General features: G+C 45.5%; 4 protein-coding genes across 4 annotated transcripts; 3 read left to right on the forward strand and 1 right to left on the reverse strand.

Annotated features, from left to right (window-relative positions):
* The first annotated feature begins 2,346 nt into the window (after window positions 1–2,346).
* Window positions 2,347–6,154, forward strand: LOC103189491 (cocaine- and amphetamine-regulated transcript protein-like). Its single transcript, XM_042343021.1, has 3 exons — window positions 2,347–2,552; window positions 3,075–3,158; window positions 5,831–6,154. The coding sequence occupies exons 1-3, from the start codon at window positions 2,409–2,411 to the stop codon at window positions 5,936–5,938; spliced, it is 336 nt and encodes a 111-aa protein (XP_042198955.1). The 5' UTR covers window positions 2,347–2,408; the 3' UTR covers window positions 5,939–6,154.
* Window positions 6,155–9,666: 3,512 nt separating this feature from the next.
* On the forward strand, window positions 9,667–11,454 carry LOC103189498 (calicin). The gene has a single exon (XM_007909926.1). The coding sequence runs from the start codon at window positions 9,667–9,669 to the stop codon at window positions 11,452–11,454; it is 1,788 nt and encodes a 595-aa protein (XP_007908117.1).
* Window positions 11,455–13,283: 1,829 nt separating this feature from the next.
* Window positions 13,284–32,661, forward strand: tubgcp4 (tubulin, gamma complex associated protein 4). The gene is made up of 18 exons (XM_007908403.2): window positions 13,284–13,478; window positions 15,160–15,288; window positions 16,423–16,545; window positions 17,040–17,093; window positions 19,198–19,254; window positions 20,459–20,538; window positions 21,995–22,199; window positions 23,843–24,008; window positions 24,642–24,766; window positions 25,997–26,047; window positions 26,393–26,498; window positions 27,210–27,317; window positions 27,877–28,015; window positions 28,229–28,406; window positions 30,244–30,378; window positions 30,495–30,611; window positions 31,296–31,435; window positions 31,626–32,661. The coding sequence occupies exons 1-18, from the start codon at window positions 13,401–13,403 to the stop codon at window positions 31,636–31,638; spliced, it is 2,004 nt and encodes a 667-aa protein (XP_007906594.1). The 5' UTR covers window positions 13,284–13,400; the 3' UTR covers window positions 31,639–32,661.
* Window positions 32,662–33,167: 506 nt separating this feature from the next.
* On the reverse strand, window positions 33,168–60,434 carry tp53bp1 (tumor protein p53 binding protein, 1). Its single transcript, XM_042343136.1, is given in 28 exon segments — window positions 33,168–33,380; window positions 34,696–34,841; window positions 35,402–35,601; window positions 36,061–36,158; window positions 36,451–36,654; window positions 38,390–38,563; window positions 38,880–39,071; window positions 39,810–40,243; window positions 40,728–41,039; window positions 41,561–41,734; window positions 42,782–43,077; window positions 43,722–43,874; window positions 44,398–44,582; window positions 44,585–44,967; window positions 45,680–45,722; window positions 46,936–47,133; window positions 47,423–47,539; window positions 48,328–49,840; window positions 50,562–50,767; window positions 52,867–52,949; window positions 53,835–53,952; window positions 54,179–54,360; window positions 55,103–55,184; window positions 55,822–55,953; window positions 56,482–56,570; window positions 57,934–58,030; window positions 58,626–58,701; window positions 60,247–60,434. Coding segments are annotated over 28 exon segments (6,255 nt in total). The 5' UTR covers window positions 60,427–60,434; the 3' UTR covers window positions 33,168–33,192.
* Window positions 60,435–70,999: the final 10,565 nt, after the last annotated feature.

Here is a 70,999-nt window from a genome sequence, read left to right on the forward strand (position 1 = left end):
TGGCTTCTAAACTAAAATTAAATTTAAGAATTTTCCTGAATTTTAAACAATATTAGATCTTAGGACAATAGGCGTAAGGCTAAGACCAGAGAAATTTGGAGTATCAAACTTTCTCTGTCTCTCCATTAAAACTTACTTTTCTTTCTTCTGCACTGATTCATGCTGTTCATGGACTGTAAACCGCTTGGCTGGTTTGAAAGAAATAACACTCTTGGCAAAAGGAGTCTATTTTTGCTGTCAGTCCACAACATCCTTTGGTTTAGTTCAATTTACACTTCTCAAGTGTATGCTTTACTTTTTTTGCTGATGAATTTGGGGCTTATTTTGATACTCAAATTTTGCTGATCGAGGTCTGAAGTCAGAGCCCAAATATAAGTTTGTTTGTGGCAAGACTGAATTTGATGTAAATATTAAAGATGATATTTTACAGGTCCTCAAAGCCTTCATAGCTTACAGACTGAATGGCATTGAGTTTCCTTTTCTGAGAAACTCAAGAAATTGATTTGAAAAGAATTGTGGCTCAATCTTATCTTAACACTGACAAGGCTGCTATGACTAGAAATATTTGTTTCATGCTGCGAATACTTAAATCAGGATGCTCAGAAACTTGATGCTTAACCAAGAAATCAAAAGGACTGTAATTACCTACAAGGGATCTAAGCCGTTCCCTGTCTGTATCCCAGCAACAAGCCTCTTAGACTGTTTCACACAAAGTTAGAAGATTATTTGACAAAACATGCAGAATGTTACATTCTCTGTTCCTCAGGTCCTCTAAAATCCCTTTCTTCTCTCTTTCCTCAATTGGCACCAATTTCATTCCTTAGTGTATCTACCATGATTCTCTTCACTATAGGAGTGGGGAATCTACTGAATAAATGACAGCTTCAGCTTGTGATTTCCTTAACATAATTACTTTCCCTATTTTATTAACAGGCTAAAACCCGCCTGGGGATAACACAATGTGTCCAGGATTATGCATTCCTTACAAAAAAGATATTACTGATTTAAAAACACAGACATTTTAAGCGCAAAAGGATAATAGAGTCTGTGCCATTGCTGCCGGGATTGTCAAATCACCCTTTTCTTTACTAATCCCACTCTCCAACTCTTCAGTTTTTCTGTTTAGATATTTATCCAGTTGTCTTTGAAATACTTCCATTGATCCAGTCTCAAATAGCTACCCACGGCAATCAATTCCAAACCCTAATCAAGGCACAAACTATAAAAACAGGATGAGCAACTGTATTTAAACCGCTAATGTGCTGATAAAACATATCTAGGAAACATGCTCAACCCTAAATTCATTAATAAGCTTTGTCGTGTAACAATAGACATAGCTCAAGTTTATATAACACCTTTCATGTAAAAACATGCATCAACGTGATTTACAAAATATTTGATTAGAAATAAAGTAAATGTTATATAAACAAACGTAGCAGCTAATCTGCATCATTGGTTCTCAATAATGTGTAAATCTGGATTAGGATCAAATTAAACCAGGTTAACAGGGAATTGAGGGAATGTAGAAACAAATCACTCCTAAACTGAGAACTGTTTGCAAAATATTAATGGAGTGCCCTTGTGATAAAGTTTCAGTGCTCATACAGTCGACCACTTCTCTGTAAATTCTGCTCTTTCTCCCAGTAAATACTCGCCCCAAGAACAACGCATTGCATTTGTACAGTGCCTTTTGCGTCAGGAGGACATCCCGAGGCTCTGGGGGCTGGGTCAGGAGGGAGGAAGGTGCAGGGAGACTAGGGGGTAGGAGGGTGACCAAAAGCGTGGTCTAAGAGGAGGAACCTCAGGTCAGAAGCCTGGAGGAGAGCCCTGTATATGATCGGTAACCAGAAGAAAGGAAATATTCAGTCCTTTTTTTTATTCCTCTGCTTTGAAAACTTACTTTGGGTTCTCGTTTAAAAAAAAAGTATGCATAAAAAAACCCGAAATGAACATATTAGGTATTATCCTGATATTGAAATAAGCAACACTACAAGCTGAACTCGCCAGGACGGTATTTGATGCAAATCAAGTCTTTATATCACAGTATTTTTTAAAAAATATGTAATAGCAGACGTAGCAGCATTTTCTACACGCCATCCATCAAGTCCCATTATTATTAATGCTGATGACGAACTTCGCCTCCAGCTACTGGGCTGAGAGGTTTCATTATTTGTTCAATGGGAAAAGCAGACATTCTTGATGTACATTTCATTTCAAAGGAAACTAACGCCCACGCTCTGCAACCAGTCCATACACATGCCACGTGGGAGGAGCAAATCAAAACTGATATACCAGGAGCATGGTGATGGATATAAAAGCCGGAGCACTGTCGCTATCCCTGAGTTCTTGCTGAGGAGTCGACTCTGCCTTCCTTACACGTTGACATTGGTGTGTGTATCCTCAGCACCATGGATAGCTCCCGGCTCCTCCTGCTCACCTGTGTGTGCAGCCTCCTCTCCCTGACCTGTGGGGCTGAAGTCTCTGAACTCGAGTCCAGATCTCTGAGAAACTTTTACCCCAAAGATTCGTCTCTTTCCAGCGAAAAGGAACTGGTCAGTCTTTTGCTTAACTCCTCTGCCGTCTGCTAACTTTTCTAAAATATTCTTTGCTGTCGCTGCCGGTCTATTAACTCGCGTCACTGTAACAGCGCTCTGTCTTTTGGTTGATTTTCCCTGACAGAAGGACTGGTTGGGAGCTTAGAGTCGCAGTTTTAATGAGTCTTACTTAACCCCATTTGGTTCTCTCCGATGCTTTCAGTTAATTTACGAACGGGGCAGAATTGGTGGCTTGAAAGATAGAATTAGAGAGTTTCAGGGGTAATTTAAAGCACACGTCCCGCCTGGACCAAATCTCAGTATTGTTGGAAATAGTCTCAGATGCAAACGTTTATTTTAGATTGAGTGTTAGTTTACTGAATTGCACAAATAAACAAAATCGAAATTAAAAAAAGGTGTTTTTTTTTAGAGAAAGACCAAAATGCCAGATCATTTCAGAGACTCGTTCACAAAACAATAAATATTGTTTAGATTGGGGGGGGTGAGTGGATTCTAACAATGTTCCTCTCTTGTTGGCAGTTGGGAGCTCTCCAAGAAGTGCTCGAGAAACTGCAGAGTAAAAGGCTTCCTACCTGGGAGAAGAAGTTTGGACAACTCCCGCTGGTAAAACCAACTTTCCTTCGTATTTTCATTCATTTAATTCACTTTTTCCTCCCCCCCCCCCCCTCTCTTTCTGGTAATCCCATGAGTTGCAGCACCCTGACAGATGCAAAGGCGGACACACTGCTTTTGTCAGGCGTTCCCAAATTTTCGAACAAGACCAACATAACTTCATTTAGAAATGTGACACCGTGAATCTCAGTGGGTATATAACACCGTAAATACGTTATGTTCCAAGCAGCAGAAACACCGTGAGTGCCACTTTGCCACCAGGCTTGATCGGAAAGGAATCCAGGAAGAAAACATAGTCATAGAAACTGAACTCTGATTTGTGATTTTCACACAGCTGCTCACTCCATGTTGCATTGGAGGGAACCCGAAAACTCCAAAGGGGGTAATAAGATGGAATACATTTCAAAACCAAAGTACGACATGCATCTTTCTGGGGGACACTGAGTGTTGTGAAAGTGTAGGTTCCATCCTCGCCAATCTCACCCACATTGTAACAAGTCCATGTTTAGATCTTACCAGTAGGCGAGACAGGTGCACGTATTTCCAAGTTATCCTTCGTCCAATTTCTGTCTGCTGCAAATGTAAGTTTGGTGTTAAACTGGAATGCACACTTCATATTAGAGTTGCACAGTATTTTAATATAATACTCACTGGGCGCTATTCCTGGACGCACACATACCATGGGCTGGATGCCCCCTCCCTCCTTTTTGTGCCGACATGTCTGCGTTTCTAAGGTTTAATGGAATCAAAGGAGCAATAATGTTTCTCGGGCACCAGGATCAGAGCGTAAATGAACAATCAAACAGTCGTAGAGTATTAACATTCAGAGATGAGTCAAGGTTTTGAATAACACTTATGTATATTCACTATGCAAAACGAAGCAACATCTGAACTGAATAAAACCGTGTATTATATAACTGAATCGTGCCTTTTCACGATTTGCACATTTCACTTTTCGGGGAAAGAGCTGGCATTTGCTCGCTGCCACATTACTAATCCTTACAATACTTAGATTGATTAGGAAAGGATTCAATCTAAGATCCTCGCGGTACCCAGCAAATGTTATGGTCGAGTTGTGGGTATGGGAACGGTGGTTTAAATGGTAAGTGTCTCTGAAATCTATGCAATATTCCTCGTGTGTATTATAACGCGTTACTAATCCAACTACTGGATAAGGATGCGTTTGCTCTCTCTGTAGTTTTTTTTTGGTTTATGCGCCATGTGGCTCAAGCTTACCAGAAACTGTCCTTTAGCTGTGTTTATAGCTCCAATATGTTTTATTTGCAGGGGGAGGGGGAGGGGGAGATTGTTTGTGGGACCTTGTTGTGCGTAAAACAGGTTGTGACACTTGCCTGGGAAAAAAAAAGTCACTCCACTTGACAGTATTAAAGTAAAACTCTTAGAGATCGTTCAACATTAAGGTGCTGTAAAAGTAAATTGTTTCAATAAGGAAGACAAATCTTCCATTTACTCCGCAGAAATGGAGCTTAAAAGGTCCCAAACGTATTCTATGTGAATGAACTTCTTCTAATGTTTCTCCAGTTATCTACAGTAATTCTGATAGATATGAAGCTACATTTACAATAGTAGTAACCTATTTGTATGCTTAACAAGAGACAAAGTGGTGCAATTATACTCTCTGTGGAGTATTTTTCACTCCTTTTATATTGATATTTTTATGTGGAATCCTGTAGCTCAGTGGTTAGAGCACCTGCATCACAAACGGGAGACCTGGGTTTAATGTGAAATGTTGGGCAAGTTTCCTTACTCCATACGCCTCTGTATACCCAGCAGTAAGTAGTAGGAATCTGGTTGTTAGTTCATTGGCGATCCGTTTTCTGGGGATAATAATTCCTTAATTTTTTAAAAAAAAATTGGTCACTCAATCCACAATTGTTTGTGGGACACTACTGTGCGCAACTGGGTGCTGCGTTTCGCCCACAAAATATACAGTCAATTCACTTAACAGTATATTCTGTGAAGCGCTTTGAGATGTCTTCAAGACATGATAGGGCGTTATATCAAATGCAATGAATATTATTATATTCTGATACGTGTTAGAGTGCAATGATGATCTACAGATCAGTGCTAATCAACTGAAATCTACCACATCCTAAAAGAGAATTATATATGAAAATGATATAATGTGTGAAGTTCACAAGAGAGATTTGGGTGAAGAAGGCCATTCAGTTCTTTTGATCTTATCCTTCAGAATATCCACCTTATCCTCTTGCCATTACACCACCAAGGATCCAGTGCCCTGATCTGCACATCGCTTTCTTCTAACCCATTCAAGTTGTTAATTACACTCTATTTAAAGAAATACTTCCTGGTGTCTGTGCTAAATTTTCTCTTCAAATGTTCTCTATAATCTCCCGTCTCGTTACCCTGGTGTATCTAAAAGTATTGTTCTGGGTTTATTCTCTTTAGCATCTTATATAACTTTAGAAGTTTGCCCTCTGAGAATTTATTTCTCATGGTTAAAGAGTCTTAGCAAGTGACTTGCATCAAAGTTTGTCTGTCTTTCAATTTCACTCTCTGCAGTGTATTTACAAATTAATTACCAAATGCTGTAAGTCTATATCCCATATATTGGAGATCAAAGCATCACCTTACTACTGAAACCTCTCCCCAGCAATGCTCTCTTTTTTGTGTATTCCCAGTGTGACATCGGAGAACAATGTGCCGTGAGGAAGGGAGCAAGGATTGGAAAACTCTGCGACTGTCCCAGAAGCACTGGCTGCAATTTCTTCCTGCTCAAATGCTTGTAGAGAACCCAAACATTTGGCCCCCCAGCTCTATTTTCAAGGAGATGGCCACAGAGTTGGAAGGAAGCATTATGTGGACATATTATGAATACAAAAGATTGTTAGCGCTTCATATACTGTCATAGAACTTTAGGATCGCTCCTGTACAGTTGGTTTGTTCTGTCTGTGTTTCAGTGTTCCTCGAAACAATGAATCTATATTAAATATGTTATCCTGTTTTGTAAAGCAGTCTGTCTGGTCTCTAGATTTCACTGTTGTTTTAGTGGTGGTCCAGCTGTGCAGGAGATACAATGCCCACTCAAAATAAAATAATCTTTAGCTTGAACCCCAAATACACTCTTTGAATATAACACTTCCCAGCTAGACACCTGGTAGCAGTTAGAAGCCACATATTATGTTTGCCTTCCCACAACTATTGCTTGTTTAGGCAGGCAGTGACAACAGACATAAAGATGGCTTCAGTCCCAGCAATCTCAGCCTTCTAATTAAAGGAGGTTGCATATTAGTGAACCACTGCTGTAAAAAATGGCAAAATCAAAGCCAGAAAAGCTGAAACAGCTATAAAAACCAGGGTAAGATTAGGTCCTTGTTAAAACTATTGTTGAAAAGACACCAGGAGGTACACAAGGACACCTTCCCTGGATGGAGCCTTGATTCTCTGTCCACTCACCTCCCCTACTTACTTTGTAACCCAAGAGAAGGTGCAAGACCAAGGTATCCATCTGTGTGGGAGAACTGGGGAGGATAATTAAATGGAAAATCTCACCATAGTACACCTGTGTAGCTCCTTATACCTAACCATCTGTTGGATTGAAAATGATCTAAGAATAGGCTCAAAGTGTAACAGCTTCAAGACGGAGGTGAATAATTTTCATCTAGAACATTTACTTATATTTTCGAGTCCCAATTTGGACTGTCTATGAAAATTGGCTACCTTAGCTGTGCAAGTACATCAGCACTAATACAATGGGTCAAATAACCTCATATTGCATCGTAGACTTGTATGATTGTTTGGAATATTACCATTCCTCATCTGTATATAGTTCCCACACAGAAATGACAAAACCCCAAGAGAAGGTGCCAGACCAAGGTGTCCACCTGTGTGGGAGAGCTGGGGAGGATAATTAAATGGAAAATCTCACCAGGGTACACCTGTGTAGCCACCTAATCCCTTGTGAATTGCACTTTCTCAGACAAGATAGAACATAAAGTCATTATCTGCTTTCTTGTCCAGCATTACCGAGAGACCAAAAGCAATCCATCCAGCAAGATTGGCTCTCACCCTCCAGAGATTATTGTGTGTTCTTACAACAAGTTGAGCCTTGAATTCTTTTGTTATTCTTATCCATTAATCTTGCCATAACATGTGGCTCACTTAGATATGTATTTCTGTGAAATTTATTTGTGCCTCTGGAAAAATCAGTAGCTGTCTATTTGTGACATAAATTCAATAGATCCTACCTTTGTACCAATTTCACTTCAACACCATGTTGATTAGATTCTTAAGTTGTCAAAGGTTAATATCTCCATTTCTGATTTATTGGGTAGCTCTAACATTCCTGTTGATGAGATGGAAAAATAAGAATGCCATTGGTGTAATTTATAGCTTCTGAACAATTTCTGGTCAGATTAATTGACCCCTTGCTCTTTAGATCAATGCCACACTGATACCACAAAACATCTGCTCCCCAGCACGCAGTATAAATGGGAGATGAGGCTATGTGAATTGCATTGAGGTCCTGCTCCTTACACCACCTGGAAGAGATGATTTCAAGAGCAGTATGATGCCCCATCCACTGCCAGATGAACACTAACACCCTCTCCTTGATCAGCGCCAAATAATAGTCCTTTTTTTCAATTAAAATAATAATAATAATCCTTGCATTTGATAGAGCACTTTTCACGTCGGGAGGACGTCCCAAAGCGCTTCACAGAACACACTATAAAAAAATTCTTTAGGCAATAACACCACCGTATTCTTTATTTGTCTGTTAGTCAGTAGAGAGTCCTGGTACATAAATCTTACTCAAAGTAATTCCTTCACCTTGAATAAACAATAAACACATCTGCCAGTCAGGCTTCGCCACTGTTAAGCGCTCTGGGACCCTACCCTGCATGGAGGGCACTATATAAGTGCAAGTTGTTGTTGTTGTCATACAAATGAGTCTTGGGTACCTCATGGACACCAAAGTAACAATGTATAAAAGTTAAAAGTTGCAATGTTAGAAACATTTTTTTGGTCCACATGCTATCTTTATATAGATTGATTGAAAGTCTGTTTGGTTGCCAGAGCTCTAGGCGTATTTTTTTCTCTGATAACACCGTAAATGTCACAATTGTGAGATAAGGCATTTGATGTCTCTCTTTATTAAGGTTAAAAGACACAAGTCGGAGAATCCATCTGCACAGGTCATCAGAGTTTTTAAGTGATGTGACTCACAAATTCCTGACAGAGCTCTCCTTGCATCTTAGATTTCTTCTTGGAATTTGACAAATGCACAAACTGCCATCAAGAACAGTTACATGTTTGACAGATAAAAAGTCGTCCGCTGTCGCTTCAAAGACAATTCTATAAAAGTTCACACCAATTCCTTGAGAAGCACTTGAAGATGGTTTGATGCAATAGGTGCAATATTAAATAAAAGAATTATAATTTCTATGATGATTATCATTATTGGCTAACAAAAGGGTACAACTGTCAATAAAACAAATCTGAACATTCAACAAGGAAATCGAATTGTAAAAATTGTGTATGATATGGTTTAAAATTGACTTCAACAAGTGATTGAAATTGGAAAGCAAATATGGCCATTTAAAGTAAGGCCATGTATGAGATAATCGTTATAAAACAGGAAAAAAGCCAAGAAAACAATTTTGCATCTGTGCTGAACATTGCTGTCCCTGATATCAGATCAAAGGGCTTTTGATGTTTTACTAAGATGCTGTGTCCAAATGATTTTGAATACTGATTTTGGTTGGAGGCACAAGGAATGTGGTAGATTAGATTGAATGAATGGCATTTACGCACATTACATAAGATGATAGCTTTTTAAGGGCTTGCTTATTATGCAAAACACACGTGGATTTTCAACAATGCCATGCTTAACCTGCAGCAATTTAGCTTGTTCTAAAAAATAAATATTAATGTCTTTTTTCACCCTCCTTCTCCTGTTAGGTGCTTGACTCCTTTTTCCATTTTCTGAGGCACAGCTTTAGTCCAAAATGGATACTCTGCTGTACAGGCACGGTGAGCTGAATAGTGTGATGTAAAGTTCTATGATCCATGTGGAAAGGTTTTTTGATTACAGGAGGTGTAATACAGGGGCTGATCTATTCCACCCAAGATGTATTCACAAATACATCTCCATCAGAGCATCATTGGATAGTTAGAAGGAGCAGAGTACCTGGTTGATTTAAACCTTCCTGACCCAGGATATTGAAGTCAGTTCCTTCAGCACAGGCGCCATGTAAGGCTCAGCTTACTCACAGGATAAACTCACTGGACTATGGGTGGGTGGGGGGAACACTCTTAGTCACTGTACTTGAACGGAAAGTTGGTGCATTCATCACAAAGCTGCAACTCAGATATATGTTTTAAGGGCAGCGCGTGCATTGTGAGGTCACACTTCTTTCTGTTTACATCACTACCTGGATACAACAAACACACAACATCTAAAAGCTGAGACTCACATCTTCTCAAGAGCCTTCGGTACTGTCGTCCACTTTAAAAAATGAAATTAGAATTTGATGATCATAAACACAGTACTTATATCTTACAAGCTCTTAATATTCAGAGGCAGAAGAAGGAATGTTGCGATGTGGTGATCAATGTTGGGTCCCATTCATTTGCAGCTCACCAGAACATCCTGACCGCAGTCAGCCCCTACGTGAAAGATTTAATCTACAGCTGCAACATCCAGCCTTCAGATGAGCTATCGGTCACCATCGACATAGATTACATGAGCCCACTGTCAGTGGAACAGCTACTGGATTATTTTTACACAGGCAAGATCATCATCGCTGATAAAAACGTGGAGGACCTGTTGAAGGGGGCAAAGTACTTCATGATAAAACGACTTAAGTCACACTGTGTGGAGTACCTGGAGCTCATTCTGGACAGACAGAACTACATGTACACTCTGATGCTAGCCGAGAACTATGATTTATTGGATTTATCACCCACAGTGTATACGTATGTCAGAGATCAATTTTTTGACCTCTGTTGCACCAATGAATTTTTGGAATGCCCATATCATATCTTACTAAAACTTATCAAGGATGAAGACCTACATGCTGCCAATGAGGACCAGGTATTGCTGACTCTCATACGGTGGACAAAACATAATTTAGAAGATAGGAAAGTGCACTTTTCAAAACTTTTTTCCAACATCTATTTGAACGGAGTCACGGATGAAATGCTTTCAGAAGTCAGTAGTGAAGAGCAGCTGATTAAGAATAATGCCAATGCTGTGTGCGCCATAGTTGATGTGTTGAGCCGTCGTAAGCAGGAAAACCCAACTAGCCTCTTGCATTTTCAGCGGAAGGGAACTCTGATGGATGTGGTACTTGTTCTAGGAGGTCAAAGTAGCGATGGCAATTTTCGCAATGGAGTCTATGCATACATTATTGATGAAAATAAGTGGATCAAGGTTACTCACATGCCTTACAGAGCGGCAGCTTTGGGTGCAGTCTCCACCCAGAAATACTTGTATGTGACAGGAGGGACAAATGAGCAAAATGCCAGCTTAAAATCAGCCTGGAGATATGATCTTGACAAGGCTACTTGGAGTAAGCTGCCAGACCTTCCAATGGGATTGGTTTTCCACTCCATGATAGCATGCAATGGATTAGTGTATACAGTGGGTGGAAGTGTGGCACCCAGAAAATATATCTCGACCATTTATAGATATGATGAGAAGAAGGAAAAGTGGACAACTATTGGAAGAATGAGTGTTCCTATGGACTGTGCAGAGATTGTGACCAAAGGTGACAGGTACATCTATATAGCAACGGGGAGGTGTATGATAAATGAACGGATCTCCAGAGTAGGAGTGGTGGATTGTTTTGACACTATTACTGGGGAGGTGAAACAAAGCTTGACTTTCCCCATTGAGTTTAAGCACAGGCCAGTTGTAGCATTCCATGGAGAGCACAACCTCAGCGTGCAAAGCCACAAGCATAATATTGATGTAAATTTGCAGAAATTCAAAGCAAATAAAACTGCCAAGAGAGTGCCATTACTACCAAATTCCACCAAACTGGAGGTGTGCCATGCGATGTGTCTCATCAGAGATATGGTGTTTGTCTGCGGTGGAACATCTGCTATGGATGATGGTGACGTAAAAGAATACTCTGTGAACAAAAATGCTTTTGTTTTAGAGGCAAATGCTGGGATGTGGAAGGAGGTGGCCAAGCCCATTGAAGCCCTGGAGAGTTCAGCATGCTGTAGGACCAAACTGCAGTGTAAACTCATCCAAAAACCAGAAAAAATTCCAACTAAACAAAAGTCAGACAATTAAGATACTATATTAAAAAAACTACCTATTCAATATTAATTGCAAATGTTTTGTATCCTATTATAACAATAAAGGCATCAAACACAAAATTCTTGTTGGAAAATACATTATAGTCATAACTTTTATAAAGAATATTATTCAATTCATTCAATGCTCACTGATGTTTATTAGTATGCATTCTAGTTTTTTTGAATGAATCCTCAAAGATACAATACAAATTTACATTTACATAGAACTTTTTACTTTGGGAGGATGACCCAAGCCGCTTCACAGTCCTGGCTTTGATGGAAAAGCTTTCCCATTTTGGACTTGATCTTGTTGTCAGCATCAAACAGTTCCAATTCACAGCTAGATTCAAAGGAAACCTCCCTTTACAACGTGTCACTACCCCATTCTGAGAAAAGCTCCCACCACTACTCCACCAAGTGATATTGTCAATTTCACACAATGGCCATCCTGGGCTTTTATGAATGAGATAGCTAATTTAGAAGCTTAAAAAGTAGGAGCAGTTAAATCCTACAAACCCATGACCACAGAAACTGAAGTGAGACCGTACAAGATCAGTTCAAATGGGAGGGGGTGGGCAGAGCAGAGTGGAAGAATGCTCTGGCACCTCATGGCATTCAATTCTCACTGATGCTTATTGATATACATTCTAGTTTTTTGAATCGCTTTGAGATGTCTCAACGACTTGATCAGGTGCTATATCAAATGTGAGGATTATTATTATTGTTATTATTACAACGTGGTTGAAGGATGGATGTATCATTCAGTTGATCTCCAACAATTTATTTCCATTTCAACTCTCCCTCCCACTCGCACTCTGACCTCTCCATCTGCAGTCTCCTACACTGTTCCAATGAGCCACAGTGCAAGCTCGAGGAACAGCACCTCATTTATCTGCTAGGGTCCTTATAACCCTCTGGCCTCAATATTGATTTCAACAATTTCAGACCATAACAGCTCACATTCCCCATCCCCCTCTTCTGTGACCATTATTACATTCAAGTCCCTGCACTCCACCTTTTCTCATCTAAACGCACAGCTTTTCTCTCTCTGATCTGCCTATTTTGTTGCAATTTCCCCTCCACCCCGTTTGTTCTGCAGTATTAACACCTCTATTCCCCTGCCTTGTTGCAATCCCGCCCCTTTGCTTTGCATCATTAACATCTCTTTAACCCATTATCCCCCGTCCTCTACCCCATTTTCTCCTTTGACTTCCTTGCCCTGCCTCCTCCCTCTCTGTTAGCCCTTAAAAGCTTTTTCCTCCCAACATTAGAACATACAGCACAGAGACAGGCCATTTGGCCCAACTGGTCTATGCCGGTGTTTATGCTCCACATGAGCCTCCTCCTGCCCTTCCTCAACTAAGCCTTCAAGCATAACCTTCTAGCTCAACGTGCCCCAGTTCTGACGAGAGGTCGTGGACCCGAAATGTTGACTCACTTTGCTTTCTCCATAGATTATTATTATTATTATTATTATTATTATAGATGCTGCCTGACTTGCTGAGTGTTCCCAGCGACTTATGTTTTTCGTTTTCGGATTTCCAGCATCTGCGGTATTTTGCGTTTCGTCCGACAATTTATTCTTCTTCGCCATCGCAAATAAGACGAGCAACTCCCAGGATTGCTGCAGTATGGTGGTACGGTACAGTGAGGGAGGTGAAGAGTTTCCAAATGCTAGAAGTTTGACTAACAGAAACCCATTCAAGTTATTGGTCTGTCCCACATCACACACACACACACGGCTTCCCATTGGGGGCGGGGCTGGGTGTACCTGCCAGCATCAAAGATGGCGCCGGGCTACATTTCCCATGATGCCACGCGGCGGCGGGCGCCGGCGGCTCTCGGACCCGCGTAATTTTTCTTCGGGTGGCTTTGAGTGGCTCCCGGGGAGGGAGGCGGCAACACCGGCCTCGCCACCGGGCTCTGAGCCGCGGCCGAGAAATGATACACGAACTGCTCCTGGCGTTGAGCGGCTACCCGGGCAGCGTCTTCACCTGGAACAAACGCAGCGGCCTTCAGGTGAGAGCGGAGCCCGCCGGCGTCATGGCAACCGGGCCCGGTATTCAGGAGAGGCTCCTGCAGCCTCGGCCAGTCCCCCCCCCCCCCACACACACACACATACACACATACAGGCTCTGTAGCCTGGCCTGCCCCCCCCCCCCCCGCACCCACCCACCCACCCACAGTGTAGGCTCTGGCTCACTTGGGAGCACTCTCAGCTCTGACTCAGAAGATTGTGGGTTCAACAACAACAACACCTGCCATTTGTATAGCGCCTTTCACATCAGGAGATGCTGGACAGTCAGGGATTTCCATCTCCCCCCCCACCCCAACCCCCCCCCCCCCCCCCCCGAGCCAAGGGCTGGGATCTGGAGGGGTGTGGGAGGGTAGGAGGGTGGCCGAAGGCACGGTCAAAGAAGAGGATCTTGAAGGAGGCAAGGGAGGGGGCGAGGCCGAGGGACGCAACCTCAGGGGAGTCAGATTCGACCCCCAATTATCCTTCCTCCCCCACATCCGGTCCCTTTTTTCAACCTCCGTCGCATCGCCCGTCTCCGCCAATACCTCAACCCAAAAGCTGCTGAAACTCTGGCCCATGCCTTTTGTCACCTCTCGGCTGGACTACTGCAACGCCCTCCTCGCCGGTCTCCCCTCCACCACCAGCCACAAAATCCAACTCATTCAGAACTCTGCCGCCCGCATTCTCACCCGCACCAAACTCCGCTCCCCGATCCCCCCCAGTCCTCACCAGACTGCACCGGCTGCCTATCCCAGAGAGGATCCACTTCAAGATCCTCACCCTCGTATTCAAGTCCCTGCACTCCTCTGCACCCCCCGACCTCTCTGACCTCTCTCCTCAAAACAGTACTTGTTGCTTTCGTTCCTCCGGGTCTGGCCTCCTCCTCGTCCCCCCGAGTCCTCCGCTCCACCCTCGGCGGCCATGCCTTCAGTCACTGCACCCCGAGGCTCTGCAACTGCCTTCCTCACTCCCTCCGTCTCGCTCCCTCCCTTCCCGTTTTCAGATCTCTGCTGAAGACCTTTCTTTTCGACCGCGCCTTTGGTCACCTCCCCCTCCCCCTGACTCGGTCCCGGTATCCGAAACTGTAAAGTGCTCTGAGACACTGTCTGGCGTGGAGGGCGCTATATAAATCCAAGTTGTTGTTGTTGTTGACTATAGGGTGGATTTCCAGACGGTGGGGGCAGAGAGGCTGAAGGCTCACCCTCCCATAGTGGGTTGGGGTGGGGGACGTGAAGCAGGCTGGAACCTGCTGATCGGAGGTAGCCTCATGTTGGCACTTGAGCGGGGGTCTAGGCTGATGCACCAGACATCCGAAAAGTGAAATCTGAAAAACTATAGTAACCGCTCTGCGGGTGAGCGTGGCAGCTATTGTGTGACCTCAATATAACAACAACAACTTGCATTTATATAGCTCACTCACACAGGGTAGTGTCCCAGAGTGTAACATTTCACCTACTGAAATGAATGACCAATACATTTATTTAGGATGAGTGCGAATATCAGCCGGAATACTGGGTGAACTCCCAATTCTTCTTCGAAATAGCACACAGAATCTTTTCGCTCCTTTGAACAATGGGATGGGATCTTGGTTTAATCTAACATTGTGTACGATGAAGTGTCCCCTCAGCATTGATGCTGATGAATTGATGCGATTGTAATGCTTTAGTTTTCTTTTGTACCCAGGTATCACAGGACCTGCCATTCCTTCATCCCAGCGAGACCAGTGTTTTAAACCGCCTGTGCAAACTAGGGACTGACTACATTCGTTTCACAGAATTTATTGAGCAGTATACTGTGAATGTACACCAACAGGTACTGGGTTGTTTGTGAAATGCAATGTGTAGATTGTGTACACAGTCAGCCATGTCCTTCCCTGTTATATTGCAAAAGTTGATAAATCTAGTTCCAATAATAATATCTGAATATACAATCTAAAAATGAGCCATAAAATATATTTTGTGTTCCCAGAGATTACATTGTTGACCGCATGCCAAGAACATTTTTAAAAAAAATGTTTCCAGATTGAAATTGTTTATATTTGGAACGAGGTAAAGACTGATTCACACACAAATATGATTCCTACTGTCAGACTGCAATACCATCAAGAAATTGTAACATCAGGAGCAGGAACTGTGAGAAGTGGCCATTTGGTCCATCAAGTTTCTGTTGACGCTTGTTCGTCCAATGTAATTCTCTGTTATTTCTCCCATGATATCTTTCAGCTCCAATCCCACAATTGAAATGACAAGATTATAATTCACCGCACAGCCTGCTTCCTCTTTAATTTGCAATTTAAAGAAGATCAATGTACCTAGCCGTAAAGCAACCATTTGTGTAACACATTGACAGGTCCATCTCCAGATAGTTCCTTTACACTGAACATAAGCATCCTTTTACATTGTGTGTGCTTTTAATAGGACATTGTAAGTACATCTTAACTTTTACAAACCCAATTTCGTAGTCGTTGGTACTAAACACTTAAGAATGACATTAATATTTTTCCAACAGTAAATCTCAAGGTAAGAGCGTATTCAAATAAATTCTATACAGGACAAAATACTCAGAATGTCAAGAATAACTTAATAAGATATTTGAACAATTGGTTTCATTGTTATGCTTTCAAGTGTGACATGAATGCACAATCGAATTGCTGTGTTTTGAAGCTCAAACTTGATACATTAAGTCCAAGCCTTTGCACACAAGGTTGTTTTATTTTCCTCTGTTTCTACATAGGTTTTTTTAATGTGTGCAAATAATCAAATTTCATCATGATTGTCATTCTTTTCAATAAATACATAATACATAAAAGCAATTTAATTCAATAACGAATTTAACAAAATTGTTATAAAATAGGATACGGTTAGAAGTTAGTGACTTGTTGTTAACAGAGGGCAGCAGTATTCGAGTTGAGGGTAACTACTGAGATTCTGCTCTTTATCTCAACAGGAGCACCACCCCTCCCAGGCGGGCCAGTCTGGATTACATGGCATTTACCTTCGTGCTTTCTGCACCGGGTTAGACTCCATGTTGCAGCCCTACAGACAGGCACTTCTTGACCTTGAGCAGGAGGTATTCTAGAATGAGTTTTATCATAGAAATGCATACTCAAAAAAAGTCAGCGCTTAAAAGAAATTTGTTCTTTAGTTTGAAGAAACAATGATTTGAATTAAATGTTTAATATCCATCATTTTATTCAACCACAAAATATGGAACGTGACACAACCTGAGATTAACTTAAGTGCTTCCCAGATCTCACTGTAGGAGATGTGTATAAATATTGCAAACTATCTTTCCTTTTGTTATATTTTTTCCACCCTTCCCTCCCTCAGTGAAAAGAATAGGATTATTAAAACCTTTCAGTTAGTTTTTGCAGTGCTTTAAGTAGATCCGTACTGACAGCTCTAATAGAAGCTCAGTGCCAAATGCTCTGGGTGTACCAGGCATATCATTGGTGTGTCACTCAACATCAATAGCATTTGTATATACCCTACTGCTATTCACTGGGTGCTTTGAGGTTGCTAGTGTTGCAAAATTAGAAAAAAAATTCTTCTCTCTGGTTTCAGTTCTTGGCAGATCCACACCTCTCGGTCTCCCATGTCAATTATTCCTTGGATCAGGTAAGGTTGTGCTGCACTGCATTAAATATTTCAGTATCATTTATGTCTATGGTTTGGAGAAGTAACTGTTGCTGGGAGGGAGGAGAATACATATGATCTGTAGCACTGCTTGGAGAAGATGAAGAAAGGGCGCATCTAAAAAATTTATTTAAATTGGGTTTTCAAAAGTACATACAGATGTGTGTTTGTGAGGACGTTGCATGCATCATTGCTGTTTCTGTTGGAACAATAAATATTTAAGATTTGAAGTGGATTGCTTCTTTTATTGTAGTCAATTGGGGCTTGATACCCCCTCCCATCTATCATGATTGTTGGACAAGTGTATAAACGCTTTCTCGTTATCTTCTTGAAGTAAAATGTCTGTAATTGTTGCCAGTTCCTGATGTCTGATGATATACGAGGCCCTTTTCAAACAGTGCAGCAGCATTAAGTTGGTTCATTACATTGAGGCTGACTCAGGTGGGGAGTTTTCTCTTCAAAGGTAGGCTTTATGGGACACCAATTCAACAACAACAAAGTTACATTTGTTTAGTGCCTTTCACATTGGGAGGACATCCCAAGGCGCTGGAGAGTCAGAGTTTTGGACCCGAGGTGGGGGTTGGGGAGTGGAGGGAAATGGGGGAAGCAGGATGATCAAAAGCATAGTTGAAGAGGAGAGTCTTCAGATGGGTCTTGAAGGAGGCAAGGGAGAGGGCGAGGCAGAGGGACTGCGGGATGGAGTTCTAGAGGGTGGGGGCAGAGTGGCAGAAGGCCCACGTGCCAATGGTGGGGAGAGCAAGGTGGGGGACGTGAAACAGGCCGGAACCCGCTGAGTGGAGGGGTCGGGCAGGATGATAGGGGATTAGGAAATCGCAGAGGTAGGGGGGAGCAAGACCATGGTGGGCTTTGAAGATGAGGATCTTGAACTGGATTCTTTGTGTGATGGGAAGCCAGTGGAGTCGGGCGAGTATGGGGTTGATAGGGTCACGGAGCCTGGTGCGGGAGAGGACACGGGCTGCAGAGTTCTGGATGATCTGCAGCTTATGGAAGGAGGAGTTGGGAGGCCGACAAGCAAGAAGTTTGCAAAGTCAAGCCTCAATGTAATGAAAGTATGTATGAGGGTTTTGGCGACCTGCGGTGTGAGACAGTGGTGGAGCTGGGTGATGTTGCGGAGGTGGGGGAAGGCAGAGTGGATAATGATACAGATGTGGGGTAGAAAGGATAGTTGAGGGTCAATTCACAGCTAAAATCATGCTTTGTGATTACAAGGGTTCTTGTACTGTGCTTTTTAAGACCCAGGAGAAGGGCAAGTCCGAGATTTGTTGCAATTTTGTTTGATTGAAATGTAATTGTGGCTGTAAATTGGCAGTCTTACTCCAAGGGTGCACAGGATGGCTATTCTGAAAATGTCACACAGGTGCAGTATCATAGTTGCATTTGGAACAGAGCAGTGGGATCTAGTCCTAGAAGCACATGATGCTGTAACAATATTGTAGAAATTGAGAAAGAAAAACTGAAATTTCTATAAAGAGATTATACCGAAGGCTTCTCCATCCCAACGAACCAGCTGCTTCTTTCACTCAGCAGGCATTGGGCTGCTTCATGTCCCCAGCCCTACCTGCCACACCATTGGGGGCTTCAGCCTTTCTACCACGATTCTCTGGGATTCCATCCCAGAGTCCGTCCAACTTACTGCCTCTCAACTTGTTTGATCGCACTTTTAGTTACCTTTCCTCTCCTACCTAACTCGGTTCCCATCCCCAGCTCGGGTGCCAAGCCAGCACTATTAAGCACCTTGGGACATCCTTGTAAAAGGTGCAATATAAATGTAAATTTGTACTTGTAATTACAGCCTTTGGCAAGCTTTGGAAAATTGCTGCTTCATAGTTCTGTGCTGAGTTGGCTAATCTCAGCGAGGGCAGCAGTTCGGGGCAAAACAAATAAACTCAGTGCTCGTGGTCGAACGGGCAGAAAATGCATTCCCTTTATACCATGCTGATGTATCAAATAATCTGTTGTCATACTGAAAGGTAGAAATGTGGGGATGTTCAGTCAATTAGTTTTGAGATTTTGTGTTGTGGTACAATACTGACCTCCTGTTATGCCTGTTACATTTTATTCCTAGTTTCAGCTGCTGTTCCCGTCTGTTATGGTGGTGGTTGAACAAATTAAGTCACAAAAGGTAAGAGTTCTGTGTGAGCCCGATTGGAAGCCATTCTAACTTGTGCTTAGTGCTGGATCTGTTTGTCTCTTTTGTCAGCCATTATATTTGAGGTTCAAGGGTTTAAGAATGCTTGTGGTTTACAATAAGATCGTGTATTATGGAAGGAATGGGCTCAATAAAGATAGGAGCTGGCCTTTGGGACCATCATACCTGCTCCACTATTTTCTGAGCTCCTGCACGGTTGTGTTTTTTTTAATCCCAGTATTTCCTGGCCATTTCACTATTCAACTCAAATCGGTTTTGCATAATGTTAATGTTCATGAATAGCAAGGCTGATATTACTATGCAGTTTCTCTGTAATGTGTCTCATTTTATCAATCTCTAGATTTAATATAATGGAACACATTGTTACAATGACATTTTATTAAAAAATCAATCCCTATTTCATCTACTGTGCATTGCTGTTGGTCTATAGCTCTTCAAGGCTGCAACAAAGCTAGACACTCACTGCAGTGGAAACCATGACAAATAAAACTGCAGTGAATCATTTAATATGGAGCTGCTTTTCAGATATGTTGAAATCAATAGTAATTTAAAATGATAAGTTGCATTCTACTGAAACACAAACCTTAAAATTGTAACCTGCTTATCAAATCAAATGTCTCATTCCAGTTTTACAGTAACGACAGCTTTTAGCTCATAGTTTCTGCAAGCATTTTGCAGTTCAGCAAAGTCACACAAATAGTCATGAGATGAATGACCCAACTTATCTGGAGGATTGTGGGCCTGGACAATGGGAGAATCTCCCTTCTCTTTTCTAATCATGTTGCGGGATGTTTAACATTCACCTAAGGAACTGGCAAAAGGGCCTTGGTTTAATGTCTCATCTGAAGGACAGCACCTCCGAAAATGCAGTCCTCAGTTTTGTGTTAGGAGGGCAGTCTGAACTATGAGCTGTAAGCTGTTTCATGTGACTTGAATGTGAGTGTTATTGACGACCCAAACTGCTCAAAGTATGCTTGTTCCCTCAACACCCTCCCCAGCTACCCACAGTCTGATTACAAAAATCCATAAAATTTCTGGGACCGATGGGTTAAAAATTATAACTTAGAAAGTGAATGCAATAATTCAGTAGAGAATAAAGTTTGAGTTCTGAGCCAAAAGATATGATACCAATTTCTGTCACACTAATTTTTATTACACACATTTTGTTTGTCTCTAGATACATGGCTGCCAACTCCTGGAAACTGTTCACAAATACAGTTGTGGTGGCCTGCCCCCAGTCCGCAGTGCACTAGAGAAGTAGGTAAATGTTCTGTGTTCCACCATTGGTGGTCGCTATGCTCCAGCTTCCTAAACTCCCTCCCCAAATCTCTTTGTCTTGTAGACCAGGCAAGATCGTGAAGGGAAGATTGCTAGTGTTTGGTACGTGGATGTCCCTGCAGAGTTTACGAACCTCACAGTCATCTACAAATCCCTACATGCCCTGGCAGCTCCCTACCTCTGCGACCTGCCTACTCCCCATTCCACAGCCTCCGTCCAGTTGGCTCTGTCCTCCCTTGTCCTCTCCACCATCAGAAATCATGCTTTCAACCACTAAGCCCCGAAACTTTGGAATCTCTCGCTCAATCTCTCCACCTTGCCACCTCCTTCCCCTTTTTCAGATCCAGCCTGAAGACTTTCCTCTTACAGTTACCTCCCCTCTCTCCGGGGTCAGGCTCTGTCACTATTTAGCGCTCCAAAACACTACCCCACCTGAAGGGCACTATGCAATAACAACATATTACATGTGTATTTTGCCATTCACGTCGGGAGGACGTCCCAAAGTGCTGGACAAGCACTTGTGTTTAAATGGAAGTTGTTGTTGAGATAATTTGCATTAAAACAGTAATTTGAAATGCAATGTTGAGAATTTACTAATCCTTTGTATAATATGTTTGTTCTGTATTACGTTTTACTAAATTTAGCTGATTAAAATTTGGGTAATTTGTAAAAACATTTTAATATGTGTCATATTGGGAAAGTGTGTCATATTGGCCATCTGTCATATTGGTCATGCGAAATGTTGGGCAAGTTTCTTCACTTCACATGTCTCTGTTTACCTAGCAGTAAGTAGGAACCCGGTTGATAGTCGATTGGTGCATTACTTTTCCATAGGTAATAATTCCTTCAAAAAAATTAATAAATTGGTCACTTCAATCCACGAGTTGTGGCTTGTAAAATATATTTTACAGTATATTCTGTGAAGCACTTTGAGATATCTCTCGTCGCTGGTCTCCCCACTCCACTATTCAAAAGATCCAGCTCAGTCAGAATTCTGCCGCCTGCATACTGACCTGAACCAAACTCCGTACCCACAACTAGCCAGGCTCCACTGGCTCCCCATCACCGAACGGATCGACTTCAAGATCCTCACACTCGTCTCCAAATCCATTCATTCTCTGGCACCTCTCTGTCTCTCCGACCTCTTCACTCCCCAATTCACCACCCGGCGCCTCCGCTCAACAATCCCTCTGCCTTGCCCCCTCTCTCCCCTTTTTCAAGTCCCACCAGAAAACTTTCCTCTTTGGCCGTGCTTACGGCCACCTCTCCCCTGCCCTCTCAGCGTCAAGCTCCGCCACTGTTAAGCGCTCTGGGACACTACCCTGGTGGAGGATGCTGTATAAGTGTAAGTTGTTGTTGTCTCGAAGATGTGATGAGGTGCTGTATCAAATGCAAGGATTATTATTATTATTATTCCTCTGGTGATTGGCTGCAGAATCTTGGCAGTGTGTCATAGCGTTTTCTACAAGCAACTGTCGGCCTGGATGTTACATGGACTGTTACTGGATCGGTACGAGGAGTTCTTTATCAAACAAGGACCTTCGTCCGGGAACGTGTGCGTGCAGCCAGAGGATGAAGAGGAAGAAGATCTTGGAATTCGAGGCTTAACTGGGAAGCAGTTACGAGAGCTTCAAGACCTGGTAAGGACCACGACTGCCGAGAGTGCAACACAATGTCACAAAGGCAAACAAACTTGTAAAACTGCTTAGATGTGCAAGTAAAAAGGAAATTAATGTTACTGGGCACATATTCCAACTGAAAACGCGTGTTTGCACAATTTCATCAGGATTTGGTCTAATTTAACCCAGTTCCTACTTTCAACCATGCTGCTGTACCGTGTGACACCGAGCAGAGTTGAGTCCAAGTCCATGGAGAATAAAATGGGGACGTGAAGTGTTGCCAATCTATTGTTGATTATCTCCCAGCTGCTGACTCACAGTAGTAGTGACATTAGCCCGATAGCACCTGGCTCAAAAACACAGGGAAAGATGCAGAGATTCATATCTTTGTGTTACATTGTAAATTCTGATAAGCCTTATATTTGATATTAGCATCTTTTCACTTCAAGAGGACCTCTCAAAGCACTTCAGGATATATGGTAAAGCGGAGTGATTATATAATCATGTACCTTTATTTACAAAGTATACTGCACCACTATAATCTGTGTCATTTTTGGTAGATACCAATGAATTTGCAACATCAGTGCTGCTTTCATTTAAACATGAAATCCCTCCAAGTAATTATTCACTTCCATTTCCTTCAGTTTATTTTTGTCTCACCAGCATAATGCTTAAAATACTTGAGTCAGTGCATCAGCATTGTGGTTCAAGAGACGTTATTGAACCAGACGGGGTGGAAGAAGTGAATTAATCTCCACTGCTGTAGCTGTAGTACCCCTGGCTTAAAAAAAGTGTCGCTTTTGATGTTTGTTCCACTCACTCAGAGAGCAGGTCCTCCGAGCTAATTTGTTGTACGTCATCACTGTTCATAATTACATAATTCATAAATATTTCAACAACTGGGTGATGTGGTGGATTAAGAATAATATGATAAGAATAAGTATGTCTGTTCCATTGTGGGACCTGGGATACAAACCAATTAATAATTGAATTAATTGGATCCAAATCTGTGGACTGACAGAATCCAACAAGCATGATCAAAGAGCACGGAAACACCTGGTATTTGGCACTAAAAATTGTTTGGCTCACTCGGGTCAAAGGTGGTTTGGGTGAGAAGAGAAAAGGTTTCTGTTGGTTGCAGTAGAGGGAGCATTGCTTTGTACCTGGTTCTGTCAAATCTCATCTAGGGGAGATCGATCCCGAGTTTGCCAACTGAGAAAAGTATTCCATTTCCCAGCACTAACTTACTTGTTGTGAGTACATACTCAACATAAAATAAAAGTATTATATAACAGTTGTCAATACTTCCTTGTAACTTTTTTTCTCACCAATTTTCTCCTCCTGTTTTGATTCCTATTTATCTTCTACTGGTGTGCAGTTGCTCAGTCAATGAATATCTCTGCATTACCCTCTCAACCAGAGAGCCAGCAGTCATGTGTGAGCCTTGACACGTGTGCCAATTGGGTATTTGACTGCTTTTTGAGTTTGTAGAATTTTTTTCACATAGAGAGCATTAAACAAGCAATTTAAGTTATCAAGTTGGTAGTACTGTATATCAGCACTTTTATACATATTTGAATTGTAACATTAAGATTTAAAAAAAAACAAGCATTTCATGCAATTACTTGCACTAATTGCTGACGAGTGTTTTATTATTATCCTAGCGTTTAATTGAAGAGGAGAACATGCTGGCCACATCCCTGAAGCAGTTCTCACTGCGTGCGGAGATGCTACCTTCATACCTGCCTGTGAGAGTCGCAGAGAAAATCTTGTTTGTTGGAGAGTCTGTGCAGATGTTTGAGAATCAGAATGTAAATCATCCTCGTACAGGTAAGACTCCTGTTTCACGGTAATCTGAGGGCATGCTGAATTGTTGGGGATGACGTCCTTCTAATGATGCTTTAATCCGAGATTCCAATCATATCAAAACCATGAACTAACAGTCGTAGGACTATCTGTTCACGGACCAATATTAGGTGGCTAAAATTCCCAAATATAACCCTAATACCGTGGCTTCCAAGTCTCACTAACATTTGTAACTCGTGAGCAGTTTTCCGGTGGCTATATTAACCCTGTTTTGCTCAATCCTGTCAGAGTTGGCAGAGATTAAAGCTGAGACCTGGTTTTGATATATGTTGCTCTCAAACACAACTTCATTTTGATATTAAAAAAAGTGCAGATTTTTGCATTTTTTTGTAATTTGTTCGTTGGGACTCGAGATACTTTCTTGAATTTGTCACACTGATTGTCTCTTGGTTTCGCATTTGCAGGAGGCAGAGTGAGTGCTTTGTTCTGTGTGACTATGACCCTCTAGATAATTATTTGTGGAGGACAAGTTTGCAGGACTATGGGGGATTGATTTGGGTAGCTCTTTTCAAAAAGCCGGCATAGACATGATAGACCGAATGGCCTCCTTCTGTGCTGTATAATTCTGTGATTCTATGATTCTTGTGTGATCTCCAGGATCAATTCTGAAAAACCAAGAGGATATATATGCCGCAGAACTTCACTTGCTCAAACAGCAGCCCCTGTTCAGTCTGGTGGATTTTGAAAATCTGATAGATCGCATCCGAAGCACAGTTGCTGAGGTAAGGAATACCAGACCTAGTCATTGAACCATGATACTTTTTTCAACCTCTTTCGAGCTACATTAGTGAAAGTGAATAGGTCCTAGAATTGCTACTACAAGAGGGAAATATTCTGTACCAAGTTATATGGTATCACAACTCAAGATAGAAGCAATTAAAATCTGAAGCTTATCATAATATTCCAGTTGATAATAGCTACAGCTTTCTATTTTAAATTCTTTAGGAGCCTGAATCATGGTTAAGGATTGGTTGGAGCAGCAGGCATTTTATGTCAAGTTGGTGGCTGTTTTGTGTGCAGTTCTAGTTAAACGCATTTCAATTATTGAGTAAATATCTAAATATTAATCTTGGCACGTTACTGTTCCATGTGCTCAACTTCTTTATACCAAAATATAAAGACTCTACACCAACTAAGATTTGTTGCACGAATAATACTCTTCCATATTATTGGTGTTTGTAGCCTATTTGTTAAATTTAAACATATTAATATAAAATATTTTACATATTAATATAAAACATCTAAATTTCCTTACTCCACACGCCTAATAATAATCCCTCAAGAAAAAAAAAAAATAAATTGGTCACTTCACTCCACGACTGTTTGTGGGACACTGCTGTGCGCAATTGGCTGCCGCGTTTTGCCCACAAATATACAGTCAATTCACTTTACAGCATATTCTGTGAAGCGCTTTGAGACGTCTAGAAGACGTGAAAAGCGCTATATCAAATGCAAGGATTATTATTATGTGTGAGCCAACTGGGAGAGCTGGATGATTTTCTTTGACTATTCTCTTTTACCAAAAGTCTTTGCTGTTACCTTTTAAGCATCTGCCAGTCCTTTCTAATCACCCTTTTTGCTTCTGTCCAACCTTATTATTATTTTCTTATTATTTTCTTGTTTGATCTACTCCATATTCATCAAATCCTACTTTGTTTAAAGCTTCATCTTTGCTCTAATCCACCTGTTTTTATCATAGAAATGTTGATGCATTTAACTTGTGCCCACTCGATAACTCCTATTTGTCTAGAAAAACAGTCAGTATACTTGACAATAATTTGACATACAAGGCACAATAATAATACAGGTTCCTTAATATTTACATTTCTCCTACTGTGGGACCAGTTGGTAGAATAAGATCAAAATGGGCCGAAGGGGTTTTTTCATCCATACCTCTCCTGTGATGTCTTTTGTCCTTTGAATAACCTTGTGTTTAAATGTGTTTAAACCAGCATCTGTGGAAGCTGATGGTGAATGAGGCAGACCTGCTGGGACAGCTCAAGGTGAGAATAACTAGTGAGACAATAAACACTGAATAATTTCCCAATTTCAGGCTCGCATTTTCTTGACCAAAGCTATACTTCACTGCTGAGGTCAGCATGTACAGTGATTTCTGATGTTTTTTGGGGTAAAAAGTCTGTCACTTGTTACACTGAGCACGTTCATTTGAATACTGAGGGATACTAAGGACTGGAATGGGTTATCTTCTTTACCAAACTTATCTGTGATGATTTTTTTTAACTCTGATGTTGCCAATTTATTCTTTTGCATACAAACTAAGGCAAAGATAACCTATTGAAGAGATTAACATTGAACAATGTTGGATGAGCCCTTGTACTCTTTTGCAGATAATCAAAGATTTTTATTTGCTTGGTCGAGGGGAGCTCTTTCAGGCTTTCTTAGACAGTGCCCAGCATTTACTGAAGACACCACCAACAGCAGTCACCGAACATGGTAAAGTGTGATGTTTAATCTTTGGGTAGAGGGGATTTGAGTATAGGTGAGTAGTATTCTGAGGGTCTGATGCCTTGTTAAGCTCTGCATTGGGATCTTAGTGTTGATTATGCTATTTTAGAATGAGGTGCAGAAATCGTCAAGGAATAAAAAAAATCTCTTCTCACTTTCCTCGAGTGTTCTTTTACAGTGTTACAATTCATTGATTGCAGGCAGGGTAGCAGTTCTCACATTGCTGTGTTAGGGAAGGTACCAGAAGCCCTCTTCTTGTTCCCTGTCCATTGACCTCACAGGCCTGAAAGTCTACTCATATAGGAAGTCAGGTGAAGAGAAGATCAGGCGCTGGTGTGAGTTTAGCCCAATACACACACATTGGTATCTGTAAAATAATCAACTCCTTGAATCTATTTACAGTATTACACAAGCCAGTCCACACTGTCTTGGCAAACACTTGAAAAATGGCCAAGGTACCAGCAGGGCCCTGTTGAATTGTACCCCAATGTAAGATCAGGATTTAGGGGGGAAAGTTAGTGTATTAATAGCTTGTGTATCTGTAAAATCGAATCCTTTAATATTTTGTGTGATATGCTGCATGCAAGATGTCCCAATTTTTACTGTACTCTAACTCCCCAACTGCAGAATTGAAGGAAGTGCTATTTTTGATGCTAAAAGGAAATGATTGGTTTAATTTGTTTCTCTCCACCACGTTAGATGTCAACGTAGCATTTCAAAAGTCTGCTCACAAAGTCCTTCTGGATGATGACAATCTTCTTCCACTCCTGCACCTTACCATCGATTATCATGGCAAGGACCACAAAGGTATGGAAAGAGATGTAATTGCATCACTCTATTTGGGTTAATCTTTATTATTTATCTCCTCCAATGACTTAGTGGTGAAAAAGTAGTCCCAGGCAGAAGTGAGATGTTTTCGCCTCATCTGCAGAGCCCAGCAGTGCTGAAGCTCATTGGCAACCAGGGTTAGAGAGGGAACTTAAAAGATCAGCCTCTTGAGTGTTGTTTGTGAAAGGTTTGTGAACTGTCGCGTTGGGGTGGGGTTTGTAACCTGGTTTTGGGGGAGGATGTGGAAGGAGAGTCAGTACTAGGGTACTTTAGCTGCTATGCACATGGTAACCAGGTCTGGTCTGAGTCACGGCTAGAACTGATGTTGATAATCTTCCCAGATTGGGCTGGATTGCTCAAGTATCTGGCTCCAGAGAGAGTCTCTTGGGTTTGCTTAATTTTAAGTTTCTGAGAATACTTACAAGTTTTAGCAGGAAACTTTCAATGTGTTTGTAATGTTAATATGTTTTATTTTTTCTGATTTTATCATTTCTGATTTTCCCACCTCCCTTTTCTCCCCCCCCACCCACCCATACAGATTCCTCACAAAGCCGAGATACAGGCCCGCGTGACCCTTCACCTCGCGAGGTCCCCAGTTCAGGCTGGTCAGCTCTGGGACTATCTTACAAAGTACAGTGGCCTTTGCACATCCTATTTACTCCTGCAGTACTGGAGAAGTAAGTTTATTTATGTACATTTTCAAACCTTATTTTTTTTCTCTCTCTCTGTGGCGTTTGGATCAGAAAGTGGGCTGTATGTTTGAGCTGCCCCACCATGACTTGGCTCAGACTGAGCGTTAGTGAGTGGGTATTAATGTTGTAGATATTAATCTTGTGTTGCATATTGACCTTTAGGTTCTGGGTCTATCACCTCTCTCTTGTCTTTGTCAGATATAACATTGTGTTTAAGTACCTATTGAGTGTTCGGCGTGTTCAGGCTGAGCTTCAGCACTGCTGGGCTCTGCAGATGCAGCGGAAACACCTCAAATCCAACAAGACCGTTGCTATCAAATGGAGATTGAGGAACCACATGGCATTTCTTGTGGATAACCTACAGTATTATTTACAAGTAAGTGAGATTTGGGAATAAATAACAGCATTGGTTGGTATTCATGCTCATGATGTTTTTAGTTTCACCGTTTCTGAATATAAATTGTTGAAGCACTCAGGCAAACTCATTTCAGTGTAAAATTTACAATTTATATTTGTAATCCAGCAACCTTGTATAAGGCCTGTTAAATGTGCAACCAATATCCACGCTTGTTGCTGAGAATGAGAATGTCTAAATTCTGTCATGTATGAATGGCAGATGGAAGTGTCATGCAGCGTTGAGGACATGTCAAGACATGCAACCACAGTGCTTTAGACTAGGTGTATTAAGATTAGTTCAGGAAACCAACATGATTTTTTTAATCTAGTTATTCTCTCCTGGACTTTCAGTGTGTGTGTAGGGGGGGTTGGGAGGAGGAGGGGAGTCAAAATGAGTGGATATTTCATCCCTTTCTGAGAGGTGTGTCCATCATTTCAGGGAAATTACTATTACATAAATAACATTATCTGAGGAGACTGGGTTAATGTTGGTTTTCACCTTTGCAAATTAGGTTCAAATGCAGTCTTGATTGACTGGATGAATGTCTCCTTGAATGTAAGGGTCGTAAAAATTGAGTTTTGGGGCAGTCTCAACTCTGTTTCTAGTGGGTGTTGGGTTCACAGCACAAATTGTCAATCTCACTCAGAGAGGTCACAAGTGTGGGAGATGGCAAACACCACACTGATACAGTGGGGCGGAGGGGGGCAGGCTGTCATCTGAGTTCATGGCTCACCTACACAGCTATGACTGTAATCATTTTTCTTTGATACTGTAAGATGTTTCACCCTGAATATAGGGTTATATTGTGATACAGTGAAATGTCGATGGGATCAAAAATGTTTTGCTTCACTTTATCTACACCCACTTTGGCAAAGTAATGGGATAAAATAGATACATCTTTCATGGGTTCTTTGCTATCTCTTCAAGAATGAAAGGGTTCTTTGATGGATGGATGGTACAAAGTCCTTTAAACGATGTGTGGGTTGAAGGGAAACTTCAAAGCTTCTTAAAAGGAACCGCTTCCCCCACACATTCAAATGCCTGATTGTGGCAAATGTTCAGCATGCCTAGTTTTGAAGAATGAAGATCCTACATCAGAGATGATGGCTTTCGGTCCTTTTTAAATTCCCCGGGGACAGCTGATACAGTTCTGTTCCCCTGTACTAGTGTATAACATACCAGTTGTTCATTTTAGCAGTTGAGCCTTTCTCTGTTTTCAGGCTTACAAGCTGTATTCTATGGTGTATGCCTAATGTGTTTTTGTTTACTCTAATTCATTTAGTTTGGTATTGTATAACCGTTCTAACAGGGCAGACTTATAAAGCAGGGCAAATTATTGTAACAAAGCATTTTTTAACGAATTGGAGAAGAAAAGAGTTGAATATAAAACTTCAGCTTCAAACACTGCATGTGATTGCTTGTTGTGTTCACGTGTGTGGAATGGTCTTGTGCGTGTTTGTGTGTATGTGCTTTTATTTGTGAGCTTGTCCTTGCATACACACATTCGTGAGTTTATTTATGTTCACAAGTGAATGTGTGTCAGTGTATGAATGTGTGTGAAAGTATTTTATTTGAGAATCCACATGCGAATGTATGTTGCAGAAACAGAAATTAATTACAACTTGCTTGGTTGCCTCTTGAGACTGACTTAACCTTTTAGTTCCTACAACAATTGTATGAATTAGAAATCATTGCTTTTAATAGAGTTTCAATAGTTACCCTGATTAGATTATCCATGTTTGGAACTCCAAGGCTGGATTTTAGAAGCTTTATCATTCCAGACTTCCGTCTGCTGAAATGCTCTGTGTGGTTCTAGGTGGATGTCCTAGAATCTCAGTTCTCACAGCTTCTCCAGCAGATCAATTCCACTCGGGATTTTGAAAGTATCCGACTGGCACATGACCACTTCCTGAGTAACCTCCTGGCTCAGTCGTTTATTCTGCTCAAACCAGTAAGTCTTTTTTACTCCCTTTTTTTTTAAGAGAAAAATTAATGATAACTTAAAATGTAAAGACCCTGAAATGAACTCAATAAATAATGTCCTGCTGATTGTTCCCTATCTCCTAGGTGTTTCATTGTCTGAATGAGATCCTTGAATTATGCCATAACTTCTGTTCCCTAGTAAGTGAGAACCTGGGACCACTAGATGATCGAGGTGCCTCACAGTTGCACCTTCTTGTGAAGGTAGGCTGGTCAAATGATATTTTCTATTTCTTAGTCATTTAGGAATAGATAGATACAATCATTGGAATATGACTATTTGTAGTTGAACGAGGGTTTAAAAATGTTGCCTCCAGTCTGAGGGAGTGCTGTATTGTTAAAGACAATGTCTTTCAAATGCAATGCAGACGTTCCCCTACAGCATGAACAATTACTATACTTTACAATCTGTTCTGTTCAGATGTCCTCCCCATATGAAAGGTGCCATATCAACTGTAAGGATTATTGTTATTATTACATTAGAATTCTTGTCTGCCTATTCTATTGGATGTTAAAGATCCCACAAGATGCTGTTTGTGAGTAGAGCAGGATGTTTCTCCAAGTGTTCTGGCTGATATTCCTCCCTCATCCAATCTCACTAACGCCTTCCCTTCACACTAATTTGGCTTTTCTTTAATTACTTTGTGAGGAACGGTGCTGGTGGAGATTAGCTGCTGTTTCCCCATTGAACAGCATCATAATGTCTGTGCCTTACTCACTTCTGATTGTTTTCCTATTTCTATTTAATGTTTTATCTTTTTCCCCTCTACATTTTATGCTGCGTAACTTTCTGGGAGTAACAGGTTTTTTTTATAAAAAAAACTCCTGTGTTAGTTTTATCCTTGTTGCAGCGTTAACTACATTACTTTTTGTGTTGCTGGAATCCAGGGCTTCAGCCGTCAATCATCGCTCCTATTTAAGATCCTGTCCAGTGTTCGAAATCACCAGATTAACTCTGACCTGGCCCAGCTTCTACTGAGACTAGACTATAACAAATACTACACACAGGCTGGAGGCACTCTGGGCAGGTAAGGGATCAACGCACTGTGGGTATGCATTGAGGATTAAATGAGCTAAAGGGTGTTTGTCATGCATCTCTAGTGGGGAAATGCTAAGTGTTCAGATGCACTCAGCATGGGGGGGGGGAAACAAGTGAAGTGTGATTCTACCATATTTACCCTTATACATTGTCTTCCTCTAATAAACATCTTGTTTCAGCTTCAGCATTTGAATGGCATGAGATGGTCACACATACTCCAGCTGGAGCTGGTATGCAGCTGTCTGCTCCAGATAGTACTTTGTGGTGTTACATGGATCTTCCAGGCATCCCCAATGGCACAAACTCAACCAGCTGTGCTGAAGATTAATAGCGGGGACTCCACAGATTTTGTCCTTCAGTGTTTGTCAGCCCTGACTTTGGTCTCTATGTTATAAAGAACATGAACTGAATCAGGTACATTGAAGTCTTGAATGTCACTGTTTATCTGCATGTTATCAGATATACAAAATCATACTTTGTGTGTGTTTATAGTTTAGATCAGTCTTTAATCTTGAGCCTTACCAACACTCATTGTTTAAAAAAATCACAGGATCAATTGGGAGATGGGGTGGTGGGGGTGCTTTAAATCTCTCATGACAGCAGTGGATGGAGTTTTGCCCGTTTTGAACAGTTTAATTTTTTAAATTGTGTTGTACAATATGAGAATATTGTGGATAGCAAAACCAGAAGGTTCCAGGTTTGGATCCTACAACTTATTGAGATTAATGAGGACACGACCATGTAAGTGGGATTGAATTGGTTCCAAATAGCATACTCAACTGCAGTAATTCAAGGCAATAGGAGTGGATGACCAGCCTGCTTGGCCCTGCATTGAGACTTCAACACGTTAAGAGACACAGCCCAAAGAACACAAGTCAAAGCCCTATCAGGTGGATAGCCTCCCACACAATAACCCTGCAGACACTTTGATTGCAATTATTAGTCTCTGCAACACTTGCTTACTGGGCTCCCAGATTTAGTGTAGTTTTCCCAGTTGTTTTAACAGTCACCAAAGGGATTGTGCAGGTGTTTTAAGTATTTCTAATAGATTTAAGTATTTCTTACATCACTACACCTGCTGCTCACCAGTAACAACAACTTGGATTTACCAGTACATCCCAACAGATAAACTGCACAGATGTCATTACAACTACTATTGTGAATGAACTACCCAAAGTAAAGCAAAAAAGAGAAAGAATAAAAAGGTTGACATTTATTTGGAAATATTTAAACAATGTATTTTATTTGTGTACTTCCACAAGGCTTTTTTTTCTCCTCGCTCTCTCTGTTTTATCCTTCAAGTTGTGTTTCTCAAAGTTCTGGCACAAAAGCATTTACTGTTGCAGTTCAGACGAGAACAAGATCCCAGAACAAGCTCCAAAACAAAGAACAGCCGGTGGTGTTCCACCCCGGCTTTACACAGTAATAAACAGGTCACGACACAGATCCTGCCACACACTGCAACCATCGCTCAGATGAACCGCTTGTAATGTCACCAAAATGAAACAGCCAATTTAAAAAGGGGATTTTTTTTATTTAAAACCACTCTGGAGAGAGAGAGAGAGGGTGGTGAAAAGGCATGGAACAACTGGTAAAACGATTTGTGTTTTAATAAAAATCCAACCGATAAAACTATTTACATTTTCATACATGCAAGTTACAAACACAAGACCATTAAAAGCGTCTAAAATGCACGATGACCCCACCCCACAGCCCCCCCCCCCCCCCACTGCTGCCGCCACACTTTTAGCTGGACGTGTAGGTGTGTTTGTATTTAGGGTGCTGACGGTAGCCAACTTTCACTCCCACTATCAGGCACTGGATTACCCACTCCTGAGACACCACAGGGAGGGCGAGCGACTCTGCACACTTCAGCAGTGAGCTGGGGCAGGAAGTGTCTGTCACCACCAGGTCAAAGATTCCCAAGGGAATATCTGAAATAAACACAAACATCTGATATACTTCATCACCTTGAAACATCTCAAAGTGCTTTGATGTGCTACTTTGTAATGATAACAAAACAACAACAAAATTACATTTAATAGAGTGCCTTTCATGTCAGGACGACGTCCCAAAGCGCTGAACAGTCAAGGGCCCGAGCATGGTGGAGGGGTGAGGGAAGGCAGAGAGGTGGGAGGGAGACCAAAGGCACAGTCAAAGAGAAGGGTCTTGAGACTGGCCTTGAAGGATGCAAGGGAGGAAGCGATGCATGCGTAGTAGGCAACTGCAGTAGCTAAACTGCAGCAGTGTCAACAACAACAACAACAACAAGATTCCATTTATAGAGCGCCTTTCACGTCAGGAGGACGTCCCAAGGCGCTGCACAGTTGGGTCATGACCCGAGCAGGGGGGAAATGGTGAGGGGAGGGAAGGGAGGGAGAGAGGAGGGGGGAAATGGTCAGGGTGAGGGAAGGGAGGGAGCGAGGAGGAGGAAGAGAGTCGAGAGGGGAGCTGAAGGCTCGGTCAAAGAGAAAGGTTTTGAGACCGGCCTTGAAGGAGGAAAGGGAGGAAGCAAGGCGAAGGCACTGGGGGATGGAGTTCCAGAGCCTCGGGGCTGAGAGGCTGAAGGCCCGACCACCGATAGTAGGGCGGTTGGGGCGGGGGACGTGGAGCAGACCGGAGCCAGAGGAACGGAGGGTACGGGCAGGTAGGTAGGGGATAGTAGGTTGGAGAGGTAGGAGGGAGCAAGGCCGTGAATGGCCTTGTAGGTGAGGATGAGGATCTTGAAATCAAGATTTGTGTCATCCTCTTACTGCCTCACACGTGCACATTTCAATGAAAGAATGATTGTTTTTGTGAAGGTTGTTTGAGTGAGGAACATCAGCTGGACCCACAAGAGAAAGAATCTCCCTGCTCTTATAAACGGCATCCAACTGAACGACTAGAACAAGCAGGCAGGAGTTAGGTTTAATGCCTCATCTAAAGGATAGCATCTCACACAATGCCATGATTCACAAAGGGAAGAGGAAAATCAGAACAAGTGAAAAATAAAGCAAAATCATGCGTGACTCAATCTTTGAGTTAGGCTGATAATGAAGAGAAACAGCATATACACTGCACTCAGTGAGATGCTAAAATCTTCAGACCCACCTATCTATGGGGCTAAAGAAATGTTTTTGGGTGGAAGTTGGTCAGGTTTAGAGAGTGGAATAGCAGAGTCTGGGGTTTTGGGTAGAGTCTGTATTAAGAGTTAGGTTGTGGATGACCCTAGTTTCAAGGGAGTGGCCTTCCCTCTTCCTTCATGCTTACCCTTGTTTTGTGCTGTCGAGTCGTGTTGCCGGACTGAGGCTGCTCCTGCCATCATCAGAATCTCCGACCATAGGTTCAGAAAGTTCTCCCGCTGATCTGAAACGAGCAACACTTTCATATTCCTGAACGGGGTCGTCTGAGCGTGCCTGGAGAAAAGGGGGTGACAGACAGGACAGGGAACAGATGGGGAGGGGAAAGGAGACATGGGGGGAGGAAAAAGAGAAGGAATAGGGTCGGAGATTTGTGAGAAGGTTAAATTATTTTTGTGCGAGCTCAGAAATTTATGATCTCAGCATTGATAATCCAGTCTGAGCAAAATTTGTAATAAATAAGGAAAAATTACAAGTCGTTTCAGACTGGATGAAATCTCCAATTCCTCTCAGCTTTGGTCATTTCTTAAAGAATCACAATTTTTTTTTCAGCAAACAACCGGATCACCAAGCCTCAAGTAAATGGTGTTTTTCTCCATGAGATGCCTCATCGAATCCCACTCCTACCCGCTCCCTCTGCCCGTTAATATTCCTCTCTTTGAAACCCAAACCCAAGTTTCTCAAATTAAAAAACACATAAAACATTCAGGGTAAGAACTGGCACAACATCTTGCAGTACAGAAACACCTGAAAACAAACACGATGCATTTACAATGAAAGCCGAGCCTGCTTGGGGCTTTTGTGACGTTCAGATGTTATGGGAGCGTGGTTCTCACCATTCCAGGATTCGGTCTTCCTCCAAGCTGTATCCAGCCGGCAGCAAGTAATTTGTGTAAGGCTGCAGTTGGTTTGACAAACAGATGTCCCGCACCCACTGGTTAGAAACGCAAGGAATTCCACCAGCTAAGCACAGAAAGTATTTCTGTGTGCGGCAGTGCTGGTCTGCGATCAGCAAGCACTGAAATGCAGCTTTGCACTGCAGAGAAATACAGGTTAAAGATCAGATCAGCAAATGCATCCAAACTATGATGCGCAAATAGATTACAAGAAATACCTTAATACAAACACGTTCAATGGAACTAAATCTGTCCCTGGTACTGAAGGCAGACTCATGTTGGGTGACGGTTTTGATGGGCACTGGTTACCCCCTCCAAAAGCAGCCCACTGATAGCCTACTTAACACTGATGAGATCAATTCACTCAGCACAGATTAAGGTTCGACCCTGGCCAGTAGCGCAAATGCTGTTAACCATTACGGTATCGGTTAGCTTTGTTACAAACTGCCAATATTCACACGGGGCCACAGTTCTTCACAACAAAAAAATAGAAACTGCAGTCGTCAGCTTCTCATCTGTGGAGCTTGCATTGTATTTTGGAGCATTTAGAGCAGACCCCTTACAGATCCCTTACAAAGAGGATCTGACACCGACATTACCTGAGCCTCGTTGAAATCCTGCAGGATATAACCACCCCCAGCTTGGAGCTGTGCCTCCGTGTAACGTTTGTTATACACAGCCGTCTCCACGTACTCTGCTGAAAGAAAAGCAACTGTTATCAAGAAAAACATGTGGAACATTGCCCGGCCTTATTTTCAGCTGGGTTTAAAAACAGGCAACGGCACCACTCGGAGGATACGCAAAGCAGCCGCACTTACCTGGAGGATATGCATAAAACCGCAGAGCAATGGCACCACCTGAAGGATATGCATGGAATTGCGTAGCTGAACAGTCTGCTGTGTTACAGCTCCGCAATTCTATGCATATCCTTCAAGTGGTGAAGAGGAAAATGGGAGACCCCTCCCCACCTCCCCTCCTGGCTTACTTACCCTCCTCTTCGCCACTGGCACTTTCGTCCCTCGGAGAGCCTTTATTCGTCCGTCTGTCCGTCTCCGTGGCTGCAGTCAGGATGAAGGCGTAGCCCACAAAGAGCGTGGAGCTCTTGGGCATCGGCCCGTGCTGGACTTCCAAGCGGGAGCAGTCGTCTGTTGAGGCCCCTCCCTCCGAGGGGCTGGCAAACTCGCAGGTTTTGGCTGAAATCAGGAAACTGCAGTAGTTATTTTGAGTTTCTCCCATTCCTGGGGCAACTGTATGTTACTGACCAGATAAACAGTCACTCCAGTTAAAAGTGTGAAATGCTTGAGATATCTTAAAGCAGTGCAACAAATATCGTTTTATCCTCTCCACCACTGTTTGCTCCCAGTTTCGTGTTGGTTGTCAATGGAATGTCACCAGGAGGCAGAAACCCAGGGCCAGGTGTGGGTGATGCTGGATGGATAGGATGCAGGAAGCTTTACTCTGAATCTAATCCATGCCTGTACCTAATCTGGGAATGCTGGACACTGACACTGGGTGATTGAATGGAGAGAGCATTTCCAAATTGATTGCAAAGCTTTTGAGGTATTTGGATGTTACAATGTGCCATTAAAAGGCAAGTTTCTGGGCAGGGCGAACCTATAGGCAAATTTCTTTATTAATCTGTTTACCTAGCGTTGTAGTGGTTAGTGCACTTGCCTTGCAAGCAAGAGGAACAAGGTTCAATTACCAAGTGGGGCGAATCCTTAGGCACATGCCTCTGTTTATATAGCAGTAAGTAGGAACCTGGATGCAAGTCAATTGGCAGATCGCTTTCCGAAGGTAATCATCCCTCCAAAATTTGAGTCACTCAATCTATGACTGTTTGTGGGACGCTGCTGTGCGCAATTGGCTGCCGTGTTTTGCCCACAAAATACAGTCAATCCACTTTACAATATATTCCATGAAGTGCTTTGAGACATCTCAATGACATGCTAAGGCGCTGTATCAAATGTAAGTCCTGGACGAGAGACAACTTTCTTCAGCTCAACGTGCGTAAAACTGAGACCCTCCTGATTGGCTCGTGTCAGCGCCTCCACACCTCAGGCGCTGACAGCATCAGCATCCAAGGCTGCACTCTCCACCTCTCAAAGCCAGTCAGGAACCTCGGTGTTCTGTTCGACCCTGAGCTGTCCTTTCTTCCTCATATCCGCGCCACAGCTGGCACTGCCTTCCACCACCTCCGAAACATCGCCAGACCACGGCATTACCTCACCCCTCACGCTGCTGAAACACTGGTCCACGCCTTTATCACCTGGACTACGGGAACTCTCTCCTCGCCGGCCTTCCGGGCACCTCCCTCCACAAGCTGCAGGTCATTCAGAACTCTGCAGCTCGTGTACTGTCCCGCACCAGGCTTCGGGACCACATCACTCCCACCCTCGCTCATCTCCACTGGCTCCCCATCCCCCAGAGGATCGAATTCAAATCCTCATCCTCGCCTACAAGGCCATTCACGGCCTCGCTCCCTCCTACCTCTCTGACCTACTATCCCCCTACCTACCTGCCCGTACCCTCCGTTCCTCTGGCTCCGGTCTGCTCCACATCCCCCGCCCCAACCGCCCTACCATCGGTGGCCGGGCCTTCAGCCTCTCAGCCCCGAGGCTCTGGAACTCTATCCCCCAGTGCCTTCGCCGCTTCCTCCCTTTCCTCCTTCAAGGCCGGTCTCAAGACCTTTCTCTTTGACCGAGCCTTCAGCTCCCCTCTTAACTCTCGCCCCCTCCCCTCACCATTTCCCCCTCCTCGCTCCCTCCCTTCCCTCCCCTCACCCTGACCATTTCGCCCCTGCTCGGGTCCTGACCCAACTGTCCAGCGCCTTGGGACGTCCTCCCGACATGAAATGCTCTCTATAAATGGAATCTTGTTGTTGTTGTAAGGCTTATTATTAAGTTTTTTTTACTTTCCGGTATTTACCCAGTTTTGGGGCCGGTTTGCGTCCACGCTTCACCGGAGATCTCTCCTCGTCCGAGCTGATGAGCTTCCTCTTGCCGGTGACACTGGTGCCTCTCGGAGTGTCCGCCTGCTTCTTGCTCGGGGTGGTGCTGCTGGCGTTGGAGCGCCGCTTGCGTTTCCCCTCCACCAGGTTGTCTGTAAATCCCAGAGGGCGAGGGTCGTTAAGACGGCTGTGAAGAAGGACACTGCGCACATACACAAGCACACGCACCAAACTGCGTCCCCTGCCCGACAACACATACAGCATAGCTCCATCTGACATCCGAGCACCGTGACATAGACACTAAGGTGCTGACTGAGGCAGTGGAGAGGAAGCTGTTTGATCCAGACAATGGAGGGGGGGGGGAAAGAAGAATTGGGACGAAAGGATACATCGCAATTACAACCCTCGTACGGGGACAAAATCTCCACCTCACCAGCCCGCTCTCCTCTCTCCCAATGAGGGTCTTACCCAGGCTGATGTCGGCGGCCATGGTGAGGGGGGTAGTGGGCTCACAGGGGTCCAGGCCGAACTGCTCTCGGAGTCGGTTTCCCTGCTCCAGGGACAGGATCACCGCCATCCTCTTGTACCACGTGCGCTGCCCGTCCTTCTCGATGCAGTAGTGGAACTCGTCAGCCTCCGTCCGGTGCGCTTTCACAATCCCTGCAGCAAAACATTCACAGCACATCAGACGGATCTGCAGCCGTTCCTGCCCCCCACCCCCACACACTGCTCTCGGAGTGGTAAAGCTTTGTCCATTCCGATTCCCTCCTGCCTTACCTCCCAGCTCTTCCTGAAGATACTGATGCATTCCTCGGGATGATCCTGGACAGGTGTTTTTTTTTTGGAGTGGGAAATTGTAGTTGATCCACTTTTCTAACTCCATCGTCCTCCCTCTACCACAAGTCTCTGGAGGCCAAATTGCTGCCCTGACTGTTGCCAGGGCTCAGATCTGAACTCTGGCCCGAGTGGCTCAGCGCCTCACAGCTCAATCAGACCAGCCAACGTGATCGCCCTGTGTCAACAGTGCCCCCTCCCACCCCACTGGCACAACCCTGCCAGTTGCAAGTGATCAGTCAGGAACCCCAAGCCCTCCAGCGCAGCACCCACAGACACATGGGCAAGGCACCAGGGGGCAGTTACCCCTGTGAGGCAGCAACAACATGGGTGAGGCAGCAACAGACTGCATTCACCTAGCGCCTTTCACGTGGGGAAAAGGTTCAAAGCTCTTAGCAGAGGCCCGAACCGGGCTTATTTGCATTACGAGCAAATTTCAGCCTTGCGGACGGCAAACAAACGTTTAAACCGCCGAGAGGCCGAAACCCTAAAGCAACACAAAGCACTTCTCGCGTTACGAAGACGTCTCACAGCGCTTGAACACTGAAGGGGAGGAAGCTTTACCGGCGCTGAAGTACTCGTCGTCGGACAGAGCGGTGACCTCGGTTTCCACGGGGATGGGGTCACACAGGAGGATGTCCTTGCCCAGCACGTCGCACTCGTAGCCGTCGTCGAACAGCACCTTGTACTTGCCGTCCCCGGCATCTCGGGTGATGGTCCCCGAGTAGAAGTAGCCGTTGGAGGACCACTTGGCCACCACCCGCAGCCCCACAAAGCTGCTGCTCTGGGAGGCGGACAACCCTCCGGAGGCTTGCTGCGTCCCGGCAGTGGCCGGCGGTGGGAATTCCGGGGACCCTGAACGCCGGGGGGTGGCGGGGCCGGCTCGCTCGGCTGGTCCGGGGGGGCGTGCGGCAATGCGGGTGTAGGGCTCCTCCTCGGGGGAGGGGGTGCTGGACTGGTGGTCTCCCGAACCCTGAGTTAGCATCTGCATCATTTCCCTGCTAGGCAAAGAGCAATGGTTAAGAAAGCACACCCCGAACCCCTGCCAAACTGTAGGATTGCCTGGCGAAGACAACAATTACTCCAGTAATGGTTTCAATCAATCGTTTACTATATTAATCGTGTTAACAAGGGGGTGGGGATGGGCAGAGGGGGCGTCATCTTAAAATTAGAGCTAGGCCATTTAGGAGTGAAATCAAGGAGCATTTTGTTTCCACACAAAGGGTAGTGGAAATCTGGAACTCTCTTCCCTAAAAGGGCGAGGTGGATAGATTTCTGTTACATAAGGTATCAAGGAATATGGGGCAAAGGCGGGCAAATTGGAGTTGAGGTACAGATCAGCCATGATCTAATAGAATGGCGGAATTGGCTCAAGGGGTTGAATGGCCTTCTCCCGTTCAGTGTTAAAAGTACTCTTGATCGACCTCGCTTTCAGTGTTAAAAACCACCAATGATCGATTCCCCCCCTCTCCCCAGTCTCACCGGCTGGAACAGGTGCTGTCCTGAGAACAGTCTGGAGAGGTTGCTGCTTGCACTAGCTTGTCTGCTAGCTGTGTGAGAAGAGAGGGACTCCCTGCCGCAGCTCTCAATGGTCTCCGATTCCCTGTTCTACCTCTGACTGCCTTCACGGCCCTTTCCTCAGGCCACCTCTGCTGAAGCCTGTGTGAAACACACTGCCTGACTGCTGGTGAACTCTTTCTCTTGCCCTTCAGTTCTGTGCTAACACACGGCTCCACTCTTTCCTCTTCTCCCCAAAGGCCCTGTATTTTCCAATACCTCACCCGAGTGGCTGTGCTTCACGTGTCAGACAGACAGTGAGTGTTGGCAACACAACCAAGCATATCCTCATCCCATGTCCGCACAAATGTATCTTCCAGCAAAAGAGAGGGTGGGTAGGCAATAGATGGCGATTGAGAGTGGAGAACTCAAGATTACGTCTTGGCCCCTTCTCTAACCTGGGAGAAGGGGGTTCAGACTAACTGCAGCCACAGTTAATGATTAATAATTAACGTGCGGTAATTGTGTATAAGTGAAGGCAGCCTCTGTCAGCCTGGCCAACAATCCTCATTCACTTCATAACCATTTGTGGGACCTTATTTTGAACAAAGTAACTGACACAGTTGCCTGCAAAAAAAAGTCACTACACTTGACAATTAAGAGTGTTGAACTAGAATTGAAAGGAGCTATAAAATCCACCTGTTCTACCCCCGAGTCCAGGAGAATTCTGAATCAGGTCCCAGGTCTCCAGCTTTCACTCCACTCACTGCGATGGAATTCCAACGTACGAGGTGAGAATTGGCCAGAGCGTTGCTTACCTGCCGGGAGAAGGTCGGATTGGGGGCCGGCCTCTCCGCCCCCTGCCCCTGGGGGACTGGGGACAGGTACCCCTGGGGCTCAGCTTGTTTCCCACAGACATCTCCCCATCAGCCTCCACCACACCAGCGAGCAGGTGTCTGCAGGGTGACCCGTGACCTCCGGCCTTCCTTGGGCTACAAGCAAAACATGTAGCCGAGTTAAGATTCCTCAATCGGGGAAATGGGTCGGGCTGGTTGCTGGCAGCCCTCCCGCCTCCGAGTTCAGAGGGTTGTGGGTTCAAGCCCCACATCGGGACTTTGAACCCACGGTCCAGGCTGAAGTGCCGTCCTTCAAATGAACCAAGGTCCGGCCTGCCCATTCACATGATCGTTAAAGATCCCAGAGCACGACTCGAAAAGAGAATGAAGTTTCTCTTGGGAGTCCTGGCCAACAATCCACCAGAAACAATTGGTCATTTACTTCAGTTATTTGTGAAGCAAAGGGTTGCTGTGCACAAATTGACTGCTGGGTTCACCTAAACAATGCACAATCATTGCATTTTCACAGTGAATCTGGTGAAGCCCTTTGCGACATCCTCCCGATGTGAAAGGTGCGATATTTCAATCAAATGCAAGGACTTCACTTGTATTATAAACACCAGGAAGCATTTCTTTACAAAAGAGGCTAACCCAGAGCTGGGTCAGGTTACCAGGAGGGTGACAGAGGCCAGGACACTGGACTTATTTAGCAAATACTCAGGAAGCACTAGCCGGGTACCAAGAGGAGCAAAAACAACAACAAAATTACATTTGTATAACACCTTTCATGTCGGTAGGATCACCCAAGCTGCTGTTTCAAACCCGAGCTGGGGGTTGGGGATCGGGGAGGGCGGGGGGGAAGAGGAGGGTGATCGAAGGCACAGTTGAAGAGGGTCTTGAGATGGGTCTTGAAAGAGGCAAGGGATGGAGTGAGGTGGAGGGACTGCGGGAGGGATAAAATTCCAGAGGGCGGGGGCAGAGTGGCTGAAGGCCCTCTCGCCATGGTGGGGTAGGGGAGGCGGGGGGACGTGAAGCAGGCTGGAGCCCACTGAGCGAAGGGTGCGGGCAGGTTGGTAGAGGGTTAGGAAATCACAGAGGTGGGGGGGGGGGGAGCAAGACCATGGAGGGCTTTTGAAGGTGAGGACCGGAATCTTGAACTGTATTCTCTTGATGGATTTCCGCTGATTGCTCGGCCTCACCCACCTCAGTTTGGATGCGATTCCTCTGCCCACGGGGACGATGAACTCCCGGGTGTCGGACCCTCCGGCCCTCCCTCTGGCCGCGCCGCGCCCCTGCAGGCCGGCCCCGGAGCCCCCACTGCCGCTGTGCGAGGAGGAGGCCAGGCTCCCAGTGCCGCTGGAGGTCCGCAGCAGGCTGGAGGCTTTGGAGGAGAAGGAGCTGATGTCGCCCAGGTCACCGGAGGTCATGGAGCTGGTGGTGCGCGATGGGGAGATGTCGTTCTCGTACTCCTGGCATTCCACCACCGGCTCCTCGCTCTCCTACCGCAACAGAGACACAACACACACACAGCTGGGTCAGCCTGGCTCAGGGGGGCCGTATTCTCATCTCTGTGTCAAGAAGGTTTCAATCCCCATGTCTGGGCTGTGAGATCATAGCCCGGGCTGACATTCCAGCGCAGGGTTGGGGGAGCGCTGCATTGTCCGCACTTACGGTTGCCTCCCCCCCCCACCCCCACTCCTCGGTGAGGCGTTAGGGCTCCGCCACTGTTAAGCGCTCCAAGACGGAGTCAATGTCCAAAAAGAGGGCTCCGATGGTTAGAAGCGAACTTCAGAGAACTATCAATGGCCTCCTCCTGTCTCTGAGCCAGGACTCAACACAGAACGCCTGGGTGTCCCAGTGACAAGAGCACAGACTGGGCATCACTCAGACACTCGACAGGGGGTTGTTGTGGCTCTGAGCCACGCATTAAGCCTTCAGCAACCTCTTATAACAGGAGCAGCAAATTACACTTGCTTAGCGCCCTTCAAGTTAGAAAGATGTCCCTTGCGCTGGACAGTCAGCGTTTTTTGGATCCGAGCTGGGAGTTGGGGTGGCGGGCAGCATGGGATGGGGGTGGGAAGGCGGCCGAAGGCACTGTCAAGGAAGCAGCCCCCTGCCCCCCCCCACCCGTTACACAGCTCACCTCCGTCACCTTCCGCTCCACCTCCTTCCCGTCTTTGTAATAGACGTCGGTGATGACCCGGGTCAGCACCGTCCGCACCTCGCGCACTGTCCGCACATGACGGTGTAGATGGCGCCCGGGGCGCGGGGGCAGCAGCTCAAAGTCCTCGTCCTCCTGAACAACCAGGGTGAGAGTGAGACGGGAGGAAGGGCACTGCCGTGTGCGCGTGTGTTTATGTGTGTGTGTGTGTGTGGGAGGGGGGGGCTGAGCGAAGTCAGCCCGGTAATATCGCACCATTCACAACAGGAGCCTAAATTCCTAGGGCTCACTAACTCGAGCCATGCGAGAAATTCCACATTGCACAAGCAGCGATGCACAAACTGATGAGTTCAACAACACGGTGGGGGTGGGGGGGGGGGGGAGAACGGGAAAGAGATCTGATAATCGGCCTCTCCTGCCCGGTAACCGGAAAAGATTCACGGTGACCCGACCCTCAGGAGTTCCTGCGGGTCAGTGCAATGCACTCAAGACTGACTCACCGTCAGTCACCGGCTGGGGAAGGGAGCTGTGGTCCCCACCTCTGCTGTGGTTTTGTGTGTGTGTGTGTTTGGTTGGGGGGTAGGGGGCGTGGGGGGGTGGAGAAAGTGTCACAATTAGAAGCCCAATGGGTAACAGTCATTAAATCCGTGCTGGGCACCTGGCTGTGGATTGATTCTGTGTCTCGCTCTTCGCTGCTCCTCAACCTGGTCTCCGCTCTCCCTGGGCTCGGCTCAGTCTGCACCACGGCATCCCGGGACGGCAGCTTATACCCTCCCTGCGCCTGGACGCTCGGGGGGCCGCTGGTCTGGGTGCCGGTGTCCGCCCTGAGCTGCCCAGAGTTGCTCGGGTACTCCGCAGGTCCCCACCCTCCGGCGTGCCGAGGCTGCGGGGAGGCCGGGGTACACGCTCCCATCTTCTCCCCCCCGCAGGCCACTCCTCTGCCCGGTCACCACCTTCTGTGTGACCTCCCTCAGCCCCCCGGTTGTCACCCGCTCCTTGATCTCCTCCTTCCAGGTCCATGGCCTCCTCCTCGCTCTGGGAGGCAGGCCGCCCGCTGCTGGCCTCGGGCATGGATTGTACCGCAGTTTCATGGATTTTCTGCTCCTTGTCCCTGGGCAACATGTGACCCTGTGACCTGCGCTTCAGGTGCTGTTGCCAGGACCTCAGCTCCTCGGCTGCCGCCTCGTCCTCCTCCTCCTGGGTGCTGGGGAGGCTGAACACGTTGCCCCTGAACACAAACAATTCATACAGTTCATCATCCGTATCCTTCCAGGTCGAGCTCTTTTGGAGCTGGAATTTTTGAAGCTACAATCCGGTAAGACAGCGATTTACACGTACTCCTACCAACATAGTGTACTGCCTTCGCTGCTCACCATGCGGTCTCCTCTATGTCGGGGAGACTGGCCGCAAATTGGGTGATCGCTTTGCCAAACACTTCCGTTCCGTCTGCAAGTGCAATCCCCGAGCTTCCACAACTCCCCCCGAGACCATATCGTGAGCAGTGAATACGGTAAACTACATTGGCGGAAGTCCATGGAAATTGCTGTTTTACACGGAAGGAGTGTTTGGAGTTCCTGGGCAGTGAGGTGGGAGGAGGTGAACGGGCAGGTGGTTGCGTCTCCTGGGCTGGTGTGGGAAAGTGCCGGGGTTAGGGAGAGCAGGTGTTAGTGGCAATGGAGGAGAAGACCAGGGAATCACGGGGTCCCTTCAGAATGCTGAGGTGGGGGGGGGGGGGGGGAGATGGATAAATGTGTTTGGTGGTGGATCACATTGAAGGTGGCGGAGGATTCCCCTTTTCTACGACCATTCACACATCCTCTGGGTCTTAAGACTCATCTTTTCTTCCTCCTTCACTCAACGCAATATACAGTAACAAGACAGTAAGTGGTCCACAGACACACTGGAGCCAGGGGTGCAGTTGGAAGCACAAAAAGACTTACCTGGACACCGGCTCGCTGGTTTGTCCCTCTGGCAAGGCAGGCTCTGTAAAGAGAAGGAAATCCACAACTTGTTATTTTTGGAGCTTCTTATGTCAAAATGTCTCAAATACTTCAAAAGTAATCACGGTCAAGTGTAGTTAGTGTCTGTCTTAGTTCAACAAGCAAACTCGCCAGCCCTTTCTGTGCACAGCAAAGCGCACTTTCGTTCCAAAAATGCAAAAGACTGTGGAGTTTTCCCTGTAGATAGGCCTTAAACCACCGTCTACAGGGAAGATCTGCAGCGTTGGTGGCTATGCAGGATGTTCACGGGCCACTTCTTGAGGCCGATATGTTGACCAGCACTTCCCTAACGGGTAAAGAAAGAATTTGCCGTTTTGCAATTCAAAGATAATTACCATCAAGTTTGCTGACTGTTTGGGTAGGCGAATGTGACTGCCATTTGCACCAGAAAAGCTCTCACGCACGCCCATGTTAAAGTCTGGGTTGGCCAGGACACCAGGAGACATAAGAACAAAAGAAATGACAGACGAAAAAAAGGCCAAGGTCCATCTAGTTCGCCTTCCACCTTCCTGGCGGTGGCATGCACACATGCCCTGAACTACCTATGTCCCATAATGTTATTTCCTAAAAGAAAACTATCTAATCTGTGTTTGAAGAAATCAACATTTCCCTAGGGAGCCTGTTCCACAGGTTTACTATTCGGTGAGACATTCCACACTGTGTGGTAACTGTGTGTACTAGCTGTACAGCCATCACGATGCTCCACCCTCGCCCGGCTCCACTGGCTCCCCATCCCTCAGAGGACCAAGTTCAAAATTCTCATCCTCACCTTCAGGACAGGCCCCTCTTTGGCCTTTCCCCCTTCTATCTCTCCGACCTGCTAACCCCTTATCGACCTGTCCGCTCCCTCCGCTCAGCAGGCTCCGGCCTGCTCCATGTTCCGCCCGCCCGGCTCCACCCCGCCCCACCATCAGCGGTCTGGCCTCCAGCCTCTCTGCCTCTGGAACTCCATCCCACGTTACCTTCGCCTCGCTCCCTCTCTTGCCTCCTTCGAGGAACGTCTCAAGACCCTCCTCTTCGACCGTGCCTCCAGCCGCCCTCCTACCCTCTCTGCCTTCCGCCCTGCCTGATCCCGCTTTACAAATGTCATTTTGTATTCAATAGCTTTTTAAAAAAACTATAAATAATATTACACACGCACAGAAGTACATACACACACACACTCTCTCTCTCGTTACTTGCCCCGTTGTGCTTACTTTTCAGGCAGAAGAGGGCAGACTCCTGGCTCTCCACGTGGACCGGGGTCTCCATCCTCATCCGCAGACACAGCTTCCCCTCATTGGCAGATTCTGAGCCCGACGCCGCTCGCTCACAGTCATCGGCCACAACAGCGCTGGTCGTCATGGTGCTCTCTGTTGTGACATCGGCTGTAACCATGGCACAGTCCCCAAGCTCTGTCCCGGGAGAGAAAGAAAGAGAAAAGAAAGAAAACATTGAAAAGAGAGAGAATGAGAGAGAGAGAGAGAGAGAGAGAGAAAGAAAAAGTCAATAATACAGTCAATTCACTTTACAGTGTATTCTGTGAAGCGCTTAAGAGAAGTTTCGAAGAGGTGACAAGACGCGAAATCAAATGAAAGGAATATAAAGGGAGAGCAGGAGATGGGTAGAGATCGAAAGAGAGAGAGAGAAAAAAATCAATGATACAAGTTTGAGGCAAGCACCAACATAATTCCTGAAACCTACCGATAGGAGTGCTGTGCCGTGGGCCCCGCTTCATCTGGCTGAGAAGCGGGGGTGTAGCTGTCGATGACCGCCGGATGACATCCCCTTCCTTGGGCAAGCTGAAGTGAAACGGGTTCTCTGCAAAACAAACCCCGGCCAAAGTCAACACAACACTCCAACATTCCCCGATGGCTCAGGGGAAATCACAGGGGATGGTGTGGATCTAACCCAACCCAGGCCCGAAAAGAATTAAGTTTGACCCTTTGGTCTGTTTTTGACCAACTTAGTGGATGTCAACTGAGGTCATAGCAATTATTGGGCACAAAAGCACTTTTAATAATAATAATCCTCGCATTCGACATATCATTATCACGTCTTCGATACGTCTCCAAGCGCTTCACAAGGATATATCTCAAAGAGAATTGACTATATTTTGTGGGCAAAACGGTTTTAACAGGATATGCCTTACAGCATATCTTGTGAAGTGCTTTGAGACGTCTCGATGACTTGACAAGATTATAGATCAAATACAAGGATTATTATATACACTATATATAAAAAAACTTGCCTGAACAACTCCAAATGTATTTCAATGACTTTATAATTCGAGACAGATCCTTCCCCAAAATATTCCAATTGCTGCTCTGCTCCTGGCCTCTCCCCAGTGCAGGAATTCCTCTCCCGCTCCCCCCACCTCAATGTGGGGTCTCGTCGGATGGCTTTAATAATAATAAATTTGATCACTCAATCCGCGACTGTTTGTGGGACGCTTTTGAGCGCAATTGGTTGCCGCGTTTCGCCCACAAAGTATACAGTCAATTCACTTTACAGTATCTTCTGTGAAGCGCTTTGAGACATCTTGAAGACGTGATAAGGTGGTATATCAAATGGAAGGATTATTATTATTAATAATTATTATTACTCACCGCTAGAACTGTCTGAGAGGCTCTTGACGGAGTGCTGGAGCTCCTCGCCTGGCCCACTCTCAGGCTGCACGTCACTCTCCTGTAGGCTCGTATCAGGCTGCTTGGCTTCCGGTGGCAGCTCACCTCCAGGTTTCGGCAAATCCTCAACCTCCCATTGGCGACTGCCACTGGAGCTCCGCGGCTCCTGCACTGCTGGGCTGCTTACGTTCCTCTGATCCGAGACTACAGACTCTCCAGGTGTGACCCAGGCCTCTTGCTGCTCTGCGGTGTCTGCAGTGACCGGCCTGGCATCCCCTTGCTTTCCCGGTGGCTCCGTGCAGATCTTTTCAATAGATCCCGAAGTCTCCTCTCGACTGTTCGTTTGTCTCTGTGGTATTGTGGAGGCAGTGGATCGGGAGCTCACCTCCTCTCCTTTCTGACTGCCACCAAAAGCGGCTTTGAAACCCTCCGAAATGCTCCTGACTTCAACTCGCCGATCTGTGCTCTCCAGTCTTTGCGAGTCTACCACAAGGCCCGCAGATTGAGAACTTTCTGGATGAGTGAGTACCGGAGCCTTTCCTTCATTGGCAATCGGTGTTCCCTTTAACACCACATCCGAAGGCTCAGCAATCTCCTCCTCCATGGGCTCCTCTTCCTCCTCCTCCTCCTGCTGGCTGGGCTGAGTCTCTTGACAGACAATCGTACATTGTGTTTGAGTTTGTGAAATTGCAAGGTTCAGGCACTCTTCCTCCTGAGAGTTTGCCCACACGTTTTTATCGACTTGCGAATGTTCACATTTCTCGGAGGGAGATTCCGAGGTCCCTGCTGCTGCTGCCTTGGCCACTGGCGTCTGTTCGAGGACGATCTGCTTTGCTGAAGACGACTCTTCGTGCAAACCAACTTGTTCTGGTGAGGAGGCTTCCTGATGAAGGCTGGAAGGCTGCTGAAGAAATGTCTGGCTGCACTCCTCTACTTCTCTTTCTGCCACAGCCGATAAACTTGCAACTCCGCCCATTCGCGCAGATGTCTCAGCCTCACCTTTGACACACTCGGCATCCGAATGGACACCAGGTCTTTCTTGAACATTCTCCTCCTCCTCCTCCTCCTCCAATGTTTTAGAACTGGCCGAAATATTAGGTGACTCAGTTTGGCTTCCACCTGTCAGTTGGAGGTGAATACTGGCTCCATTGTCCGACTGCTCCTTGTCCTGCGGAGGTTCTTCACAGGCTCCTTCTTCAATCTGTGTCGCTTGACTGTCATCTTCAAGCTCTGCCAGATCTTCACCCCCTGTATCCATCCTTTGAGACCACCCACTGGAGGACAACTGCAAGCAGAAAGATTTCCCAGTATCCTCACTGGACGGGCACTTTCCTGACTCATGTTGTTCCACCACTTCTAACCCCTGCTTCTCTTTGTCCCTTTCGCCTCCTGCCTCAGATAACCTTGAAGGAGCTTCTATGGTATCGGAAGCAGCTTTCTCCTCTCCAGCACCTCCAGCGTGCTCCGTCAGGCTTGGTGTTGGCATCAAAATATCCTTCAAAATAAAATCAAGAAAAATGATCAGAATTTTCAGTTTGCTCTTTTTGACACCATCTGCCTTGGTTTCCTTCATGCTCATTCATGCAGCGCCTGCTGACATTAACTGAAAATTCTGCACAATCTTAAAATGTAAGACTATGGTGTTAAAGTTAAGGTAATGGGAAATTAAAGACCTGAGTACTGGACTAAGTTATGATGTCCCCAGAACTAGATAGACACACACACGCAACACAACACACACGGCCAGTTAGAGATATAACAAAAGTTTGTTATGACCAAGAGGATACACTCAAAATATTTTGAGCGTTTGCACTGGAATAGAGGGCCCATACAACGGGGTCTTCACAATTCTGAAAGGTTTTGATAGGACAGACGGTGAACGATTATTCCCAATGGTTGGTGACTGGGTCACAAATCTACATTTTCTCCACATTCCTACACGTTACTTCAAAAAAGCAGCTACAACAACAAATTTACATTTGTATAGCACCTTTCACGTCAGGAGAACGTTCCAAGGAGTTGGTTAAATGGAATCTACATCCCTTTTGACCAACTCAATGGATTCTGCCTCTGCGCATTCTCGGGCAGTTCACTTCACTCTCACCGCTCTCTGTGTGCTGAAATATCATTCGATCTCACATAACTCGGATTTTAAGAATACGCTCGGCCCACCATTTGGGCTTTAGGTTCTTCGAACACCTCAGTCTCAAACTTACGTGGGACAGTTCGGGCAGGCTTGGCACAGGTAGAGACTGTAGGGGGGTGAAGTCAGGCGGATTCCGGGAGATGGGTGTCGAAGCCTGAGGGTGCTGGGGGGTGGGCTCATCCGTCTGATCTGTTTCCATTGGCTCCTCTTCCAGCGGCCGTTTCGGAGCTGGGTTGGTGTGTTCAAGTGGGAGGGAGGTGTCCATGGGCTCTTCACCTGAAAAAGGAGCATCAGGAATTGAAACCAATTCTTATCTAAGTGATTTGTCGCACGTTTGTTGACGGGACAGCTCAAACCAACACCTCCCCTTCCCTCCCCAACCCCCGCCCTCACCAAAATGCGCCTGTTCTAGGGTGGAATCAAATCCACTTTCACATTGGTTTGGCTATCCGGACTTGCTTGTCAGGGAGTAGATTACAACCGCAGGGTGAATATTAATAACGTGCATTTTTAATGCATTTCACGAAAAAAACAATTAGACTATAACATCTAAATGCTTAAAAATTAAGGGAATATGGTTATACAACAACAAGATTACATTTGTATAACGCCTTTCACATCGGGAGGACGTCCCAAGGCGCTAGTAAGGGTACAGCATTTCAGACCCGAGCTGGGGTCAGTGGGGGGAGAAGGGAAGGGAGGGAAAGGGGGGTGGCTGATAGCATGGTCGAAGAGGAGGGTCTTGAGGCGGGACTTGAAGGAGGCTAAGGAGGGGGTGAGGAGGAGTGATTGGGGGATGGAATTCCAGAGGTTGGGTGCAGAGTGGTTGACGGCTCTCCAGTCAATGGTAGGTCAGGGGACGTGGAGCAGGCCAGAGCCAGCTGAGCGGAGGGAGAGGGCGGGTTAGTAGAGGTTTAGGAGGTCGCAGAGGTAGGGTGGGGCGAGGTCCTGGAGGGCTTTCTAGGTGACCAGGATCTTGAACTGGATCCTCTGAAGGATAGGGAGCCAATGGGGGGAGATGAGGTCACGGAGTTTGGTGCGGGAGAGGACACAGGCTGCAGAGATCTGGATTATCTGCAGCCTGTGGAGGGAGGAATTGGGAAGGCCGACAAGCAGAACGTTTGCATAGTCGAGCCTGGAGGTGATGAAGGCATGAACAAGAGTTTCAGCGGCTTGAGGGTTGAGGTAGTGGCGGAGTCGGGTGATGTTACAGAGGTGAGGGAAGACAGAGCGGGTCATGGCTTATATATTAAAAAAATCCACATTTCTCTGAAAACACAACCAAGGGAGTGGGGTGGAGTAAAGTAAATTTATATCCACCTGAATAAGAGTATTAAGAATTATAGAGCAAAGGCAGGGAAATGGAATGTAAAGAACTGCCAAGATCTAATAAAAGGCAAAATACTGCAGATACTGGAAATCCGTGGAGGCCTGTAGCTCAGTGGTTAGAGCACTCGCTTTGCAACTGAGAGACCTGAGTTCAATTCCAGGCAGAGGGCGAAACCTTGGGCAAGTTTCCTTACTCCACACACCTAATAATAATCCCTCCGAAAAAAACAAAACAATAATAAATTGATCATTTTCGATCTACAACTGTTTGTGGGACATTGCTGTGCGCAATTGGCTGCCGCTTTCGCCCACAAATATACAGTCAATTCACTTTGCAGTGTGTTCTGTGAAGCGCTTTGGGACGTCCTCCCGACGCGAAAAGCGCTATATCAAATGCAAGGATTATTAAATATGCAGTCAATTCACTTTACAGTATATTCTGTGAAGCGCTTTGGGACGTCTAGAAGACGTGAAAAGCGCTGTATCAAATGCAAGGTTTATTATTATTTTATTATTATCTGAAATTACAACAGAAGTCGCTGGGAACCCGGAGCAGACCAGGCAGCATCTGTGGAGAGAGGAAAATGAGTTAACGTTTCAGGTTGATAATCTTTCGTCAGAACTGGAGGATGCTGAAAGGGAGCAGATTATAAGGATAAGCAGAGAAGGGGATGGGGAAAGAAAAAGGAAAAATTTAGGTGGAGGACCAAGGATGATGAGATCAGGTGTTGATGGTGCAAGACAATAGAAGGCAATAGTGAGTGATTATAAAAAGAAAAGATGCGTCTAAGACCCAGAGGATGTGTGAATGGTTATAGAAGAGGGGAAGGGGGGAGGGCAAGGCTGAGAGAAGAAACACAGCTCCCTTCTTCTCGACCTGAAATGTTAACTCATTTTCCTTTCTCCATAGATGCTGCCTGACCTGCTGCGTGTTCCCAGCGACTTCTGTTTTTATGCCAAGATCTAATAAACTGACTGAACAAGTTTGACGGGCTAGGTGGCATTCTTCCCATTCCTAACTTCCCAAGAGCTCAGCTTCCATTTACCTTGTTCCGTCGGGCTTCCGGGAACAATGATTGGAGTGGGACCAAAGGACTCCTGGGATGGAGCAATGATATCGGAGGAATTTCTGGGAAAAGGAAATATAAAATTACAATAAAAATAAACATGCAGCTCAGAATCCTGCCTCACTCAAAGCCTGAGGTCTAGGTTTGGTTGTATCACCACCCATCCCCTCCCACCACACACACACCCCCCTTTGGCCTTATTATGTGACAGTTCTAACACACAGTTGGTTTTGTATGATTTTTGTTTGGCAAATTACACTGTGTGACTGAACGGAGTTTCCTGTTACACAGTTCAGGTGTTAAGGCAAATCACCTCAAGGGGACTGTCTCACACGGACTGAAGCATATTTTCCTTTTACTATCTCAGTGGGTAAACACGCAGCCTGAGGCATTTCCGCAGACACAAAGGAGGGCAATGATTCGATCCCAGTCAGTGCAGAGTGAATTGATCGCCGACTGGGACAGAGGTCGTAACTGCTATTGGCCCCAGAGCCCCTGGAGGGAGAGGCAAATCAGCCAGTTATCCAGATTCCTCTCTCCTGAAGCTGCAGGTTTTCTAGCATTAGTAAGGAGCAGGCTTGGCTGTGATGTTTTTCCCTGATCTACACGATCAAGTATCCTCTCAAGAACAGCAGCCTGGGCAGATGAATGGTAACAAGGCTATCGGGGTAACAAGGCTACCGCCAACTCAAAGGCGGCATGACAAGAAAGCCATTTGGACAAGGTACAGCAATCCACTGGATCCCATAAAACTATATCCCCAACATTACTCAGAAAAGGAGTCAAAAAACAGTGCAAAACTCACTTTTATCCACATACGAATATAACCATTACAAGGATCACCTCACTTGGGGACACACACTTCCCGGTTATAGAGCAACACCATTAACTAGAACCACAGAGCTTTACAGCACAGAAGGCCAATTGTCCCACAGCGACAGACTTACTCAGACAGGCTCTCCTGTGCCAGGACCTGATGCCCAGAGAGGTGAAGCACCTCCAGATGGTCTACTGCAGCAACCGGAGCGCTTTCCATTCCCGTAGTAGCTCCAACTTTCCTGGAATCTGTGGGGGGGGCAAACCAGAAAATATACATGAAACCCATCAGTGCCTTCAGGAGGATGAGGGAAGAACTGCCCGTCTCTCGGCGCTGCAGTAATGTAACTTCTATACTGAACAGAGCTGGATGAGGAACCACAAATCCTGTATTAGGGCTATGCAAATCTGTTCTCTGCTGTCGATTGGCACCCAATCACTGGAAGGATCGCACTCCCTGTTCTGGTCAGCTTACCCGATTGATTTCGCTCAAAGAGGTCCTCTTGTATTGGGATAACCTCAGGATTTTTCAGCTCTAGTTTCGCTGACTCCTCAACCTTCATGCCACCACCCGGCAGGAACTGTACAGCCATCTCCTTCCTGCTTTCGACCTTTTCCTGAAGAGACGGGGTGGGAGCACTCGAGATCACATCTGACCTGCAACATGTAAAAAGAATCCCATAAAGATGATGGATAAGGTGCTCGCTGGCTCAGGGTGAAGCACTGAGAGAGGAACCAGCCCTCTTTACACAGACACCAAAGTCAGGTATGACACCGCCTCCTCAGAATTCTCAGAAGCCTCAAAACAATTCCGATAGCAGTTTTCTTCAAATTGTGTTTATTTTTAAATTGAGAAATCAAGGTGAAGGGTTGAGCAGCAGATGCCCCCCCTGCCCTCCACAACCACCCGGATTGAAAAGGCACTGAGAGGTAATAGATAGGCATCAGCAAACTTAGGTTTTAAAAACCTGAGGGAGATGTGGAGTTTTGAGTCTTGCGGTTCCTAGAAAAGAATGAATTTGAAACAGATTTGACCAGCTCTTTGACATTGTGTAATTCAACCAGCAATTCCGGACTTTTTTTGTACGTATCAAAGAATAGCTCTCTTTGTGCTTTGAATTGTTCATCTGTGAGTGTGTGGGCAAGGGCCCAGATGAGAGAAAGGAGATGGGATAATACCCATATTGGCCAGACCTCTACCCACGCATGTCACCTGTGGGTGTGAGCTTCATCCACACAGTGCAGGGCACCATTTATTCGCTCTTGGAAACATCCTGTAAACTAACACAGAGTTGAAGTACATGAGCTGTACTTTATTGGATGTCAACGGTCTACTTCTCGCCCCCTTCCTGCTCCTTGGGCACAACAATGATTAAGGAATATATTTTCTCCAACCTACCCTGCTGTGCACTGAGCGGCAACTTCACTGCTTAAGGGCTTCTGTGTTGATTGCTGGTCAGATGCAGAACGAGCATCAGCAGCTGTGAGGAATCAGGAGATGACGTGATTACAGGAGATAATATACACCGCATCCCTATATTCCTTTCAGATACTACAGTGTACTCACCCGCCTGTCCAGGCATAACACAGTGTGGCTAATTTCCTGCCAAGTAGTCAATAGGCCGCTGCAGTCATGCGGGGATCATTGAGAACCGGACTGATAGCCAGCAGTTTAACATCAATACGAGGCGCAATAATACTTGCTGCATTCACTGATTCTTCTCCCCTGCCTCTTCCACAAAAAAATAATTTGGATGGCGAGGGGGAGATGGGAGATCAGCCGGGTGTCTGACATATGCGAAAAACCATCGCCGTGCTTAAAGAGTATCCAAACCAAACTGAGAATTCCATGCATCCCACCTACATGGAAAATCCCAGAAATGGATTGTTCCAATGGAACGCTCTCTCCCTGAGGGACCCCGGAGCCACAAAACGGCTTAACAAAAATATTCCAGGTGGCAAGTGCACCATTGAGAATGGAAACAAGGGGAAAATTGCTGGGTTTTGCCACACAGGGAGCTGGTCTCAAGTTAGAGTGGTTGGTTGGGGGAGTGGGGGTGCCAGGGAGGAAAGGATAAAAACAGAGAAAAGATACAGATATCAGTATCCTCCTCCTACCTGGCTCTGGTTTCTCGCTGGGGACAGCGCCCGAACACTCTTCCCCCGAGTCACCCACGCACCCACTGGGCTCAGGCTCACAGTCCTGGCTCTGTGAGAGCTGCAGCAGCTCCATTCCCACTTGCGATTTGCCTGAAACAAAGACAAGAGGAACAGGGTTCAGATTCACAGCACAGACTGGCTTGGCTGTGTGGACTGCAAGAGTTAAGAGATGGGGAAGAGACTGGCCAATTCATCTGAATTTCAATTAAAGGCTGCCCAGCAACTCCCAATTGGTAGAAGTGTCCGTGTGAATCGGGGACAGACTCGAGTTCCCTAAAAGTTTGTCGCTCATCAAACCAGAGCCCAAGATATCATCTCCCTGACTCAAGAAGGTCGTAAGACACCGAGGAGCCTTGGTAGAGAAATATTAATAAATTAAATGCCACAGAAATATGTGACCACTGGAAGGCAATGGCTAGAGTAACGACACCTTGCAGTCATATAACTCCTTTCAAACGCCTTTAAATACGCAATTTGCAAGATATAATGAATTAGAAATCAAAGTGAATTTTGTTATAAAGGCAAATAACCAAGTAAGAGGCAGAGCGAGCGATCCTGTGAGCGAGTCCTTGGGAAGATTTGTTCCTGTATAAAACGCTGAACCACATCTGAATTTACCTCCAGCCATAAAAGAGGCTGTCGTTGAATCAACAACTTCATCTCCTCCATCTTGCTCCTCGTGCGGACTGGCAGGATTGTTCTGGACACTGTTTGAAGTGAGGGAAAAAATGAAACAAAATTTAGCCAGGGCTTTAAGTATCAAGGGCCAGAAGGAGGAACGGGTCAGGCACAAGAGGGAGTGAGAGGTGAGTATTTTTGATGGGGGGGGTGGGCGGGGAGAAGAGGATAGATAGAAAAAACAGCAGCCCTCATCAAAGTTTATTAATAATCACGTTATAAAGAGGTAAGACTGGCAATAAGCCCAGACCAAGCAGAGATTCTTTCTCTCTCTTCCCCAACACAATCCTGCCCCCCCACAGGGAACACTTTTGGTTGCTACTGCCATAAGAAATCCCATCCTGTCTTCTGTGGGCTCACCAAAACCCAACAGGGATTTTAACTCAATGTCTGGATGTGCCTCATTTTTCTGTTTACATCCATGATTATTTGCCAGACACAGAGACTGGATTTTCACAGCTTTGCACAGTGGGGTTGCTAGGAAACCAGAGAGCAATTCACCAGCAAAGCAAATAAACAAGGCCAGGCCTGGCGCTACATCACAAATCAGAAGACCACAGCATGAATAGGTCCTTAGTTACCAGTCCTCCTGAGCGGGCTGATTTCTAACTCCTGTTAATCACAATCCGGTTTCAATTACATCTTGATCAAATCATAAACCAAAGGCAAAGTGCGAGATGCTCCATGATGACTCAGTTGCTAATCGCACCTCATAGTGTGGGACTGAGACTTATTAAGGGCAGGTTCCCAGGTTCTACTCCCAGTGGTCCTACTTCAACTCTCTGTGAGTAATAGATTATTCCTTTGACTTTTGGTATTTATCTTCAAATGATATCTCCCGGTTATCGACTCCCTCACCTGTGGTTATAGTTTCTCCCCATTCACCTCATCCAAAAATTTGGGATTTCTTCTGAATCAGAACTCTTTTCAACTTTCTCTGTACTAGCAACAAAAATACCAGTTTCTCTAGTCTGTCACCATAAGTGAAGCCTCCAAACGCTGGAATCATTCCATCAAATCTCACCTGTACCCTTTCCACGGCCTTGACATCCCATCTAAAGTGGGGCATTGCTTGAGCTACTCAAGAGCTTGAAGCCCAGTTAGGCCACTGTCCTAGCTAGAGAAGCACAAGGGATGAGGAGGCCTCAAGCCTAACAAGAGCCCAGGTGAAATATTTACCTCATTGCTCACAAGGGTGAGCTAAGCAGTAATGGTGCCTCAGAGGCTGATCTCTCAGAAATGTCTGCACGTGGGGTGTGTAGAACACCTGGGAACCAAGAGGGTAACACATGGGAGTCTAGCAGCTACAAATGAGGCAGAAAAATATTAATATTAAAAAAAGTACTCGGTGAACTGACTTGGCAATGTTTTGCCCGTGCAAGTTCCAGTTACCTGGTTTTCCCATTGGGTCGTGGTAAGTCTTCAACTCTTGATGGGGTGTGCTTCACATCTGGCTTCTGCACCCCAGCTGCCAACCCAGCACCAGCAACTGAAACAAGGCAAATAGCTATTTATTCATCACGGTACAAATGTTTGCATTCCACTGGCCCAGAAACGTGAAGGCCACTCACCCCACCTCAGTACAGAGCATGGATTGAAGCTGACCTCGCTCCTCAGTAACACACCACCCAATAAGCCAAGAGGGAAGGCCCAATCTGACACACAGCAATGAGTAACTGGTATTTCTATCAGCGTCTGATCAAACTTTAATCCGGCTGAGTTAGATTCCCTGCCAGTAACCGGGAGTATGGGTCACACTGACCAGCAGGAACTCTGTTCCAGCATGATCTACTTCTGGTCAGGCTGCCATCCCCCGAGTCAGGTACTGGTAGGAGCTGCTCTTCGGCTCCAATTATAAACCTTCGCATTTGAAACCCCAGTGTGTAATTTACAACAATAATTCGATTTGTGAAATATTCTGCACTAAAACCAATGGGAACTTGTGTGCATCGCTGCATCTCCAAACACCAACAAGAACAGGGATTTCTCCGGTTTTAAAATTTAGTTTTACAGTGGATCTTAGTACCACTTGTCACGGTCTTCTGTATGAACTTACTCACTGACCAGCTGATCAGACCCCTCACCTCTGTTAGGCGTTTCTTTCCCCACCGGTGCACCTCCTCCTGAGCTTTTCCTGGACTGCGGTGCTGAGATCAGCTCCTGGAGCACAGAGACAGGAAAGTGGTAGACTCCAGTTAGAATCACCGAATGCCCACAGCACAGAAAGTCACAATTCAGCCCACTGCATTTGCGCTGGAGCTAGCTCCCGCAATGACGATATCTACTCTAATTCCATTCTCCCACTTTACCCCCACCATCATAATTTTTAATATTAATTTTTCCTCAAATATTGATACAGATGCCTTTTGAATTATGCTATAGACATAGCTGCAATGGCCATCGGTAGTATTCATAATAATAATCCTGTTTTGTAGGCAAAATGCGCTCCCCATTCTAATAGCCCTTCAGCATAAAAAATGGCAATAATCCTAATTACTGATTTGCTGAACAGTGGAAATAATCTCTTTTTACGCTATCAAAATTATTCCGCTATCAAAATTTTACACTATCAAAAATAATATCAAGAAAAAAATAATAAATCGGTGACTTCAATCCACGACTGTCTGTGGGACACTGCTGTGCGCAATTGGCTGCTGCATTTTTGCCCATAAATATAGTCAATTCACTTTACTGTATATTCTGTGAAGCGCTTTGAGACGTCTAGAAGACATGAAAAGCACTATATCAAATGCAAGGATTGTTATTATTATTATTCATAATTTTGAAAAACAATTATACCCCTTTAATGAAAAAGCCCCAATTTTTTCCAAGTCTCTTCACTTAATTATAACCTTCCATGCCTGTCACGATCTCAGTGAATCGCCACTGTACTCTTGCCATGGCTACAACATCCCATCTGTAATGAATCCAATATCTGCAGTGTAGCCAATATCTTGTACAGATTTCCCTTCACTTCCTTGCTCTTGTCAAGATACACAGGCAGAAATTGAGGCAAGTTAATTGGGATCATATACAACAGCAACAACTTGCATTTATATAGCCCCCATTCATGCTGGATGGAGTCTTGGAGTCCTTAACATATACAGATGTTGTCTGAAACCCCAGCACTTCAAAAAAGAATCTACTGTCTGATATTCAGGACTCCGTGACATCAGATGGAATACCCATAGTGAACAGAGAATGTACCTGATTATAGCAATCATCAAGTTGCATGATTTTCGAACCAGTCACTCAGCTCTGAAACATTTTATGTTGCTTTGTCCTCATTGCTTACATCTGCTTGTATCTAAGATACTATACTACAACTGGACCTATTCACATGGATAGCTACAGGAACAGGAAGAAGCCTTTCAGCCCATTCTGTCAGTTCCTCCAGTTTGTTAGATCATTTAATCTAATTTCTTTGTCTTTCTTTACACCTTACTTACCCAGCATCTGGTTACATCCGTTTTAAACACTGCAGCTGATTTTACCTCTGCAGCCTTCTAAGATTAGTGCATTCCACATTTTCATGACCCTCTATGACTAAATGTTTTCTGATACGATATCACATCTAACTGTCATAGCTACAATTTTAAGATTATGTCTCCTTGTTTTGGATCCCTCTACCAGAGGAAAAAGTCAGGCCCATTGTCTATACATAGCAGGACAGTGAAAGGCTTATATTCTCCTCTGTGTACTCACCAGAACTGGACTCTGAACGCAGGGCTGCAGGTTAGAAAGGCACCTGGTCTGCAAGCGGTGGTAACTGTGCTCAGGATCATCCTCTGACAGAATGCTTTCCGGCTGCGAATCCTCCACAATCAAACAGGGCGTATCTTGCTGCGAGAAATCTGGCTCTGACTGACTCCGATTAGGGTCCATGTGCCGAACTAGAAAAAGAAACACACAAGAATCATAGAAATTGCAGCCGTTCAATCCATCAATGTTAGGTCTATGCCTGCGCCTGCTGGAACTATCTACTTTCAATCCAATTACCTGTTCTTTGACAGTAACCTTTTATATTGTTCTTCTTAGAATAACCTGCATTTTATATTGTTCACATATAAAACAAACATCTCATATTAACCCCAAGTACAATTCCCCATTTCTTACTCTAAGCTGGTTTGGACACTCATTGCTCGTGCAATATTATTAAAACACCAGCATTTCTATTCCCTCTCCTGATCTTTCCCAAAGGAATGTATTTCAAGCTGGGTACATGCAAGGGTACAAACATCCTCTAGCACATTGTTTTCACTAGGATTTCAGCAAAGTTAAAAGGTATCCATATCAAATATTTATACTCCCGAATGTCAATTATAAATATTTTTTCTCTGAGGTCGTGGTTGGGAAGAGAGTATTTGGAGCTGCTTAAGACTCCATTTCAGGTATGTCACTGATGGAGTAAATTTCAGGCAATCAATTAAATACATCTGCACAACAGTAAAAAGCATTTGTTATGTACTTTGCTCCTCAAATCATATCGTATCCTGCAAACATAACCAGTGAGAACACTTTTTTGAGGTCTCAATTCACAAGGAGTCTTGTGCACTATTCAGATGGCTGTTGCATGCACAACACAGCATTGCACTGCTAACACTGAAAACCTGATTAATATGACTCCGGGCATCTATCTATCCCTTTTAACTCGATCATCTGCTCCAGGCTGGGAGGCTCTGGCCGTGGGGCTCAAAGACTAACTTCCGACACAGGGTTCTGACACAGCGGCTGGATTTTCCCTTCCTCCTTCTTCGTTCGGACTGTCCCGTAAACTTTACAGTAGCCGACAAGAAAGACTGTGCGGTACTTTGCACCCCGTACCGACGTGGCTTCAGTCCTCTTGAGACTGAAGCGCGATCCGACTCGCGGCCAGAACGGACCCAGGAAAAGCCAGAGGCGCAGGTTGGCCATTGTCCTCAGCAGCGCCTCGGTCTCCAGAGATGGGGAGTCCAACCCAACCCAACACACAAATACCTTTACCAGCGCCGTAAACACTGAGGGGCCTCACATCTCAGCGCGATTCCCCCCGGTGTGCCCTCCACACACAACTCATGCTCCACAGGGATTCAGGGAAGAATTCCTCTCTCTCTCTCTCTCTCCCCCCCAAACCCCACCCCCAGAGCTAACAACCAAACACAACAAATCTTACCCCCCACCTCCCCCTCCCCCCCAAAAAAAAAGCTTCCAACTGAATCTTAACCAAACTGCAAGTTCAAACCTTTGCAGTCGGGGCAAAAAATCCGGTGTCAAAAAAAAGGGTGAACCAGAAGCTCGAGCGGTTTTTTTCCCCCCACCCCCCAAGAAACCAAAACCAGACCACCGTCGGGGGGGGGGTGCGTTCCTAACTTTTTTTTAAAAAAAGGGGCACAAAAATCCAGAGAAGGGGTTTGGATGCGCAGAACCGCACAGGGAGGGCGGGGGGTGGGAGGGGGGGGGCGGGGGTTAAAAAAACACAGAGGGGGGGAAAGAGAGAGGGACTGTTTAAATGTGCTCCCGGAGCACACAATCCTTGGCCATTTCGACCTGAGGAGGAATGAGGGGGAGGAATGGGGGGGGGGAGGGGAGGAATGGGGGGGGGGAGGGGGAGGAATGGGGGGGGGGAGGGGGAGGAATGGGGGGGGGGAGGGGGGGGGAGGAATGGGGGGGGGAGGAATGGGGGGGGGGGGGGAGGGGGAGGAATGGGGAGGGGGAGGAATGGGGGGGGAGGGGGAGGAATGGGGGGGGGGGAATGGGGGAGGAATGGGGGGAATGGGGGGAGGGGGAGGAATGGGGGGGAGGGGGAGGAATGGGGGGGGAGGAATGGGGGGGGGAGGAATGTAGGGGGAGGGGGAGGAATGGGGGGGGAGGGGGGAAAGGAGAGGACGGGGGGGGGGGAGGGGGGAGTGTGCAGCGATCGCCGGCTCAAGCCGGTTTCCGAGCGGCCACGTTTCGCTCCTTTGTCCCGAGACGGTTCACTCTCTCTCTCTTTCTCTCTCTCTCACTCTCGCGTCGTTACTGTTTTCCACCCACTCCGGTGCTCGTTACCTGACTCCGGCGCTGCCCGCCCCGGGGGAGGGGAGGGGGGGGAGAGAGAGAGAGGGGGGGGTGGGGTGGGGGGGGAGATACCCCCGGCACCGTGTGTGTGTGTGTGTGTGTGTGCGGTTACCGGCGCCGCCCCCGGGGGCTGAGGCTCAGGTCGGCTCCGGATCGCCGCCGGGATTCCCCGCCCACTTTTTTTGTGTGTGTGGCGCGTGTGGACGTCTCCCGCGGAATCCCCGCCGGACCCGCGCCTCTGATTGGTCCGTCCACCGGAAGTGCCGCCCCCCGCCTCCCACCTGATCCAATCACAAGGCGGGCATCAAAAGCTCCCGCCCCCTCCGACCCGCCACGCCCCGCCCATCAGGCTGTTCCTGAGCCCTCCCTCCCCCCCTCCCCTGTCTGTCTATCTGTCTGTCACTCACTCACTCACTGTAATAATTATTGTTAATAATAACCATAACGACAATAATCCTCGCATTCGTCACAGGGCTTTTTTCACGCCGTCCCCAAGCGCCTCGCGGAACCGACCCCGCCGCAGCAGAGCGAGCTGACCGTATTATTCGCGGACGTGATGATGATTATTATTATTATTAATAGTACCCGTCTCCTATCGCGTCGCGGCGTCTCAAGGCGGCGTTCAAGTGGGGCGGCGCCCCCCCCCCCCCGCGCGCCGCCGCGCGCAACTGGCTGCCGGGTTTCGCCCACAAAGCACGCTGGTCTCTGCACGGCGCGGTACATTCTTGCGTAGCGCTTCGAGAGCGTCTCGAGGGCCCGATAAGGCGCTATATTGAATGCAAGGATTATCATTGTTATCATTAACGGCGAATGTTTCTGACTATTTTAGTCAAACATGTCCAGCCAATCTGTGCACATCAAGGTCTCACGGCCAATTTACCTTGGAGCACAAAACACAAAATACTGCAGATGCTGGAAATCTGAAGCAGAAGTCGCTGGGAAAGCTCAGCAGGTCAGGCAGCATCTATGGAGAAAGGAAAGTGAGTCAACGTTTCGGCTCCACCACCCTTCGTCAGTTCTGAGAGGGCAGTTGGCAAACTTGTCTTTCTCTTTTCCGATACTGTCAAGGGATTTCTGACGTCCTCATGTATTGGCAGACAGGACTATAGTTTAACTTGCTGCCCACACAACAGTATCTCTGATAATGCAGCATCAGTTCTAGCTGAACAGATATCAATGCGTAGTTACAAAAATTGTTGGACCTATACAGTGCCTTTCACGTAGATGGTGTCTCAAAGTGATTTACAGAGACAGAGTGGAAACCCAAGGAAGGTGTCAGATGATGAGGGCAAGGAGAGGGGGCTTGGCTTTTAGAAGAATTTAGAAAACAGGGAACAAAGCAAATAGAGTTGAGGAAAAAATTACAGAGATTGAGGGCATAGTGGCTGAAATGGTGGGGCAGGGGTGTGATTATGTTGAGGCTTGGTATTTTTCAGTGAAGAGATTGGGAGAGGAGAGAGGAGATTGCAGAGGCATGTGTTGTTTTAGGTGGAGTAAGGGCATGGAGCCATTTTGAAAGTCAGAATTAGATCTTGAAAATCTGTCCACAGTGGAACAGGGAACCAGGGGAGCCTGTGAAGGATGAAGGTGATGGGCCGACAGAACTTAGTGTGGGAGAGGATAAAGGCTGCTGAAGTCTGGATACTGACTGCATAGTTCTGGACGAGATGAAGCTTGTGGACAGGGATGAGATTGGAAGGTTGGCAAAGAGAGCAGGAGTAATCAAGTGTGGAGGTGATGAATGAGGTATTTGGTCTATTGTAGGTGAAACGGATATTTTGAAGCTGAAGAAAAGGAGTCTGGACTGGGTGGTAGGGCTTAAAGGAGGGCTGAGGGGCAATCTGTTAACTCTTGGAGCAAATTTTCATTTTATCCTTATTTCCAAACCCCATGCACAACACTACACTTTATTCTGGTACAAAATAGGCTAAAGCATGTTTCTGAGCAAATTTACTTCAAACTGAAGCTATTCCATTTGCTTAAAAGTACACAGTCATCACACTTGACAGCAATTCCCCATGAAGCACTTTAAGACATTTAGACGTTACTGACACAATGTCACATGCAGGGATTATTATAAATGTTATTGTTATGTATTCACTGTTATGCACAAACAGTGACAAGAGTAGCACAGCCATCAGCCCTTTTCATCTCACTGAAAAAGGCTCAAATTACCCTGAAAAGTGGCTTCACCAGTGTCACTTTGAAAGTCTTTGTTTTGTAACAAAATCTGAATAAAATTCAAACTACACAAAATTGCTATATTGATGCCCTGAAACAGAGAAATCCTGTTAACTGAATACTATATATAATATTACCAACATTAACAACAAGAAGGTCACAGGTTCTGTCCATGGATTATGCTGATTTAGCTGTTCTAAGATGGAGCAGCAGTTAGTTACAAGTGGCATCAGTGCTCGTTGGCTGTGAAGTGAACAAGTCAGATAGGGGGATTGAAAGAGACAGATTGTTCTTGTTAGAATAGGTCAGCCTATCTGTTTTTCAAGGGCAGCTCAATAAGCATCAAGGTAAACATTATTGTTCCTCAAATACAAAGACTTTTCCTCGTGGTCTTAAAAACTTTAAAATGGAGAAATGTGGGGACATTCTTAATTTTAGTATTAATTTGGAAACTATATATGCTTTTTAAGGGCACTGGAAGAAACTTCTTTTCCTTTTCCAATAGTGTCACAGAATCTTTAACATGCACCTGAAAAGGTAGATGGGATGTTTAATGTCTCATCTGAAGGACAGCGACTTGCACCAGAAATGCACTGCTCTCCAGTACTGTGCTGTAGTTAGAACCCATAACCTTCTGACAATATTCTTGAATGCATAGGACAACTGAGGCAAGCTAACACTTGTGCTGTTGGAGCTGGCTGTTTTGAGTTGGGTTCTTTCTCTTTTGAAATGGAACTGCAGATATGACTTAAATAGTTAGGCTTGCAACACCCATGTCAACCCCCCCCCAACCCTCCACCTTCATCCCCCAGAGAGCAATGGCTTGATGATGATGACTGTTCCACTTTATCAGTGAATACGACGACCTTGAGCATTGCAAACATAAATTGCAGCGCTCCTTGTTGAGACATGCAGCTCATTTGCAGTTTGAGGCTGAGCAACAGCTCTGGCCTGGACAAAATGGGATGAAGCTTTGAGGCTTACTCTCCAGAGGCTCAGGGTGTCAGAAAAACGGGAGGTGAATCTGATCCCAAAACCATGGTTTAGAAAAGAGAAAACAAAAAAAACTCTTTACAACAACAACAAGATTGCATTTATAGAGCGCCTTTCACATCGAGAGGACGTCCCAAGGCGCTGGACAGATGGGTCGGGACCCGAGCGGTGGGGGGGGGGGGGAAATGGTCAGGGTGAGGGGAGGGAAGGGAGGGAGCGAGGAGGGGGTAGAGAGTCGAGAGGGGAGCTGAAGGCACGGTTGAAGAGAAAGGTCTTGAGACCGGCCTTGAAGGAGGAAAGGGTGGAAGCAAGGCGAAGGCACTGGGGGATGGAGTTCCAGAGCTGAGAGGCTGAAAGCCCGGCTATCGATGGTAGGGCAATTAGGGCGGGGGATGTGGAGCAGACCGGAGCCAGAGGAACGGAGGGTATGGGCAGGAACATGGGGGGATAGTAGGTCGGAGAGGTAGGAGGGTGCAAGGCCTTTAAGCTATGATTCAATTAGATATTTACACAGATAGTGTCTATTGCTGTTTGATGTAGCACACCATTGTAAAATAGAGATAGCAATTTCAATCCAAACCTCACAAGCAAACAAAAGCAACAGAAATTATTGTTGTAAAACATTTAGGCTACGGTGAATCCTACCTGCGAAGGTAGAAGCTTCAGTTAAATATTTCTATAACACTTTGACCATTGTTCTGAGAGTGCAAGACTTATACCTATACTCCCGTCTTACACTTGCACTCCTGTCTAAATGGAGCTGCCTGGACTGAGACATCTGTCCTCTAGACTGACACTTTCCTGCCTATGTGTTCAGCTATCAGATGAAGAACATGTATCACATGGTGGTAAATCTTCCTGGGAATGCAGTCCAAGATTTTTAGTCACTGTTATTTTCCTCCCCTGGGCAGAGGCTGTCTGAGCCTCTCCCCCCGAAGGTGACACTAGAAGTTAATGTGGAGACCCTCAAGGATGATCCACTTCACTCTTCTACCTGTACCCTCTACCTCTCCTGATCCCAACACCCACTTTGGGTCCAAACCCCTGATTGTCTAGTGCCTTGGAACGTCCTACCGACATGAAAAAGGTGCTATGCAAATGTAATTTGTTGTTGTTGCTGCAGGTCTTTTAATCTGGCTGGAGGTTTCTAAGACAAACAGTCCTATTTCATTACCTGGAGAAAGAAAGACAAGAAATCCCAATTACTCACAAGAACACGGGGCAAAAAATGATCACCTGCAATAAAATAATAAACTTTAGAAAAGATATATAATAAATTAATGTTAAAAAAAACACTTACTTGTTGTACCACTTGCAACATAGTGTCAGGTTCACCCTCTCTGCTGTCCTCGGTGTATGGAGTCTGGTACAGTATGTTCCTTGTGCCATCCATCTGTAATATGGGCATCTTCTCCAGCTTTCTTTTGGTCAGCCAAGTGCCTGGCACGCCAAAATCCATCACCATGCTTAAGAGTCTCCAAACCAGACTGAGAGATCCACACACGTAGGCTACCTACACGTGGAAATGTCCCCGTCTCTGGAAAGGAATCTCTCCCTGGATGGATGCAGCCTCCTGAGCTAATCCCAGAGAGTGTTAGGTTGATGAGAGACAAAGCTTGAGGACTTCAGGGTGTGTGTTGGGGGTTTGCTGTACTTCCACCAGCTAAAACCACATAGTTTGTCATAGAGAGCAAGGAGTAAGCTTCTCACTCCTTGTCCAGCTGGGCCACCCTACTTATCACAGCTTTGACTGGTAAGCTTAACAGGACCGATTTGGAGGAAGTTGTGGTTTCAGACTGGTCTGCCCCTCCAAGACCTGCCGAGCCCTTTCGAAACTTTTCAATGAATTGCCTTCCTATATATAAATATATATCTCCCTAAGGGTTTTCAACACAACTGCAGTTGAACGCATTTCTTCTTGCATAGTTTTTGACTATTACAGGATCGTGATCTAATGTTTCATTGAAAAGTTTAGAAAGTGGGGGAGGAAATTCAGCTTCCAACCTCTTTCTGTCATTTTATTAGATCATGATGGATCTATTAATTCCATTTTTTCATCTTTTCTCCATATCCCTTAATAGCCTTACTTCCCTGCATATAAGTATGTAAGTAGGTATGTATGTAAGTTGGTAGGTATGTATGTATGTACGTATGGATGCATGTATGTGTGTGTCTGTCTATCTCCCTTTCATAAACATCCCAATTGATTATGCATCTATGGTTTTCTGGAGCAAAGCATTTCACGTTATCGCAAATCAACACAATCTGGGTGTGGAAAATTGCTATGATATCACTTCTTAGCTCTATTTTGCAAGATTGTGCTGCTTTGTTTTGTGTTTCTCTTCCAGAGTGTAGAGACATCTCCTGCCTAGCTTATCAATGGAAGGGAAATCATACCTCTGATGCTGCCTCCATCCATCCTCCACAGTTGGGCATCCACAACGGGAGTTACTAGAGGGTTAACAGGAGCAGGAATCCTGCCTGATCTTCTTGCTGCCCTTTGTAGCTCAGAGACACTGAGGCTGGTCCCATGGTCCCTCCTGCCCCAGGCTGTGATCAGCTGGATCAGCATTCTTCATTTTAAAACTTTGAAAGTAAAAAGTATATCTGTGGGGGTAATTTCACTTTTAATTCGTGCACTGGGTACCATTGTATTTCTAGTATATTGCATTATCGCCAGAGGCAAAGGACTCCCATCACTGCCTAATCCAAGTAAATCAAGGCATGTCCTATTTCAATGAAATTAACCTGTTGTTAGGGGATGGTCTTAACTGTACAGACAAGGTGTGTAACTGCATGTAACTCCTATGTGAGGATAAGGATTTAAGCACACGGAAGCCCTTTGTTTTTCTCTCCAGGGGTGGGGATGGGGGGGTGGGGGGGGGGGGGGGGAAGGGGGCACAAGTTGTATTGCAGATCGATGTTGTCAATGATTAAAAACAGAGCAGCCAATTGATCCGAAACCTTCAGTGCAGAAAGACGCTGATCACATCTTTGTTTGTTTTCCCCACACACACACACACACACACAAAAAAATGACACAATCACTGACACTGTCCATCTTGTGACACAATTGCCATTATTGTACAATTAACAATATAACGACTCTTTCTCAAAAGTACACCCCCTCCCCTCGTACGTGCAAATACACACACACGCAAACACAGGTTCAGGATGGTATCATGTCAAAGATTTGCAAATAACGGATCCTGGCTGATTTATTTATTGCAACCCCCCCCCCCCCCAACCTCCCCCCCCCCCACCACCACCAGCACCAAAAGGACTTGCAATATTTTGTCGAAAAACCTCACTCACGCCTTTCATTCGGGCTCTGCTCTGCTCTGACGACTGACCCCTTTCTCAACGCTGCAATCATTCCCATCACAGAGCACTCATTACATTTCCAGATGCGTGTGTTTTCCCACAATCTCTCCAAATCACAAACCAAGGTCGACTTTTTTTTTCTCTCTCTCTTTGCTACATTAAATCCGTTTGGCGCACACACACTTAATCCAGTCCCCCCACCCCCGTCCCCCCCCCACGTTGAAATCGCTACTGCAAACGAAATGATATCTCAAGACATTAAATATGCAACATATTTACATATCCGCGCAGACAGCTTGCGAGAGGCCGCTAAACAATGCAAAATAGCAAACAGAGGACTGCGCAACCAGCTCCAAGCAAAGCCCCTTCCAGAATAATTCTAAGCCATTCTGATTTATTTTATGCCTTCGGAAAAAAATATAAGCCAATCGCTCGAAACGGTGCATTGCATTGCATAAGAAAGACGCTATTTTACTCGAGAAGCCTGCAAAAAAAAACACACCACCACGAAGCGGATGTAAATGCAGGATTTTTTTTTTACCTGTTTGATGTGAAGCTCTGATTGAAAATCAGATGAGATTCTCTGCAGTTCCTCCCGGGCTCCAGGCGTGTAGTGTCGCCGCTCCACCAGAGGAGGCGCTGTAGGTCAGACTCCTGTCACCCACTCAACACGCGGGTGTGGAGCCCCCCCCCCCCCCCCCCCCCCCCCCCCCAACAAAGCCCAAGTGGGAGCTGCACGAGTTCAAGCTGTGGACTCAGACTGAAAGTTTCTTTCTTTCTTTCTTTCTTTCTTTCTTTCTTTCTTTCTTTCTTTCTTTCTTTCAGGAAGCGATTCATTTGCCGCTCCTATTGTGCGATTTAACATAGACATAGGTATTGGCCGTAAGGTATAATAAATGCATCGGGTCCAGGGCCTTCTCAGCCGCTTATACGCTTTATATTGTGTCCGGCGAAACACTTTGAGACGTCTTCTATCTGTTTCGCCTGAGAGGGAAAAAACTAGTGCAGACTTAATGGACCGAATGGCCTGTTACTGTGCATGATTTCATACAGCGGCTAGGTGTAAATGCAGCGTTGTAGGACACAATTCCACATAAAGGGTACTAAATAAATGCAAGTTGTTGTTGTAATTCATATCTATCTCCATGAGAAGACTTTGTAGGTTCGATTTGGAGCTTGGTGCAGCGTCCGTCCAGCCATGGAACTGAGCCACAGAGAGTGTATGGACTCAGGTGTGATCCCCAGTCTGCTAGTTGGTCTCAGGATTATAATTAGTTTCACTCCTCAGAACTAGAGAATGGAAAAATGAACTCCAGATTTCTGTCAGTGATCCTTCCCTCTTCCCACCCCCACCCCCGTGAGCAACGACTGAGTCGATTGTGAGGCCCTTCATTGTTGAATACATTGAGGATACCCATCTCTAGGCTGAGAAATGAAGAATGGACGTTTTGGACAAAGTACTGTAAGGAGGTCAACAGCCATGACACCAGGACTCTGTAAGAGATGACACTTTCAGAGGAGGAAGAGGGAAGGTGGGAAAAGGGACACACAAAAGAAATTAAGGAAGTTAAAAAGTATTTAACACAATCCTTTGCAAATAATTGTTAGGAACTTGGGCAACATGCCTCTGGACAATTCTGGACTTTGTGACTCCTTGCATCAGTCGGTCCACTTACAAAATGCAACTCACCACACTTTACATTAGATCCTGTGAAATCATAGCCTGAGAAGCACTTGAGACATCCTCCTGATGTGAAAGGGGCTATGTCAGATGCAAGGATTTTAATTGTTTTACTATAATGTCTTGACGTCTAAAATTGGGAGATTTGTAAAAGGATCCATAAATCTGTGGTCTGCTTGGTGACTGAATGGGGTTCCAGAGTGTTGACTGCAACACATTTAGGATTTGCTGCATATAAATTAT

Source organism: Callorhinchus milii, unplaced genomic scaffold (genome assembly GCF_018977255.1).
Source record: "Callorhinchus milii isolate IMCB2004 unplaced genomic scaffold, IMCB_Cmil_1.0 Scaffold22, whole genome shotgun sequence".
NCBI lineage: Eukaryota > Metazoa > Chordata > Chondrichthyes > Chimaeriformes > Callorhinchidae > Callorhinchus > Callorhinchus milii.

Excerpts from the sequence above, each read along its gene's own strand:
- LOC103189491 (XM_042343021.1), top strand. The coding sequence starts at position 2,409 with ATGGATAGCTCCCGGCTCCTCCTGCTCACCTGTGTGTGCAGCCTCCTC. Across the intron at positions 2,553-3,074 it reads TTTCCAGCGAAAAGGAACTG|TTGGGAGCTCTCCAAGAAGT; the intron begins GTCAGTCTTTTG and ends TCTTGTTGGCAG. Across the intron at positions 3,159-5,830 it reads AGTTTGGACAACTCCCGCTG|TGTGACATCGGAGAACAATG; the intron begins GTAAAACCAACT and ends GTGTATTCCCAG.
- LOC103189498 (XM_007909926.1), top strand. The coding sequence starts at position 9,667 with ATGAAATTAGAATTTGATGATCATAAACACAGTACTTATATCTTACAA.
- tubgcp4 (XM_007908403.2), top strand. The coding sequence starts at position 13,401 with ATGATACACGAACTGCTCCTGGCGTTGAGCGGCTACCCGGGCAGCGTC. Across the intron at positions 19,255-20,458 it reads AACAAATTAAGTCACAAAAG|ATACATGGCTGCCAACTCCT; the intron begins GTAAGAGTTCTG and ends GTTTGTCTCTAG. Across the intron at positions 27,318-27,876 it reads TCATGGCAAGGACCACAAAG|ATTCCTCACAAAGCCGAGAT; the intron begins GTATGGAAAGAG and ends CCACCCATACAG.